The 72,089-nt window shown below is 44.7% G+C and overlaps 1 protein-coding gene across 1 annotated transcript; it reads right to left on the bottom strand.

The window, feature by feature from the left end:
- Nucleotides 1-54,313: 54,313 nt before the first annotated feature.
- Nucleotides 54,314-54,898, bottom strand: LOC124013872 (early nodulin-75-like). Its single transcript, XM_046328425.1, has one exon. The coding sequence runs from the start codon at nucleotides 54,896-54,898 to the stop codon at nucleotides 54,314-54,316; it is 585 nt and encodes a 194-aa protein (XP_046184381.1).
- Between the last annotated feature and the right edge of the window lie 17,191 nt (nucleotides 54,899-72,089).

Genomic DNA, 72,089 nt, shown 5'->3' with positions numbered 1-72,089 from the left:
CTTGCCCTGTAACACATGAAAGAGTCTTGGGCCAGCTCCTTGCCCCGTAACACCTGAAGCTAGCTAGCTACATAGCCGTCTTTGTATCAAAGATAATTGTGTAGTCTAGAGCGATTTTCTAGGTTCGCTAGCCATCTATTGTCGTTCTTTTAACGCAACGTAACGTAAACAACACTGCTAGCTAGCCTGCTAGCCCCCGAATAGCAACACTGCAGAAACTATTACACTCAACGGAACGACTTGATTAGTGTAGTGTCAACAACGCACCCACTGCCAGCTGGCCTACTTCAGCAGTACTGTATCATTTTAATCATTTTAGTCAATAAGATTCTTGCTACGTAGCTTAACTTTCTGAACATTCGAGACGTGTAGTCCACTTGTCATTCAATCTCCTTTGCATTAGCGTAGCCTCTTCTGTAGCCTGTCAACTATGTGTCGGTTTATCCCTGTTCTCTCCTCTCTGCACAGACCATACAAACGCTCCTCACCGCGTGGCCGCGGCCACCCTACTCTGGTGGTCCCAGCGCGCACGACCCACGTGGAGTTCCAGGTCTCCGGTAGCCTCTGGAACTGCCAATCTGCGGTCAACAAGGCAGAGTTCATCTCAGCCCATGCCTCCCTCCAGTCCCTCGACTTCTTGGCCCTGACGGAAACATGGATCACCACAGACAACACTGCTACTCCTACTGCTCTCTCTTCGTCCGCCCACGTGTTCTCGCACACCCCGAGAGCGTCTGGTCAGCGGGGTGGTGGCACCGGGATCCTCATCTCTCCCAAGTGGTCATTCTCTCTTTCTCCCCTTACCCATCTGTCTATCGCCTCCTTTGAATTCCATGCTGTCACAGTCACTAGCCCTTTCAAGCTTAACATCCTTATCATTTATCGCCCTCCAGGTTCCCTCGGAGAGTTCATCAATGAGCTTGATGCCTTGATAAGCTCCTTTCCTGAGGACGGCTCACCTCTCACAGTTCTGGGCGACTTTAACCTCCCCACGTCTACCTTTGACTCTTTCCTCTCTGCCTCCTTCTTTCCACTCCTCTCCTCTTTTGACCTCACCCTCTCACCTTCCCCCCTACTCACAAGGCAGGCAATACGCTCGACCTCATCTTTACTAGATGCTGTTCTTCCACTAACCTCATTGCAACTCCCCTCCAAGTCTCCGACCACTGCCTTGTATCCTTTTCCCTCTCGCTCTCATCCAACACCTCCCACACTGCCCCTACTCGGATGGTATCGCGCCGTCCCAACCTTCGCTCTCTCTCCCCCGCTACTCTCTCCTCTTCCATCCTATCATCTCTTCCCTCCGCTCAAACCTTCTCCCACCTATCTCCTGATTCTGCCTCCTCAACCCTCCTCTCCTCCCTCTCTGCATCCCTTGACTCTCTATGTCCCCTATCCTCCAGGCCGGCTCGGTCCTCCCCTCCCGCTCCGTGGCTCGATGACTCATTGCGAGCTCACAGAACAGGGCTCCGGGCAGCCGAGCGGAAATGGAGGAAAACTCGCCTCCCTGCGGACCTGGCATCCTTTCACTCCCTCCTCTCTACATTTTCCTCCTCTGTCTCTGCTGCTAAAGCCACTTTCTACCACGCTAAATTCCAAGCTTCTGCCTCTAACCCTAGGAAGCTCTTTGCCACCTTCTCCTCCCTCCTGAATCCTCCGCCCCCTCCCCCCCCTCCTCCCTCTCTGCAGATGACTTCGTCAACCATTTTGAAAAGAAGGTCGACGACATCCGATCCTCGTTTGCTAAGTCAAACGACACCGCTGGTTCTGCTCACACTGCCCTACCCTATGCTCTGACCTCTTTCTCCCCTCTCTCTCCAGATGAAATCTCGCGTCTTGTGACGGCCGGCCGCCCAACAACCTGCCCGCTTGACCCTATCCCCTCCTCTCTTCTCCAGACCATTTCCGGAGACCTTCTCCCTTACCTCACCTCGCTCATCAACTCATCCCTGACCGTTGGCTACGTCCCTTCCGTCTTCAAGAGAGCGAGAGTTGCACCCCTTCTGAAAAAACCTACACTCGATCCCTCCGATGTCAACAATTACAGACCAGTATCCCTTCTTTCTTTTCTCTCCAAAACTCTTGAACGTGCCGTCCTTGGCCAGCTCTCCCGCTATCTCTCTCTGAATGACCTTCTTGATCCAAATCAGTCAGGTTTCAAGACTAGTCATTCAACTGAGACTGCTCTCCTCTGTATCACGGAGGCGCTCCGCACTGCTAAAGCTAACTCTCTCTCCTCTGCTCTCATCCTTCTAGATCTATCGGCTGCCTTCGATACTGTGAACCATCAGATCCTCCTCTCCACCCTCTCCGAGTTGGGCATCTCCGGCGCGGCCCACGCTTGGATTGCGTCCTACCTGACAGGTCGCTCCTACCAGGTGGCGTGGCGAGAATCTGTCTCCTCACCACGCGCTCTCACCACTGGTGTCCCCCAGGGCTCTGTTCTTGGCCCTCTCCTATTCTCGCTATACACCAAGTCACTTGGCTCTGTCATAACCTCACATGGTCTCTCTTATCATTGCTATGCAGACGACACACAATTAATCTTCTCCTTTCCCCCTTCTGATGACCAGGTGGCGAATCGCATCTCTGCATGTCTGGCAGACATATCAGTGTGGATGACGGATCACCACCTCAAGCTGAACCTCGGCAAGACGGAGCTGCTCTTCCTCCCGGGGAAGGACTGCCCGTTCCATGATCTCGCCATCACGGTTGACAACTCCACTGTGTCCTCCTCCCAGAGCGCCAAGAACCTTGGTGTGATCCTGGACAACACCCTGTCGTTCTCAACTAACATCAAGGCGGTGGCCCGTTCCTGTAGGTTCATGCTCTACAACATCCGCAGAGTACGACCCTGCCTCACACAGGAAGCGGCGCAGGTCCTAATCCAGGCACTTGTCATCTCCCGTCTGGATTACTGCAACTCGCTGTTGGCTGGGCTCCCTGCCTGTGCCATTAAACCCCTTCAACTCATCCAGAACGCCGCAGCCCGTCTGGTGTTCAACCTTCCCAAGTTCTCTCACGTCACCCCGCTCCTCCGTTCTCTCCACTGGCTTCCAGTTGAAGCTCGCATCCGCTACAAGACCATGGTGCTTGCCTACGGAGCTGTGAGGGGAACGGCACCTCAGTACCTCCAGGCTCTGATCAGGCCCTACACCCAAACAAGGGCACTGCGTTCATCCACCTCTGGCCTGCTCGCCTCCCTACCACTGAGGAAGTACAGCTCCCGCTCAGCCCAGTCAAAACTGTTCGCTGCCCTGGCCCCCAATGGTGGAACAAACTCCCTCACGACACCAGGACAGCGGAGTCAATCACCACCTTCCGGAGACACCTGAAACCCCACCTCTTTAAGGAATACCTAGGATAGGTTAAGTAATCCCTCTCACCCCACCCCCTAAGTTTTAGATGCACTATTGTTAAGTGACTGTCCCACTGGATGTCATAAGGTGAATGCACCAATTTGTAAGTCGCTCTGGATAAGAGCGTCTGCTAAATGACTTAAATGTAATGTAAATGTAAATAGTCTTGGGCCAGCTCCTTGCCCTGTAACACCTGAAAGAGTCTTGGGCCAGCTCCTTGCCCTGTAACACCTGAAAGAGTCTTGGGCCAGCTCCTTGCCCTGTAACACCTGAAATGGTCTTGGGCCAGCTCCTTGCCCTGTAACACCTGAAATGGTCTTGGGCCAGCTCTTTTTGGATGTCATCGCATCGTCGATTACGATCACTCATATTTGAGGATTGAAAGAAGCCACTATTTGAACAAAATGTGCAAGTTATTCAAATCACCACTTGAAGTAAAATTTGCCATTCAGCACAGATGTTGTCTCTGCTCATTAAATGAAGAAAGAGACAGGGAAGAACAAAATGTTTTGATATTCAAGGACATTGACTCAGCACCTTGCAAAACCATATTTCTAAAGTGGGATATTTCCTCATTCTCTCTCTTGATAGCTTCATTTCATAGTGAAAGCTATTTATTGGCTGGCATAATTTCTTTCTACATTCATGTCATCACCCACTCAAATACAAAGCTGCTCACAAAATAACACATTATAATCGCTGTCACAAAACAACTATTATCTCAGACTGCGATCTTTAGGTTTATCTTTCAATATGTTGAATAACGCCTGGCTTTCCACGTGGTACGTGTGGGTTTGTGTTTATGAATGTGTTCGCACGTTTTCTTCTGAATGTGCATTCACGAGTTTAGTCTCGGAAACTCGGAAATAAAATCTTGCTTAATTGGATCAGATTAAGTTGTGGGGGGAGAAAAATCCTAGAACGAGGAACAGAAGCATCGAGGTAGCTCCATCCCTCTCACTTTGAAATTTACGGGAAAGTCTATGGGCCAAATGTGCCTCCCCCTTTACGAAATTAGAAAGATGCGAACACCTGAGAAATCATGATTGGTCAAAATGATCAGTTACAAAAAAATCTCCATATCGGAAACAAAGTTCCTCATTAGTCTTCAAATACCGCAGTCGATTGACAGTCGATTAACATTCCAGTTATGTTACGTACGTTTGTCCACAATAGATTTTAAGCAGAGAACATTTTATTATGGATATGACTTGTAGAATTACCGTTTGGGCTCCCATTTGTATCCATAAAGACATTTTAACTATATTTTCCGATTGCTAAAGACCTTATTTATGCCTTGAGACAACTCTCATCATATCCCTTCTCTGCAGTTTTTCTGTTCAAAGCAAATGTGAAATTGGAATTACAATTTCATACGTGAACAAGCAAAACAAAGAGTAGCCTCAACCTCCCATGACATTATCTTGTGAAAACAAGGCCTGGACAGATTTAAGATTCACTGGGGCTGCAATCTGCATGCTAAGGCCCATCAATTTTTCATGGCTCTCACACTATGAGCACTCACAGCCAGAAGGGGGTAATGCAAAATTGATTTGTGTATTAAAACTGCTTAGCCAAGCAGGCGTCACTGGGAAATGTAATGATTACCCCCTTGGGATAGGAGGGCCTTGTGTGGCCAAAGCGATGCTGGAGAAAAGGTGGATTTTTCCTTTCTGCAAATAAACCAAGATTTAGCCAGTCGTCAGACACCCCAGCCTGGTCTCATAGACTAAAGGTAACATAGTAAATGTAAATATGATTCCATTCAAATTAGTATGATATGTTACATTTGGTATGGTTACATGAGACGGAAGGTTACTCAATAAGGCAAAAACTAAAGGACGGTGGTTGGTCAGGGAGGATGGGTGGCCACATAATAGAAACATCTAACAACCCAAAGGTTGCGTGTTTGAATGTCATTACGGAAAACTTTAGCATTTTTGATAATTAGCAACTTTGCAACTACTTACTCCTTTTTTAGCTAACCCTTCCCCTAACCCTAACCTCAAATCTTTAACCTAACTTCTAACCCTGACAACTTTCTGGTAGAGAATGCAGTGATGACATCACAGAGGGCCAAACAACTTTCTGGTCGAGAATGCAGTGATGACATCACAGAGGGCCAACCAACTTTCTAGTAAAGAATACGGTGATGACATCACAGAGGGCCAACCAACTTTCTGGTAGAGAATGCAGTGATGACATCACAGAGGTCCAACCAACTTTCTAGTAAAGAATGCAGTGATGACATCACAGAGGGCCAACCAACTTTCTGGTAGAGAATGCAGTGATGACATCACAGAGGGCCAACCAACTTTCTGGTAGAGAATGCAGTGATGACATCACAGAGGGCCAACCAACTTTCTGGTAGAGAATGCAGTGATGACATCACAGAGGGCCAACCAACTTTCTGGTAGAGAATGCAGTGATGACATCACAGAGGGCCAACCAACTTTCTGGTAGAGAATGCAGTGATGACATCACAGAGGGCCAACCAACTTTCTGGTAGAGAATGCAGTGATGACATCACAGAGGGCCAACCAACTTTCTGGTAGAGAATGCAGTGATGACATCACAGAGGGCCAACCAACTTTCTGGTAGAGAATGCAGTGATGACATCACAGAGGGCCAACCAACTTTCTGGTAGAGAATGCAGTGATGACATCACAGAGGGCCAACCAACTTTCTGGTAGAGAATGCAGTGATGACATCACAGAGGGCCAACCAACTTTCTGGTAGAGAATGCAGTGATGACATCACAGAGGGCCAACCAACTTTCTGGTAGAGAATGCAGTGATGACATCACAGAGGGCCAACAGACTTTCTGGTAGAGAATGCAGTGATGAGCACTAAAACTGCCACCTGTAATTAAGCACAATGATAAACTATAGTAAATCTAACGGCTTTAATGAAGTGGCAGCTGATTGCATATAGATGATGTCGCCATAGTCTAGGACCAATAGGGACGTCGACTGAATAATCTGCTTTCACTCTTCAACGAGGGGCGGGACCTATTTCTATAGAGGAAGCCCATGTTTATTCTCAGCTTCTTAGCTAACTCATCAATATGCTTTTTAAAAGGCAGATTTTCATCTATCCAAGATGCCCAGATATTTGTAAGCAGGGACTCGGTCAATATGGACACCATCCAAAGTACATGCTTAAAATGCTTAAATCATCAGTTATTGTTATGTGCTCTAGAAAACAGGATACTTAGTTTCACCTGCATTCAATACTCATTTCAGATCAACAAAGTTTTTCTGTAATACAATGAAGGCAGACTGTTCAGATAGAGCCTGGTCAACCGTGTGGACAATAGCATACACAACAGTGTCATCGGTATACAAGTGCAGGTAAAGCAGCTTTTTCTTAGCTGAGAATGAATCAAGGATTCAAATATTTTACTTTAGAAATAGGGCTATAATTATTTATATCACAATGGTCCCCACCTTGGTGACGGGGGAGTACATGAGCCACCTTCCAAACCTTGGGGATAGTAGCAGATATAGTCAGGTTACAGTCAGATATAGTCAGGTTAAAAACATGTGTTAATGATTCAACAATCAATAATGATATAATGATTCATAAATAGTCATGGTTACTTACAAGAGCCTATATGAATGCTTATTATGCATTTATAAGGCAGGCGACTCATACGAATTGTTACACCACTAAATTTAACCAGGGTTTGGAACCGGTTCAGAGAACAGAACTGAAAACGGGAGAATAATAAACATTTTCAAGGAACAGAAAAGGAACCGGGAACAAAAGTGATCCATGCTGTTCCGGAACAGAACTGTTATTTTAAAAGCATGGGAACCGGTTAATAAAAATGTTTTACATTCCAGGCATTTTTTTCTAACAAAACACCTATGCCTTCACTATATCACTACGTATTCCAGTGTCTGTCTGCCAGCTGAAAATCTTTACCGGTGTGTTTTTAGGCAACTTGCCCCTCCCCCCTCTGATGCATAGGCTACTGTACTGACGTTACCATAGGTTACTGTAGTGATGTCACCATAGGCTACTGTACTGACGATACCATAGGCTACTGTACTGACGATACCATAGGCTACTGTACTGACGTTACCATAGGTTACTGTACTGACGTTACCATAGGATACATAGGCACTGTAGGCTACTGTACTGACGTTACCATAGGCTACTGTACTGATACCATGAGGCTACGTAGATGACGATACCATAGGCTACTGTACTGACGTTACCATAGGCGACTGTACTGACGATACCATAGGCGACTGTAGTGACGTTACCATAGGCTACTGTACTGACGTTACCATAGGCTACTGTAGTGACGATACCATAGGCTACTGTAGTGACGATACCATAGGCTACTGTACTGACGTTACCATAGGCTACTGTACTGACGTTACCATAGGCTACTGTAGTGACGATACCATAGGCTACTATAGTGATGTTACCACAGGCTACTGTACTGACATTACATTTGTGATTCAGAGAGATTGATCAACTTTTTCATTGCCAGTTAAGGATACTATAGGCCTAGTTATCATATTTCATGTTGGATTTATTAACTACAAAAAGATGAGAATGTTTTTACTCTCGTCGCTCTGCACACAAAAGCTTGTTAGCTCAAAGGACATTCAAAGTTCCTCCATAGAATACACTCTTCCAAGGTCTAAATCTGTGGCCTAATTTTAAAAAACAATTTAGCAGACACTCTTATCTAAAGCAATTAGTGTCAAGTGTCTTTCTCACAGGTACATCAACAGTTTTTGCACCTATTTGGCTCAGGGATTTGAACCAGCAACCTTTCGGTTAGTGGCCCAACACTCTTAACCACAAGGCTAATTCACAATGCATGTTAGAAATAATATGTCCAGAACTACTTCCTCCTCCTCAACCCTCTCTCGCTCTCTCCTCACCTGGAAAAAATGTCAGTCTCGTCTTGCGCCATAGGCTACACTTGTATGTCCATCACGCATGTAAACAACTAACTTGCCTGCTCGGTCCTCACTGATTGGTGAAGTAGTTTAATGAGCCAAATGTTTAAAAAAAAACGGTTGATATTACAGGTTAAAAAAGAAACTGAAAGGAACAATATAAAGTGGTAATGTTTTGGGTGGTGTCACGTTCTGACCATAGTTCTGTTATTTTATTCTTTGTTTTAGTATGGTCATGGCGTGAGTTGGGGTGGGCAGTCTGTGTTTGTTTTTCTATGTTGGTTTTTGTGTTCGGCCTGGTATGGTTCTCAATCAGAGGCAGGTGTCGTTGTCTCTGATTGAGAATCATACTTAGGTAGCCCGGGTTTCACTTTTCGTTTGTGGGTGTTTGTTTCCGTGTGAGTGTTTGTTGCCACACGGGACTGTTTTGGTTTGTGGGTGTTTGTTTCCGTGTGGGTGTTTGTTTCCGTGTGGGTGTTTGTTTCCGTGTGAGTGTTTGTTTCCGTGTGAGTGTTTGTTTCCGTGTGAGTGTTTGGTGCCACACGGTACTGTTTCGGTTTTGTAAATTCACGTTGTTATTTTGTGTTTAGTGTTCTGAGTTTGAATTTAAAATCATCATGAACACTTACCACACTGTGCTTTGGTCCTCACCTTCTTCCACCGACGACAACCTTTACAGGTTGTTCCAACTGGTTCAGAACTTTATTTTGCTTGGTTAGAACAGTGAAACAGAAATGTAAAAAAAATAACTGTAGTTCTGTTCAGAACTAAATATTGGAAAATTATTTTTCTTCCAACCCCTGCTCATAACACCGGCACCGTTGCGTTCAAAGATTATGAGTATAAAAATTGTATTTTTTTTTGTTAAATCATGAAATGATGATAATAATATGAGTCAATACTACCTCACACGTGATTTGTCAAGAACAACCAATGCAGCTGCCGTATCATGAATATGCATAGTTAGTGTATGATTTATGAAGCTAAATGTACCACACGTCCCAATACCCAAACTCCCTTGTTGTGGCCCCCGGAGTGACACAAATGAATTCAAGCTGCCAGGGGTCACATTTCCGGAACATAAAAATTTGTCTTATCACCACATGCAACAACACGACCAGTGTTACTCCTGGGGGTTACTAACACTCGTCCTTGTACAGCAACCTTGCGAGGTTGCACACCACACGCACCACCCCACTCCACAACACCGACACATGCCTATTTGTTCAGTTCGGGCACGTTGGTGGCGTCTGCCAAATGAGTTGCGTGGACACTGACGCCGCCTGCCATCTCCATCGAGGGTGTCCTTGAGCGGTGCATTAGAGAGGACAGTGATTACCTGCGCTGCTTAAATGACCTCCCATTGGGCTGACATTTCCAGACTATAACATAGGAATTGGTTTTATGTTGGCATAAAGGTGTGAATAGAATCTGAAGGTACAGGGTTGGCAGGGAAACCGGGCCCCATTGTTGGTGACTGAGTAGTTACACCCCTCAACTAAATCTTGTGAAGGGTGGATCTAGGTAAATGTAACTGCCATTTGGTTTTTCTAGTATATTCTGGTAACTGTCCCCAAAACCAAAGAAGAAAGAATGATTATTCAAATAACTGGGAGTTACATGAGCCAAGACACACTGCTTAGTTCACAGACACAAACCTAATTTGCTCACTGTGCTTGATGAGAGAGATTGAGGAGTGTGGCTTTAAAATATGTACTCAAGAAACATTCAAGTAGAAAGATCCTGGCAGAAATTGAGGCACAGATGTCTACTGTCAGAAAAAAACCCAGAAGACATTGCAAGTAGGAAACCCAGCACTCATACATGTTGAGACTCAATGTCATTTGTTCGCTAGCTTTCTATGCCACACCCAATCTACACCGTGTATTATTGAGCAATCACAATTAGCCATAGCACACCGAAAGCTCCACTTAATACCTCAACGACCAATCACAATTAGCCATAGCACACCGAAAGCTCCACTTAATACCTCAACGACCAATCACAATTAGCCATAGCACACCGAAAGCTCCACTTAATACCCCAACGAGCAATCACAATTAGCCATAGCACACCGAAAGCTCCACTTAATACCTCAACGACCAATCACAATTAATAGCACACGAAAGCTCCCAACAACGAGCAATCACAATTAGCCATAGCACACCGAAAGCTCCACTTAATACCCCAAAAGCCCCACTTAATACCTCCACAGCCCCACTTAATAACTCCACAGCCCCACTTAATACCGCAAAAGCCCCACTTAATACCCTAACAGCCCCCCCTAACAGCCCCACTTAATACCCAACAGCCCCACTTAATACCTCAACAGCCCCACTTAATACCTCAACAGCCCCACTTAATACCTCAACAGCCCGCAACAGCCCCACTTAATACCGCAACAGCCCCACACAGCCCCACTTAATACCCCAACAGCCCCACTTAATACCTCAACAGCCTCACTTAATACCTCAAAACAGCCCCACTTAATACCCCAACCCCACTTAATACCCCAACAGCCCCACTTAATACCCCAACCCCTTAAACCTCAACAGCCCCACTTAATACCCCAACAGCCCCACTTAATACCCCAAAGCCCCACTTAGCCCCACTTAATACCCCAACAGCCCCACTTAATACCCTCAACAGCCCCACTTAATACCTCAACAGCCCCACTTAATACCCCAAAAGTCCCACTTAATACCCCAACAGCCCCACTTAATACCACAACAGCCCCACTTAATACCGCAACAGCCCCACACAGCCCCACTTAATACCCCAACAGCCCCACTTAATACCTCAACAGCCTCACTTAATACCCCAACAGCCTCACTTAATACCTCAACAGCCCCACTTAATACCCCAACAGCCCCACTTAATACCCCAACAGCCCCACTTAATACCCCAACAGCCTCACTTAATACCTCAACAGCCCCACTTAATACCTCAACAGCCCCACTTAATACCCCAACAGCCCCACTTAATACCCCAACAGCCCCACTTAATACCCAACAGCCCCACTTAATACCCCCAGCCTTAATACAACCCCACTTAATACCCCAACAGCCCCACTTAATACCCCAACAGCCCCACTTAATACCTCAACAGCCCCACTTAAGTACCCCAACAGCCCCACTTAATACCTCAACAGCCCTACACAGCCCCACTTAATACCGCAACAGCCCACTTAATACCGCAACAGCCCCACTTAATACCCAACAGCCCCACTTAATACCGCAACAGCCTCACACAGCCCCACTTAATACCCCAACAGCCTCACTTTCCAATAAAACCATGTTAATGAGTAATCACCAGAGACAAGACCCTTGAACAGGAAAAGGAGCTCAAAATCCGAGTTGGGTGGGCAGCATACTGCCCAAATGGTGACTCATCATTCGGGTCAGCTTGACGAGGAGCGCTAAAAACAAATGGAATGTCGTATTCGTTATTAGCTTGATTTACACAGCCTAATTGGTCACTGACTCGTTGACCCGCTGTCGACAGAAGTTCCCATTGAAGAGGCTTCTGTTGTGATTTGGGTGGTGGTGTTAGGATTGAACTGATTTTGCATAACAGGGATGACAAGTCCGATTAACTGAGTGGGAAAGAGAACGATGGATCATGATGATATATTTGACTCTTAAACAGATATGTTTAGACCAGAGTGGGAGTAAGACTACATAAACAACTCTTCCGCTTGTATAATAACCTATACCACTAAACTACATGGCCATGTAAGACCTATACCACTAAACTACATGGCCATGTAAGACCTATACCACTAAACTACATGGCCATGTAAGACCTATACCACTAAACTATATGGCCATGTAAGACCTATGCCACTAAACTATATGGCCATGCAATTGATTACAAAGCCGTCAGTTATCAGGTAACGGCACGATAATACAATGCTACTACAGCTATTAAGTGTAGTTACATAGGTATAAGGGCTTGCAATCTGGGAGCTGGAATTGCATAGGACCCATAGCTTTCCATTGTAAGAACATGGGATTTCACAAAAAAAGAGAGAAGAAATTCTGGTTGGTTTTTCTTTGGATTTTCTCCTACCATATCAATTGTGTTATCGTCTCCTACATTATTTTAACATTTCCACAAACTTCAGAGTGTTTTCTATCCAATGGTACGAACTATATGCATATCCTGGCTTCTGGGCCTGAGTAACAGGCAGTTTACTTTGGGCATGTCAGTCAAGCGGAAATTCTGAAAAAAAAGAGCCCTAACAAGTTAAAATGTTACAAATGATACAGAGCATTTAGAAAGTATTGACACCCCTTGACTTATTCCACATTTGGTTCAAAACGGATTAAATAGACACACAATACTTTATAGAGACAAATGGAAAACATGTTTTTGAGAAGTTTTTGCAATTTTATTGAAAATGAAATACATAAAAATCTAATTTACATAAGTATTCACACCCCTGAGTCAATACATGATAGAATCAGTTTTGGCAGCAATTATAGCTGTGAATCTTTATGGGTAAGTCTAAGAGCTTTGCACACCTGGATAGTAAAATATTTGCGCATTATTATTTAAGAAATTCTTCAAGCTCTGTCAAGTTGTTTTTTTTCAAGACGATTTAAGTCAACAGTATTTAGGCCAGGAACATTCAATGTTGTCTTGGTAAGCAAGTCCAGTACATATTTGGTCTTGTGTTTTACATTATTGTCCTACTGAAAGGTGCCTGTTGGAAAGCAGGTTTCCTTTAGGATTTTTCCTGTGACTAACTCTATTCCGTTTATTTTTATTTAAAACTCCTTTATTTAAAACTCCCTAGTCCATGCCGATGACAAGCATACCCATAACATGACGCAGCTACAAACATGCCCCAAACATAACGCTTTGTATTCAGGACATAAAGTTAATTTGTTTGTCACATTTTTTGCAGTTTTGCTTTAGTGCCTAATTACAAACGGGAAGTATGTTTTGGAATATTTGTATTCTGTACAGGCTTCCTTCTTTTCACTCTGTCAATTAGGTTAGTATTGTAGACTAACTACAATGTTGTTGATCCTTCCTCAGTCTTCTCCTATCACAGCCATTAAACTGGTTTAAAGTCACCACCATTGGCCTCATGGTGAAATCCCTGAGCAGTTTCCTTCCTCTCCGGCAACTGAGTTAAGAAGGGTGCCTGTATATTTGTATTGATACACCATCCACAGTGTAATTAATAACTTCACCATAATCAAAGGGATATTCAATGTCTGCTTGTGAGGCACTGGAAAACCTTATTGGTCTTTGTGGTTGAATCTGTGTTTGAAATTCACTGGTGAACTGAGGGACCTTACAGATAATTGTATGTGTGGGGTACTGAGATGAGGTAGTCATTCAAAAATCATGTTGAACACTATTATTGCACACAGAGTCCATGCAATTTATTATGTGACTTGTTAAGCAAATGCTTAATCTTTAATTTATTTAGGCTTTCCATAACAAAAGGAGTTTAACACTTTTTGACTCAAGTTTAATTTAATTAATTTGTAAGAATTTCTAAAAACCTAATTCAACTTTGACATGATAGATTATTGTGTTTAGGCCAGTGACACAAAATCTCAATTAAATCCATTTTAAATTCAGGCTGTAACATAAAAACATGTGGAAAAAGTCAAGAGGGGTGTCTACTTTCTGAAAGCACTGTATACATCCAGTTGAACTCAAACATGTTTGACTGAGGAAAGGTTGATATTCCACTGAAAAGAAGGACAACTAAACACTCATATCACAAAAAGTTCACTCACTCCCTCTCAGTGGGTCTACTCAGTTGCTCTCCTTCTGTGCTATTTCTGTCAAAACACTGCAGCCTCCGGTTGTGAAACCCGAGTGAAAATGGCAAAATGGCAGTAGCAGCACATTTTATCACCGGGGATTTGAGGAGAGAACTCAGCGCCTGACCTTTACTGCTAAGAACTCAAACATGTTAGCCATAATGTCTGGGCTTGGCAGTTGCCGCTCTGTCGTGATTATGTTAATTTTTGTGGATTGTTCAGACTGGAGAAAGCCCTAGGGAGCATTTACAAGCGTACCATCGGGTTCCTCTATATCGGAATCCTTCACCTGTCCTTTGTGTTTCCCAATAAGCAGGCCTTGAATGTAATTTACCAGCATACCATCAGGTTACCCCACCAGTCCTTTGTGTTGCCCAATAAGCAGGCGTGTCATTTCCTCCCACACTGAATAATCCTGAGTAATAGGGTTAGGTTTCACTGGATATACAACCTGGAAAATACTATTACATTTACATTTACATTTACATTTAAGTCATTTAGCAGACCAGCTTTTTCCTGATTTGGTGCAGGTTTTCCTAAAATGTATTTTTTTAATGATGTGATGATTATTCCTGTGACCTGTGATCTGTAGCGTAATGAGAGCAGCTATGTAATAGACAGACAGGAACATCTAATTGGTGTTGAAGGTTTAATGCAGCTATTTGTTTTTTATCTTAATATCAAATATTCTGGGTAACAATTAAGAACCTTACTGTGATTGTTTTCAATTAAAATGGTAAAAAATAAACAAAAATGACTTCTAAGTAAAGAGCAATTCCCACCAATTTTGATCTTGTTTCATCGCTGCAACTACACCCAATGGCCTCTGTAGGCAAAGGTCGAGTCATGCGTCCTCCGAAACATGACTCGTCAAATCACGCTTCTTAACACCTGCCCGCTTAACCCGGGAGCCAGCCGCACAAATGTGTCTAAGGAAACACAGTTCAACTGACAAATGAGATCAGCCTGCAGGCGCCTGGCCCGCCACAAGGAGTCACTAGAGCGCGATGAGCCATGTAAAGGCCCCCCGGCCAAACCCTCCCCTAACTTGGACGGCGCTGGGCCAATTGTGCGCCACCCTATGGGACTCCCGATCACAGCCGGTTGTGATACAGCTCTGGTCTGTAGTGACGCTGCTAGCGCTGCGATGCAGTGTCTTAGGCCGCTGTGCCACTCGGAAGGCCCATCTTCTTATTGGGATATTAACTAATTTGCCGCCTGGTCACTCCATCCCATGAAAACAGCCTGACATTTCTGACAATCTTTTCTAACAGCTCTTACACTGAAAGGGCATTATCATAATTTTCAACAATTTCACAGTATTATTCCAACTTCATGGTGTGGAAATAAACAGTATATAAAACACAGGAAAATCACATATTTGACCGGGAAATGATGACACCGCCTTGATATGGCGACACACCAGTCATCTCTTTTTGGAGTTGTGATTGAAATTATGCCATTTCATGCAGACCTGGGTTTAAATAGTATTTGTTTTTTATGAAACACCTAAGCTGTGCATGGTGCAATGGAAGCAATGGCGTACAAACCTTGTCCACCAGGCAACCCAGGGCAGGTCTAATCAAACGCTCAAAGTGCTAGGAAGAAAATGATGAAAACAACTTGTCAAGATTCACTCATAACAAGTATGCAAAAAAAATAAACATTCGTTTAAACTATTTGACATAAGATTTGATTGTACATAATGTTGATTTATTATGAATCTATGGATAAACACATCTACATAAAGAATGGCATGGGTAGGATCAAACTGGATCAAACAGTACATTACCATAAGACCTTGCAAACATGGTATTTCTGGTGTGCAGGGAACATATTCAAAACAACCATTGTGATTTATTTACTACAATTCCACATAGCTCTGGCCATAGAAAGATGATTTAGGAGAACGCTGATCTGATCTAACCTTTCCTGCCTCATGAAATATGCAACATCCTGGCCACCAATCCCCTCTGCAGTCTCAGGATGTCTGTCTTACACCCAGGCGGCATGCAAGAGGAAATTGCTTTGGACTCCTCCACTGTATCGTCGGAATCATCGTCATGACAAAAAAACACAACGACCGCAATCTCATTGTGACTGTACTAAGCAACGCTCAAACCGTCCCTTAACACCAAGCGCATTCAAACCGGCTACATTTCCCTCCCACTTAGCTTTTTAAAATGTATTTTACATTTTTTAGGGGTGGATCAGGTTTAATATTGCAGATAGATTTTTGCTTCCATAAATATAATTGTCTGCATCATTTCCAATCCCCCATATTTTGGGGGGGTAAATAAACACTACCAATCAAAAGTCTGGGGTCACTTAGAAATGTTCTGGTTTTTGAAAAAAAAAAAAAACATCAAATTGAACAGAAATACAGTGTAGACATTGTTAATGTTGTAAATGACTATTGTAGCTGGAAATGTGGATTTTTTTTTACAATTATGTTAGCACAGCTTAAAACTGTTGTCCTAATTTAAAGAAGCAATAAAACAGGCCTTCTTTAGACTAGTTGAGTATCTGGAGAATCAGCATTTGTGGGTTTGATTACAGGCTCAAAAGGGCCAGAAACAAATAACTTTCTTCTGAAACTCATCAGTCTATTCTTGTTCTGAGAAATGAAGGCTATTCCATGTGAGAAATTGCCAGCAAACTGAAGATCTTGTACAACACTGTGTACTACTCCCTTCACAGAACTGTGCAAACTGGCTCTAACCAGAATAGAAAGAGGAGGGGGAGGCCCCAGTGCACAACTGAGCAAGAGGATAAGTATATTAGAGAATCTAGTTTGAGAAACAGATGCCTCAGAAGTCCTCAACTGGCAGCTTCATTAAATAGTACCTGCAAAACACCAGTCTCAAAGTGTAATGATCTTCGTCTTCATCGGATGAGGAGTAGGAGTAGGAAGGATCGGACCCAAACGTAGCGTGGTAAGTGTCCATGATTATTTATTATCACAGAACACAAAAATACAAAATAACAAAGTGAATGTACGAAATGAAAATCGAAAACCGTCCTGAAAGGTGAAAACACAAAACAGGAAACAACCACCCACAACTAACAGTGGGAAAACAGGCTACCTAAGTATTGTTCTCAATCAGAGACAACGATAGACAGCTGCCTCTGATTAAGAACCACACCCGGCCAAACAACACAGAAATCCAAAACATAGAAAATGAACATAGAATGCCCACCCTAGTCACACCCTGGCCAAAATAGAGAATAAAATACCAAAATAGAGAATAAAAGCCTCTCTATGGCCAGGGCGTGACACAAAGTCTACAGTGAAGAAGTGACTCTGGCAGTGAAGAAGCGATGTTGGCCTTCTAGGTCAAGTTCCTCTGTCCAGTGCCTGTGTTCTTTTGCCAATCTTAATCTTTTATTTTTATTGGTGTCACGCCTTGGTCTTAGTATTTTGTGTTTTCTTTAATTATATGTTCAGGCCAGGGTGTGACATGGGGTTATTGTATTGTCGTATTGGGGTTTTTGTAGGCATTGGGATTGTGGTTGATTAGGGGTGTGTCTAGTATAGGCTTGGCTGCCTGAGGCGTTTCTCAATCAGATTCAGGTGATTCTTGTTGTCTCTGATGGGGAACCGTATTTAGGTAGCCTGGGTTTCGCTTTGTATTTCGTGGGCGATTGTTCCTGTCTCTGTGTAGTGTTCACCAGATAGGCTGTAATAGGTTTCACGTTCCGTTTGTTGTTGTTGTATTTATTAGTTATTATTTCATGTATCGTTCCGTTTTTCTTCATTAAAGACACGAGTAACAACCACGCTGCATTTCAGTCCGAATCTCTTTCTACAGACGAAGAACGCCGTTACAGAATCACCCACCACACACGGACCGAGCAGCGTGGTAACAGGCAGCAGCGAAGGGAGGACGTGATGGACAGCAGAAGCTTGGAGTTTACGACGTGGGAAGAAATAGACAGGTGGGCGGCCGACCCAGAGAGAGTGCCGGAGCCCACCTGGGATTCGCTGGAGCAGTGCGAAGAGCGCTATAGGAGAATGGAGTCGAAGAGAAAGACACGGTGGCGCAGAAAGAAACCCAAAAGTCACCCCCAAAAATGTATTGGGGGGAGGGCTCAGGGAGAGAGTGGCAGAGTCAGGAGTCAGACCTGAGCCAACTCAGGAGCAGCTGCAGTGGGAGAGGCTGCGCCACTTGGAGAATTGGACATGGGAGGAAGAACTGGACGGAAAAGGACCCTGGGCTCAGCCTGGTGAATATCGCCATCCCAAGGAGGAACTAGAGGCGGTAAAAGTGGGGAGGCGCTGGTATGAGGAGGCAGCACGGCGACGCGGATGGAAGCCCGAAAAGCAGCCCCAAAAAATTATTGGGAGGGGGGCTTACAGGGAGTATGGCTACGCCAGATAGGAGACCTGCGCAAACTCCCTGTGCTTACCGGAGGGCTAGAGAGACCGGGCAGGCACCGTGTTATGTTATGGAGCGCACAGTGGGCTAGAGTGGGCATCGAGCCAGGTAAGGTTGGGCAGGCTCGGTGCTCAAGAGCTCCAGTGCGCCTGCATGGTCTGGTCTATCCAGAGCCACCTCCACACACCAGTCCTCCGGTAGCAGCTCCCCGCACCAGGCTTCCTGTGCATGTCCTCGCTCCAGTATCACCAGTGCCAGCACCACGCATCAGGCCTACAGTGCGCCTCGCCTCTCCTGTGCTGTCGGAGTCTCCTGCCTGTTCAGCGCTATCAGAGCCTTCCTCCTCTACAGCGCTGCTGGAGTCTCCCGCCTGTTCAGCGCTATCAGAGCCTTCCTCCTCTACAGCGCTGCCAGAGTCTCCTGAGTGTTCGAAGCAGCCAGAGCTGTCAGTCTGCATGAAGCAGCCAGAAATGTCAGTCTGCATAAAGCAGCCAGAGATGTCAGCCTGCATGGAGCAGTCAGAGCTGTTAGTCTGTATGAAGCAGCCAGAGCTGTCAGTCTGCAAGAAGCAGCCAGAGCTGTCAGTCTGCAAAGAGCTGCCAGTCTGCAAGGAGCTGTCAGTCTGCAAGGAGCTGTCAGCCTGCATGGAGCAGCCAGAGCTGTCAGTCTGCAAGGAGCTGTCAGTCTGCATGGAGCAGCCAGAGCTGTCAGTCTGCATAGAGCAGCTAGATCCGCCAGTCAGCCATGATCTTCTAGATCTGCCAGTCAACCAGAATCTTCCAGATCCGCCAGCCAGCCAGGATCTACCGGAGCCGGCTACCTACCTGAGCTTCATCTCAGTACTGGGCTTCAGTTCTGTAGTGTAGTAATACAGTATTCAGGTTGCTCTGTAGTGTTATAATACAGTATTCAGGTTGCTCTGTAGTGTTATAATACAGTATTCAGGTTGTTATGTAGTGTTATAATACAGTATTCAGGTTGTTATGTAGTGTTATAATACAGTATTCAGGTTGTTATGTAGTGTTATAATACAGTATTCAGGTTGTTATGTAGAGTTATAATACAGTATTCAGGTTGTTATGTAGTGTTATAATACAGTATTCAGGTTGTTATGTAGTGTTATAATACAGTATTCAGGTTGTTATGTAGTGTTATAATACAGTATTCAGGTTGTTATGTAGTGTTATAATACAGTATTCAGGTTGTTATGTAGTGTTATAATACAGTATTCAGGTTGTTATGTAGTGTTATAATACAGTATTCAGGTTGTTATGTAGTGTTGTAATACAGTATTCAGGTTGCTCTGTAGTGTTGTAATACCGTCTCAATCTGGTACTGCGCATGTTCCATTGTCTCTGTGTAAAGGATACTGTACATTCTATTATATTGAATAGCTTTGTTTACGTTTACAATGATGTAAAAATACGCCCTCTCGCATAATTTCTATTATTTCAATCTCAAGCCTTTCCCGATTAGAAGCCCCTCTGTTTTCCCCCCTCCACTTCTACTGGATAAAGAGAGGGACAACCTGATTTTCCCTCCACTTCTACTGGATAAAGAGAGGGACAACCTGATTTCCCCACTCCACCTCCGCTGGGTAGTGAGAGGGACGACCCCTTCCAGGCAAATGGCAAAAGCAGGCCACCCGCCAGGCAAAATTACAGGTAGCAGGCGCTTGCTGGTTTCCCTGGCCAGAGGCTTGTCAGCAGGGGCATGGGGCCACTGCAGCCCCCTCTCTGGACGTCTAGGAGATAAACGCTACAGACTCCACTCACCCCTGAGGGCTCACAGCGGGCGGCGGATAGGGAGACCAGCCTCTGCTCTGCATGGGAGAGCTGAGAACTACAACTCCCAGCACTGCAGAGGAAAAACTACAACTTCCTATGGCGTGAACTGAAAATGAACTAACTGTCCTTACACCACTCCAGGAAAACACATGATAACACAGTGATATTTTTCACAAATATATAAATGTTCTTATTAACTAATTGGTCTATGGACAATGGGATGCATGGTTACGGACATTATGATGCACTGACAGACAATGATTATGACTACGAATATGAAAGTGTAGCTTATTGCCTTTTGCAAGAGTTTCTTTAGAGAAATATCAGACTAGTTGTGGAATCCACTTAAAGGGGCAATCTGAGATTCAAACAACAACTATTTTTTTTTCTTTTCGTAAACGGCTGAGGGATTGCGGCTGGAGAAATGTAATTAATGGACGGAGCCAGTGATGCAGGGACTGATTATTCAATCATATCAAAAGGATAATTTCACATTTGTACAAGCCTATATTTTGTGGTGTCATAGAACAAACTATACTCACGAGGCATTTATACTGTAAGATTTATTATTTAAGAATCAATGGCTCTATATGACTCATAAAAAAGAAAGAAAATATGTTTCAATCCCAGATATCCCGTTCAACTGTCTGGACATCCATTTGCATTCCTCTCCATCATATTTCTGTCACGACTTCCGCCGGAGTCGGTCCCTCTCCTTGTTCGAGCGGCGTTCGGCGGTCGACGTCACTGGCCTTCTAGCCATCGCCGATCCACTTTTCGTTTTCCATTTGTTTTGTCTTTGTTTTCTATACACACCTGCTTTTCAATTCCCCCATTACATGTTAATTATTTAACCCTTTGGTTCCCCCCATTGTAACGGTTGTTCCTCTGACCAGGAGGAGTAGTAGGAAGGATCGGAGGACCAATGCGCAGCTTGGTAAGTGTTCATGATATTTATTATAACTCAGAACACTAAAGAACAAAAACAATAAAGTGACAACGAACGAAACGAAACAGAAAATAATCACCCACAACTCAAGGGTGAAAACAGGCTGCCTAAGTATGGTTCTCAATCAGGGACAACGATTGACAGCTGCCTCTGATTGAGAACCATACCAGGCCAAACACATAGAAATACAAACATAGAACAAAACATAGAATACCCAACCACATCACACCCTGACCAAACTAAAACAAAAACATAACAAAAGAACTAAGGTCAGAACGTGACACCCGTGTTTGTTTTCTTGTTCACGCTGTTACTGACGGCTGGTATTTTGTTGCCAGGTTTTGTTATTACGTTTGTTTCGTGGTACCGGTATTTGTCCCGCACCATAGTATTGTGTTTATACTGGTGTTAACTTGTATTAAATACTTTGTCCATGCATCTCAGCTCTCCTGCGCCTGACTCCTTTCACCAGTTACCCACAAGCTTGACAATTTCAGGTTAATACTCTCCATCTTTTATCTACATTCTGCCACACACTGTGCTCCTTGTCAAACACTATCACATTTATGATGCCAAATTATCTGCTATAATAAGCAATGATCTGAAACTGGTAAGATTTTTTGGGGAGACCATTTTCATTCCAATTATTTCAGATCTTTGATGTTTTCTTTGATGAATAGATATATTCATTAAATACCCACAGGTGGTCATCATCTACCGTTGAAGTCGTAAGTTTACATACACCTTAGACAAATACATTTAAACTCAGTTTTTCACAATTCCTGACATTTAATCCTAGTAAGAATTCCCTGTCTTAGGTCAGTTAGGATCACCACTTTATTTTAAGAATGTGAAATGTCAGAATAATAGTAGAGAGAATGATTTATTTCAGCTTTTATTTCTTTCATCACATTCCCAGCGGGTCAGAAGGTTACATACACTCAATTAGTATTTGGTAGCATTGCCTTTAAATCGTTTAACCTGGGTCAAACGTTTTGGGTAGCCTTCCACAAACTTCCCACAATAAGTTGGATGAATTTTAGCCCATTCCTCCTGACAGAGCTGCTGTTACTGAATCAGGTTTGTAGGCCTCCTCGCTCGCACACGTTTTTTCAGTTCTGCACATAGGATTTGAGGTCAGGGCTTTGTGATGACCAATCCAATACCTTGACTTTGTTGTCCTTAAGCCATTTTGCCACAACTTTGGAAGTATGCTTGGGGTCATTGTCCATTTGGAGGACCAATTTGCGACCAAGCTTTAACTACCTAAATGATGTCTTGAGATGTTGCTTCAATATATCCACATAATTTTCCTGCCTCATGATGCCATGTCTTTTGTGAAGTGCACCAGTCCCTCTTGCAGCAAAGCACCCCCATAACATGATGCTTCCACCCCCATGCTTCACGGTTGGGATGGTGTTCTTCTTCGGTTTCCCTCCAAACATAACGATGGTCATTATGGCCAAACAGTTCAATTTTTGTTTCATCAGACCAGAGGATATTTCTCCAAAAAGTACAATCTTTGTCCTCGTGTGCAGTTGCAACCCGTAGTCTGGCTTTATTATGGCTGTTTTGGAGCAGTGGCTTCTTCCTTGCTGAGTGGTCTTTCAGGTTATGTCGATATAGGACTCGTTTTACAGTGGATATAAATACTTTTGTATCTGTTTCCTTCAGCATCTTCACAAGGTCCTTTGCTGTTGTTCTGGGATTGATTTGCACTTTTCACATGAAAGTACGTTCATCTCTTGGAGACAGAACGCATTTTCTTCCTGAGCGGTATGATGGCTGCATGGTCCCATGCACCGTCACGGACCAGGATGTCTTGCTCCCAGGCAGACTATACAGTGCCACTGACACTGCCCGCAACTAAAACATGCGGACTCTCCTTCACTGCAGCCGACGTGAGGAAAACATTTAAACGTGTCAACCCTCGCAAGGCTGCAGGCCCAGACGGCATCCCCAGCCGCGCCCTCAGAGCATGCGCAGACCAGCTGGCTGGTGTGTTTACGGACATATTCAATCAATCCCTATCCCAGTCTGTTGTTCCCACATGCTTCAAGAGGGCCACCATTGTTCCTGTTCCCAAGAAAGCTAAGGTAACTGAGCTAAACGACTACCGCCCCGCAGCACTCACTTCCGTCATCATGAAGTGCTTTGAGAGACTAGTCAAGGACCATATCACCTCCACCCTACCTGACTCCCTAGACCCACTCCAATTTGCTTACCGCCCAAATAGGTCCACAGACGATGCAATCTCAACCACACTGCACACTGCCCTAACCCATCTGGACAAGAGGAATACCTATGTGAGAATGCTGTTCATCGACTACAGCTCGGCATTTAACACCATAGTGCCCTCCAAGCTCGTCATCAAGCTTGAGACCCTGGGTCTCGACCCCGCCCTGTGCAACTGGGTACTGGACTTCCTGACGGGCCGCCCCCAGGTGGTGAGGGTAGGCAACAACATCTCCACCCCGCTGATCCTCAACACTGGGGCCCCACAAGGGTGCGTTCTGAGCCCTCTCCTGTACTCCCTGTTCACCCACGACTGCGTGGCCACGCACGCCTCCAACTCAATCATCAAGTTTGCGGACGACACAACAGTGGTAGGCTTGATTACCAACAACAACGAGACGGCCTACAGGGAGGAGGTGAGGGCCCTCGGAGTGTGGTGTCAGGAAAATAACCTCACACTCAACGTCAACAAAACTAAGGAGATGATTGTGGACTTCAGGAAACAGCAGAGGGAACACCCCCCTATCCACATCGATGGAACAGTAGTGGAGAGGGTAGTAAGTTTTAAGTTCCTCTGCGTACACATCACGGACAAACTGAATTTGTCCACCCACACAGGCAGCATCGTGAAGAAGGTGCAGCAGCGCCTCTTCAACCTCAGGAGGCTGAAGAAATTCGGCTTATCACCAAAAGCACTCACAAACTTCTACAGATGCACAATCGAGAGCATCCTGTCAGACTGCATCACCGCCTGGTACGGCAACTGCTCCGCCCACAACCGTAAGGCTCTCCAGAGGGTAGTGAGGTCTGCACAACGCATCACCGGGGGCAGACTACCTGCCCTCCAGGACACCTACACCACCTGATGTCACAGGAAGGACATTTTATTTTTATTTTGTATTTCACCTTTATTTAACCAGTTAGGCTAGTTGAGAACAAGTTCTCATTTGCAACTGCGACCTGGCCAAGATAAAGCATAGCAGTGTGAACAGACAACACAGAGTTACACATGGAGTAAACAATTAACAAGTCAATAACACAGTAGAAAAAAAGGGGGAGTCTATATACAATGTGTGCAAAAGGCATGAGGTAGGCGAATAATTACAATTTTGCAGATTAACACTGGAGTGATAAATGATCAGATGGTCATGTACAGGTAGAGATATTGGTGTGCAAAAGAGCAGAAAAGTAAATAAATAAAACAGTATGGGGATGAGGTAGGTGAAAATGGGTGGGCTATTTACCAATAGACTATGTACAGCTGCAGCGATCGGTTAGCTGCTCAGATAGCTGATGTTTGAAGTTGGTGAGGGAGATAAAAGTCTCCAACTTCAGCGATTTTTGCAATTCGTTCCAGTCACAGGCAGCAGAGTACTGGAACGAAAGGTGGCCAAATGAGGTGTTGGCTTTAGGGATGATCAATGAGATACACCTGCTGGAGCGCGTGCTACGGATGGGTGTTGCCATCGTGACCAGTGAACTGAGATAAGGCGGAGCTTTACCTAGCATGGACTTGTAGATGACCTGGAGCCAGTGGGTCTGGCGACGAATATGTAGCGAGGGCCAGCCGACTAGAGCATACAAGTCGCAGTGGTGGGTGGTATAAGGTGCTTTAGTGACAAAACGGATGTCACTGTGATAGACTGCATCCAATTTGCTGAGTAGAGTGTTGGAAGCCATTTTGTAGATGACATCGCCGAAGTCGAGGATCGGTAGGATAGTCAGTTTTACTAGGGTCAGCTTGGCGGCGTGAGTGAAGGAGGCTTTGTTGCGGGCAGCGATCGGTTGAAAAGCATGCATTTGGTTTTACTAGCGTTTAAGAGCAGTTGGAGGCCACGGAAGGAGTGTTGTATGGCATTGAAGCTCGTTTGCAGGTTAGATAGCACAGTGTCCAATGACGGGCCGAAAGTATATAGAATGGTGTCATTGATATATACAGAGAAAAGAGTCGGCCCGAGAATTGAACCCTGTGGCACCCCCATAGAGACTGCCAGAGGACCGGACAGCATGCCCTCCGATTTGACACACTGAACTCTGTCTGCACAGTAATTGGTGAACCAGGCAAGGCAGTCATCCGAAAAACCGAGGCTACTGAGTCTGCCGATAAGAATATGGTGATTGACAGAGTCGAAGGCATTGGCAAGGTCGATGAAGACGGCTGCACAGTACTGTCTTTTATCAATGGCGGTTATGATATCGTTTAGTGCCTTGAGTGTGGCTGAGGTGCACCCGTGACCGGCTCGGAAACCAGATTGCACAGCAGAGAAGGTACGGTGGGATTCGAGATGGTCAGTGACCTGTTTGTTGACTTGGCTTTCGAAGACCTTAGACAGGCAGGGCAGGATGGATATAGGTCTGTAACAGTTTGGGTCCAGGGTGTCTCCCCCTTTGAAGAGGGGGATGACTGCGGCAGCTTTCCAATCCTTGGGGATCTCGGACGATATGAAAGAGAGGTTGAACAGGCTGGTAATAGGGGTTGCGACAATGGCGGCGGATAGTTTCAGAAATAGAGGGTCCAGATTGTCACCCCGCTCCTCCGTTCTCTCCACTGGCTTCCAGTTGAAGCTCGCATCCGCTACAAGACCATGGTGCTTGCCTACGGAGCTGTGAGGGGAACGGCACCTCAGTACCTCCAGGCTCTGATCAGGCCCTACACCCAAACAAGGGCACTGCGTTCATCCACCTCTGGCCTGCTCGCCTCCCTACCACTGAGGAAGTACAGCTCCCGCTCAGCCCAGTCAAAACTGTTCGCTGCTCTGGCCCCCCAATGGTGGAACAAACTCCCTCACGACGCCAGGACAGCGGAGTCAATCACCACCTTCCGGAGACACCTGAAACCCCACCTCTTTAAGGAATACCTAGGATAGGATAAGTATTCCCTCTCCCCCCCCCCCCCCCTTTAAGATTTAGATGCACTATTGTAAAGTGACTGTTCCACTGGATGTCATAAGGTGAATGCACCAATTTGTAAGTCGCTCTGGATAAGAGCGTCTGCTAAATGACTTAAATGTAAATGTAAATGTAATTGTCAAGCCCAGCTGATTTGTACGGGTCCAGGTTTTGGAGCTCTTTCAGAACATCTGCTATCTGGATTTGGGTAAAGGAGAACCTGCAGAGGCTTGGGCGATGAGCTGTGGGGGGGGGGGGGCTGTTGGCCGAGGTTGGAGTAGCCAGGCGGAAGGCATGGCCAGCCGTTGAGAAATGCTTATTGAAGTTTTCGATAATCATGGATTTATCGGTGGTGACCGTGTTACCTAGCCTCAGTGCAGTGGGCAGCTGGGAGGAGGTGCTATTGTTCTCCATGGACTTCACAGTGTCCCAGAACTTTTTGGAGTTGGAGTTACAGGATGCAAACTTCTGCCTGAAGAAGCTGGCCTTAGCTTTCCTGACTGACTGCGTGTATTGGTTCCTGACTTCCCTGAACAGTTGCATATCACGGGGACTATTCGATGCTACTGCAGTCCGCCACAGGATGTTTTTGTGCTGGTCGAGGGCAGTCAGGTCTGGAGTGAACCAAGGGCTGTATCTGTTCTTAGTTCTGCATTTTTTGAACGGAGCATGCTTATCTAAAATGGAGAGGAAGTTACTTTTAAAGAATGACCAGGCATCCTCAACTGACAGGATGAGGTCAATGTCCTTCCAGGATACCCGGGCCAGGTCGATTAGGAAGGCCTGCCCACAGAAGTGTTTTAGGGAGCGTTTGACAGTGATGAGGGGTGGTCGTTTGACTGCGGCTCCGTAGCGGATACAGGCAATGAGGCAGTGATCGCTGAGATCCTGGTTGAAGACAGAGGAGGTGTATTTGGAGGGCCAGTTGGTCAGGATGACGTCTATGAGGGTGCCCTTGTTTACAGAGTTAGGGTTGTACCTGGTGGGTTCCTTGATGATTTGTGTGAGATTGAGGGCATCTAGCTTAGATTGTAGGACTGCCGTGGTGTTAAGCATATCCCAGTTTAGGTCACCTAACAGAACAAACTCTGAAGCTAGATGGGGGGCGATCAATTCACAAATGGTGTCCAGGGCACAGCTGGGAGCTGAGGGGGGTCGGTAGCAGGCGGCAACAGTGAGAGACTTATTTCTGGAGAGAGTAATTTTCAAAATTAGTAGTTCGAACTGTTTGGGTATGGACCTGGAAAGTATGACATTACTTTGCAGGCTATCTCTGCAGTAGACTGCAACTCCTCCCCCTTTGGCAGTTCTATCTTGACGGAAGATGTTATAGTTGGGTATGGAAATCTCTGAATCTTTGGTGGCCTTCCTGAGCCAGGATTCAGACACAGCAAGGACATCAGGGTTAGCAGATGGCGCTAAAGCAGTGAGTAAAACAAACTTAGGGAGGAGGCTTCTGATATTGACATGCATGAAACCAAGGCTTTTTCGATCACAGAAGTCAACAAATGAGGGTGCATGGGGACATGCAGGGCCTGGGTTTACCTCCACATCACCCGCGGAACAGAGAAGGAGTAGTATGAGGGTGCGGCTAAAGGCTATCAAAACTGGTCGCCTAGAGCGTTGGGGACAGAGAATAAGAGGAGCGGGTTTCTGGGCATGGTAGAATATATTCAGGGCATAATGCGTAGACAGGGGTATGGTGGGGTGCGGGTACAGCGGAGGTAAGCCCAGGCCCCGGGTGATGATGAGAGAGGTTGTATCTCTGGACATGCTGGTTGTAATGGGTGAGATCACCGCATGTGTGGGAGGTGGGACAAAGGAGTTATCAGGGGTATGAAGAGTGGAACTAGGGGATCCATTGTGAACTAAAACAATGATAACTAACCTGAACAACAGTATACAAGGCATAATGACATTTGAGAGAGACATACAGTGAGGCATACAGTAATCACAGGTGTTGAATTGGGAAAGCTAGCTAAAACAGTAGGTTAGACAGCAACAGCTAATCAGCTAGCACGACAACAGCAGGTAAAATGGCGTTGACTAGGCAACGGGGCCAACAGATAAAACAAACAAGCAGAATGGAGTACCGTGATTAATGGACAGTCCAGCGTGCATCAGCTATGTGGCCAAGAGATCAGTGTCCAGGGGGCAGCGGTGGATGGGGCAGAGAAGCTGGACTGGCGAGTGTTATCCAGGTTAAAAACTAACAATGACTAAATAGCTTGTAGCTAGTTAGCTGGTTAGCTTCTGGAGGTTCTTGAGTGTGTTCTAATTTTTTTTTAAATAATAGCGATTCCGTATCACATTGGGTGAGGCAGGCTTCCGGAAGGTATAAACAAATTAAAAATCAAAAAGAGATAGAAAGTAAATATGGGTGTTTGGGACGCGGCGATGCAGACGGTTAGCAGGCCTGTGCTAGCAAGCTAACAGTTCGTAGATAGCTAGACAGCTAGTTATGAAGATCCAGCTGAAAAATGTTCCGTTTGCGGTGGGAATCCGGGGAAGAATCAGGGGATGAAAAATAAATAGGTCCGTTATGCTCTGGTTAGAGTCGCGTTGTTTGAACTGGCGAGAGCTTTCCGGGCTGAAGGTTAGCTGATGACCGGTTAGCTGAAGACCGCTAGCATGGCTGGTGGTTAGCTGGCTAGCTTCAGTTGAGCTTCAGTTGAGGGGTTCCGGTTCCGAAGTAAATATAAATACTTTAGGAAAAACAGCTACATTGGGCGAGGCGGGTTGCAGGAGAGTATTTGGAAGCTTAGGTTTAGCAAAAAGTTTTTAAAGAGATATGCGAAAAAACGAAAAAGAGACGATATATACAGGGGATTGTTATGCAGGTGAATGAGGACCCAAAAGCGACTTGGCGAAAACAGAGTTTTTAATCCAGTAAAGTCACTTTACAAACAAAAGGCATAATACTACTCGTAATGACGAGAACAGACTGGAGACTTGATCAAGAACTGCAGGTTGCCTCGGGAAGGCACTTGAACGTAGCAGACTCAGACACCTGCTCACCACGCAGCATCTGAGGGAAACACGACACGACAGGGCAATACATAGACACAGCACGGTGAATAATAGACAAGGATCCGACAGGGCAGGAACGGAAAACAAGGAGAGAAATAGGGACTCTAATCAGGGAAAAGGATCGGGAACAGGTGTGGGAAGACTAAATGATTGATTAGGGGAATAGGAACAGCTGGGAGCAGGAACGGAACGATAGAGAGAAGAGAGAGCGAGAGAGTGAGAGAGGGAGGGGGAGAGAGAGGGATAGAAAGAGGGAAAGAACCTAATAAGACCAGCAGAGGGAAACGAATAGAGGGAAAAAGCCAAAATGACAAGACAATCTAAGACAAAACATGACAGTACGCCCCCACTCACCGAGCGCCTCCTGGCGCACTCGAGGAGGAATCCTGGCGGCAACGGAGGAAATCATCAATGAGTGAACGGTCCAGCACGTCCCGAGACGGAACCCAACTCCTCTCCTCAGGACCGTAACCCTCCCAATCCACTAAGTATTGATGACCCCGTCCCGAGAACGCATGTCCATGATCTTACGTACCTTGTAAATAGGTGCGCTCTCGACAAGGACGGGAGGGGGGAGGGAAGACGAACGGGGGTGCGAAGAAAGGGCTTGACACAGGAGACATGGAAGACAGGATGGACGCGACAAAGATGTCGCGGAAGAAGCAGTCGCACAGCGACAGGATTGACGACCTGGGAGACACGGAACGGACCAATGAACCGCGGAGTCAACTTACGAGAAGCTGTCGTAAGAGGAAGGTTGCGAGTGGAAAGCCACACTCTCTGGCCGCAACAATACCTTGGACTCTTAATCCTGCGTTTATTGGCGGCTCTCACAGTCTGTGCCCTGTAACGGCAAAGTGCAGACCTCACCCTCCTCCAGGTGCGCTCACAACGTTGGACAAACGCTTGAGCGGAGGGAACGCTGGACTCGGCAAGCTGGGATGAGAACAGAGGAGGCTGGTAACCCAGACTACTCTGAAACGGAGATAACCCGGTAGCAGACGAAGGAAGCGAGTTGTGAGCGTATTCTGCCCAGGGGAGCTGTTCTGCCCAAGACGCAGGGTTTGTGCGTGAGTGCTTGCTTAACCTGTCTTTCAATTCCCCAGACTGTCAACCCGACAACACGCCCATAAGGAAGAATCCCCTCGGGATCAGTAGAAGCCACAGAAGAACTAAACAGACGGGATAAGGCATCAGGCTTGGTGTTTTTGCTACCCGGACGGTAAGAAATCACAAACTCGAAACGAGCGAAAAACAACGCCCAACGAGCTTGACGGGCATTAAGTCGTTTGGCAGAACGGATGTACTCAAGGTTCTTATGGTCTGTCCAAACGACAAAAGGAACGGTCGCCCCCTCCAACCACTGTCGCCATTCGCCTAGGGCTAAGCGGATGGCGAGCAGTTCACGGTTACCCACATCATAGTTGCGCTCAGATGGCGACAGGCGATGAGAAAAATAAGCGCAAGGATGAACCTTATCGTCAGACTGGAAGCGCTGGGATAGAATGGCTCCCACGCCTACCTCTGAAGCGTCAACCTCGACAATGAATTGTCTAGTGACGTCAGGAGTAACGAGGATAGGAGCGGACGTAAAACGTTCTTTTAGAAGATCAAAAGCTCCCTGGGCGGAACCGGACCACTTAAAACACGTCTTGACAGAAGTAAGAGCTGTGAGAGGGGCAGCAACTTGACCGAAATTACGAATGAAACGCCGATAGAAATTAGCGAAACCTAAAAAGCGCTGCAACTCGACACGTGACCTTGGAACGGGCCAATCACTGACAGCTTGGACCTTAGCGGAATCCATCTGAATGCCTTCAGCGGAAATAACGGAACCGAGAAAAGTAACGGAGGAGACATGAAAAGAGCACTTCTCAGACTTTACGTAGAGACAATTCTCTAAAAGGCGCTGTAGAACACGTCGAACGTGCTGAACATGAATCTCGAGTGACGGTGAAAAAATCAGGATATCGTCAAGATAGACAAAAACAAAGATGTTCAGCATGTCTCTCAGAACATCATTAACTAATGCCTGAAAAACAGCTGGCGCATTGGCGAGACCAAACGGCAGAACCCGGTACTCAAAATGCCCTAACGGAGTGTTAAACGCCGTTTTCCACTCGTCCCCCTCTCTGATGCGCACGAGATGGTAAGCGTTACGAAGGTCCAACTTAGTAAAGCACCTGGCTCCCTGCAGAATCTCGAAGGCTGATGACATAAGGGGAAGCGGATAACGATTCTTAACCGTTATGTCATTCAGCCCTCGATAATCCACGCAGGGGCGCAGAGTACCGTCCTTCTTCTTAACAAAAAAGAACCCCGCCCCGGCCGGAGAGGAAGAAGGCACTATGGTACCGGCGTCAAGAGACACAGATAAATAATCCTCGAGAGCCTTACGTTCGGGAGCCGACAGAGAGTATAGTCTACCCCGAGGAGGAGTGGTCCCCGGAAGGAGATCAATACTACAATCATACGACCGGTGAGGAGGAAGGGAGTTGGCTCGGGACCGACTGAAGACCGTGCGCAGATCATGATATTCCTCCGGCACTCCTGTCAAATCGCCAGGTTCCTCCTGAGAAGTGGGGACAGAAGAAATGGGAGGGATGGCAGACATTAAACACTTCACATGACAAGAAACGTTCCAGGATAGGATAGAATTACTAGACCAATTAATAGAAGGATTATGACATACTAGCCAGGGATGACCCAAAACAACAGGTGTAAAAGGTGAACGAAAAATCAAAAAAGAAATAGTCTCACTGTGGTTACCAGATACTGTGAGAGTTAAAGGTAGTGTCTCAAATCTGATACTGGGAAGATGACTACCATCTAAGGCAAACATGGGCGTAGGCTTGTCTAACTGTCTGAAAGGAATGTCATGTTTCCGAGCCCATGCTTCGTCCATGAAACAACCCTCAGCCCCAGAGTCAATCAAGGCACTGCATGTAGCACCCGAACCGGTCCAGCGTAGATGGACCGACATAGTAGTACAGGATCTAGATGAAGAGACCTGAGTAGTAGCGCTCACCAGTAGCCCTCCGCTTACTGATGAGCTCTGGCCTTTACTGGACATGAATTGACAAAATGTCCATCAAATCCGCAATAGAGGCACAGGCGGTTGGTGATCCTCCGTTCCCTCTCCTTGGTCGAGATGCGAATACCTCCCAGCTGCATGGGCTCAGTCTCTGAGCCAGAGGAGGGAGATGGTTGCGATGCGGAGCAGGGAAACACCGTTGACGCGAGCTCTCTTCCACGAGCTTGGTGACGAAGATCTACCCGTCGTTCTATGCGGATGGCGAGAGCAATCAAAGAGTCCACACTGGAAGGAACCTCCCGAGAGAGAATCTCATCTTTGACCACTGCGTGGAGTCCCTCCAGAAAACGAGCGAGCAGCGCCGGCTCGTTCCAGTCACTAGAGGCAGCAAGAGTGCGAAACTCTATAGAGTAATCCGTTATGGATCGATCACCTTGGCATAGGGAAGCCAGGGCCCTAGAAGCCTCCCTACCAAAAACTGAACGGTCAAAAACCCGAATCATCTCCTCTTTAAAGTTCTGGTAATTGTTAGAACAATCAGCCCTTGCCTCCCAGATAGCTGTGCCCCACTCTCGAGCCCGGCCAGTAAGGAGTGAAATGACGTAAGCAACCTGAGCTCTCTCGCTAGAGTATGTGTTGGGTTGGAGAGAGAACACAATATCACACTGGGTGAGAAAGGAGCGGCACTCCGTGGGCTGCCCGGAGTAGCAAGGTGGGTTATTAACCCTAGGTTCCGGAGGCTCGGCAGGCCAGGAAGTAACAGGTGGCACGAGACGAAGACTCTGGAACTGTCCAGAGAGGTCGGAAACCTGAGCGGCCAGGTTCTCCACGGCATGGCGAGCAGCAGACAATTCCTGCTCGTGTCTGCCGAGCATGGCTCCTTGGATCTCGACGGCAGTGTTACGAGCCTCTGTAGTCGCTGGGTCCATTCCTTGGTCGGATCCTTCTGTTATGCAGGTGAATGAGGACCCAAAAGCGACTTGGCGAAAACAGAGTTTTTAATCCAGTAAAGTCACTTTACAAACAAAAGGCATAATACTACTCGTAATGACGAGAACAGACTGGAGACTTGATCAAGAACTGCAGGTTGCCTCGGGAAGGCACTTGAACGTAGCAGACTCAGACACCTGCTCACCACGCAGCATCTGAGGGAAACACGACACGACAGGGCAATACATAGACACAGCACGGTGAATAATAGACAAGGATCCGACAGGGCAGGAACGGAAAACAAGGAAAGAAATAGGGACTCTAATCAGGGAAAAGGATCGGGAACAGGTGTGGGAAGACTAAATGATTGATTAGGGGAATAGGAACAGCTGGGAGCAGGAACGGAACGATAGAGAGAAGAGAGAGCGAGAGAGTGAGAGAGGGAGGGGGAGAGAGAGGGATAGAAAGAGGGAAAGAACCTAATAAGACCAGCAGAGGGAAACGAATAGAGGGAAAAAGCCAAAATGACAAGACAATCTAAGACAAAACATGACAGGGATACGACACGACAGGACGTCTTACTGCTACGCCATCTTGGAAAAAATAAAGAATCAAAGATCATCAAGGACAGCAACCACCCGAGCCACTGCCTGTTCACCCCGCTATCATCCAGAAGGCGAGGTCAGTACAGGTGCATCAAAGCTGGGACCGAGAGCCTGAAAAACAGCTTCTATCTCAAGGCCATCAGACTGTTAAACAGCCACCACTAACATTGAGTGGCTGCTGCCAACACACTGACTCAACTCCAGCCACTTTAATAATGGGAATTGATGGGAAATGATGTAAAATATATCACTAGCCACTTTAAACAATGCTACCTAATATAATGTTTACATACCCTACATTATTAATCTCATATGTATACGTATATACTGTACTCTATATCATCTACTGCATCCTTATGTAATACATGTATCACTAGCCACTTTAACTATGCCACTTTGTTTACATACTCATCTCATATGTATATACTGCACTCAATACCATCTACTGTATCTTGCCTATGCCGCTCTGTACCATCACTCATTCATATATCTTTATGTACATATTCTTTATCCCCTTACACTTGTGTCTATAAGGTAGTAGTTTAGGAATTGTTAGCTAGATTACTTGTTGGTTATTACTGCAATGGGGCGGCAGGGTAGCCTAGTGGTTAGAGCGTTGGACTAGTAACCGAAAGGTTGCAAGTTCAAATCCCTGAGTTGTCGTTCTGCCCCTGAACAGGCAATTAACCCACTGTTCCTAGGCCGTCATTGAAAATAAGAATTTGTTCTTAACTGACTTGCCTAGTAAAATAACGGTAAAATAAAAGAAATTGTCAGAACTAGAAGCACAAGCATTTCGCTACACTCGCATTAACATCTGCTAACCATGTGTATGTGACAATTAACATTTGATTTGGTGTTTATACTTGTATACTATTGTTTGTACAGATGAACGTGGTACCTTCAAGCGTTAGATCTACAATTTATTTTTTGAGGTCTTCACTGATTTATTTTGATTTTCCCATGATGTCAAGCAAGGAGGCACCGAGTTTGAAGGTAGGCCTTGAAATACATCCACAGGTACACCTCCAATTGACTCAAATGATGTCAATTAGCCTAGCAGAAGATTCTAAAGCCATGAAATCATTTTCTGGGATGTTCCAAGCTGTTTAAAGGCACAATCAACTTAGTGTATGTAAACTTCTGACCCACTGGAATTGTGATACAGTGATTTATAAGTAAAATATTCGGTTTGTATAACAATTGTTGGAAAAATGATGTCCTAACCGACTTGCCAAAACTAGCGTTTTTTAACAAAAATTTTGTGGAGTGGTTGAAAAACTAGTTTTAATGACTCCAACCTAAGTGTATGTAAACTTCCTACTTCAACTGTATATGATGCAATCGATTTTCAGTATTGCTACGGTTTTTTAAGAGCTGTATTTTGATTTTGTTGCACACGCGAGAGTAAGATTTGGTTTTGCAATACTAAGAAATTCTCAGATAAATAATATATAAGCTGTCCTAGTAAGTAATAGCAACAGAATAAACGATTAACTGCGTTTTGCAGAATCACCATTACTTTCCAGCTTTTTTAGACAATCTGAATTTCTCATGCATTTCAACATTCAATAAAGTAAGTGTGGAACATCATGGATATAATCAAGCACAAAAATGAGAGAGTTTTGAAACATATTGAAACTCCAATCAATCAGTATCTATGAGAGAGTTTTGAAACATTTTAAAACTCCAATCAATCAATATCTATGAGAGAGTTTTGAAACATTTAAAAAAACTCCAATCAATCAGTATCGATCAATATCTGTTGACCATAGAACGCTTTTCATTCTCCATGTTGGTTAGGTCGGGGTGTGACTAGGGTGGGACATCTAGGTAATTATATTTCTATGTTGGCCTGGTATGGTTCCCAATCAGGGGCAGCTGTTTATCGTTGTCTCTGATTGGGGATCATATTTAGGCAGCCATTTCCCCTTTGTGCTTAGTGGGATTTTGTCTATGTATAGTTGCCTGTGAGCACTACTTTGAGCTTTATGTTTCATTTTTCGCTTTATTGTTTTTTCTTTGAGTTTCTTTTCCTAATAAAGAGGATGGAGACATACCATGCTGCATGATGGTCCTCTCCTTATAACGATCGTGACAATATCCATGAGAGAGGGATCTGTGAGAGAATTTTGAAACATATTGAAACTCCAATCGATCAATATCTATTTGAAAGTTTTGAAACATTAAAACTCCAATCCATCAATATCTGCAGATGTAAAGTAGCCCTCACCGTAAAATATTGTTTGCAATGAGACATACGAGAGATATATTACCTTTAAGAAATCAAGATAATGATTTTTCACTTACACAATAATCAAATATGAATTATCTTGCAGACAGATTAGAGGCTGGTCTTCTTGGGACCATCAGATGACATTCTGATCAAGACGTAATGAATGATGACGTTCAGCCTCCGATGAAGAACTTACAGAACGACATATTCAAGTTTTGTCCGCGAATATTAAAGATTTCATTCAAACTTTATATTTTGTTTTCTTCAGAACAACTGATGATTTCACAAAGTGGTGTCTACACTCCTGGTGGATAAAGCATCGACATGATGAATTTGTAAACCAAGCTCAGACTATGATGCATGTTGTGTTATTAATGGCCCTGTCAACAAGAACATCTCTCTAAAGACAAAACACAAATAGCTTAAAGCAATCATGGAATTTGCCGTTTAGTGCACAAAACAGTAGAGCTGCTACCCAGATTCCTTGCAGCATTTTGTCCTATAAAAAAGGTTAATCCAACATTAATATCTGTACACATCATTTTATTAATTTAAATGTAGCTCTGTCACCCAAACGGCTCCTTTAAAAAAAAGGCATTTGTCAGAAGAGCCTAATGATGGGTGGGTGGGCCTAGAGACTATGATGCATGTGACTACAGTCCAAATGTTTAACCTCTATTATAAGGTAACGCGAGTTTAGAAGCTCATGAGAGCTGGTCTAACCATGCAGATTTACTGGGTGGTTGCAAGGAGCAATCTGCCCATGGTGACACAAAGGGAACAAATCCCAACATCCCAACATGTTTCAGACAGACCAGTATTGTCCCTGTTCTTAAGAACTCAAAGGTAACCTGCCTAAATGACTATTGTCCCATAGCACTTGTAACAGCATTCTTTGTTTGTGGAAAGAGAGTCGGACCGAAATGCAGCGTAGTGGTTACTCATGACTTTAATAGAAAAAAGTGACACATGAAATGACGATACAAAATACAAAACAACAAACGGAACGTGAAACCTAATTACAGCCTATCTGGTGAAACTACACAGAGACAGGAACAATCACCCACGAAATACAAAGCAAAACCAGGCTACCTAAATACGGTTCCCAATCAGAGACAACGAGAATCACCTGACTCTGATTGAGAACCGCCTCAGGCAGCCAAGCCTAATACAACACCCCTACTCAGCCGCAATCCCAATAATACAAAAACCCCAATACGAAATACAACAACATAAACCCATGTCACACCCTGGCCTGACCAAATAATTAAAGAAAACACAAAATACTAAGACCAAGGCGTGACAGCACTCATATCTGTAACCATGAAATGGTTTGAAAGGTTGGTTATGGCACACATCAACACCATCATCCCAGACACCCTGGACGCACTCCAATTCGCATAGCGCCACAACAGATCCTCAGATGATGCAATCTACATTGCAATCCACACTGCTCTCTCTTTCACCTGGACAAGAGTAGTACCCTATGTGAGAATGCCGTTTATTGACTACAGTGCAGCGTTCAACACCATAGTCCCCTCCAAGTTCAGCTTGGGACCCTGGGACAGAAACCCTCCCTCTGCAACTGGATCCTGGACTTCAGACAGGCTGTCCCCAGGTGGTGAGGGTAGGTAACAACACATCTGCCACGCTGACCCTCAACACAGGGGCCCCTCAGAGGTGTGTGCTTTGTCCCCTCCTGGACTCTCTTTTCACCCATGACCGCGTGACCACACACAACTCCAAGAACATCATCAGGTTTACTGACGATACAATGGTGGTAGGCCTGATCACAGACGATTATGAGACAACCTACAGGGAGGAAGTCAGAGACTTGGCAGTGTGATGCCAGGACAACAACCTCTCCCTCAACATTGGCAAGGCAAAATAACCTGATCGTGGACTTACAGGAAATATTGACAGGCTATAGTGGAGCGGGTCAAGAGTTCCAAGTTCCTCGGTGTCCACATCACCAAGGACTTAACATGGTCCTCTCACACCAACACAGTTGTGAAGAAGGCGCAACAGTGCCTTTTCCCCTCAGGACTTTGAAAAAATTTGGAATGGCTCCTCAACTCTACAGCTGCACCATTGAGAGCATTTTGACTGGCAACTGCACCACCCTCGATTGCAAAGCGCTACAAATGGTGGTGCAGATGGCCCCAGTACGTCACTGGGGCTGAGCTCCCTGCCATCCAGCACCTCTATGCCAGGCTGTGTCAGTGGAAGGCCCTAAGAATTGTCAAAGACTCCAGCCACCCAAGCCATAGACTGTTCACTCTGCTGCCTCACTGCAAGCGGTATTGGAAAGCCAAGTCTGGGACCAAAAGGCACCTGGACAGCTTCTACACCCGAGCCATAAGACTGTTGAACAATTGATCATATAGCTACCCGGATTATTGCATTGACACTTTTTCAATCAATCAATCAGATTTATTTATAAAACCCTTTTTTTATATCAGCAGATGTCACAAAGTGCTTATACAGAAACCCAGACTAAAACCCCAAACAGCAAGCAATGCAGATGTAGAAGCACAGAGGCTAGGAAAAACTCCCTAGAAAGGCAGGAACCTTGGAAGAAACCTCGAAAGGAACCAGGCTCTGATTGGTGGTCAGTAATCTTCTGGCTGTGCCGGTGGAGATTATAAGAGTACGTAGCCATTCAGGCTAGATCGTTCTTCAAGATGTTTAAACATTCATAGGTGACCCGCAGGGTCAAATAATAATCACAGTGGCTATAGAGGGTGCCACAGGTCAGCACCTCAAGACTAAACGGCAGTTAGCTTTTCATAGCTGAGAATTAAGAGGCCAAGAAAGAAGGAGAGTGAGAGAGAGAGAGAGAGAGAGAGAGAGAGAGAGAGAGAGAGAGAGAGAGAGAGAGAGAGAGAGAGAGAGAGAGAGAGAGAGAGAGAGAGAGAGAAAGAGAAAGAGAAAGAGAAAGAGAAAGTGTGTGTTTCAAGACAGCAGGTCCGGGATAAAGTAGCAGGTCTGGTTGAACCAGTCAGGAATCCATAGCCGCATGGCAGGACAGCAGAAACTGGATCAGCAAGGTGACCAGGTGGACTGGGGACTGGGACAGCCAGGAGACGCCAGGCCAGGTAGTCCTGAAGCGAAGTCTCAGGTCCTCTGGGAGGGGAGAGAGAGAGATGGGAGAATTAGAGGGAGCATACTTAAGATCACACAGGACACCAGATAAGAGAGGATAATTACACCAGATAAGACAGGAGAATTACATCAAATAAGACAGGAGAATTACACCAGATAAGACAGGAGAATTACACCAGATAAGACAGGAGAATTACACCAGATAAGACAGGAAAATTACACCAGATAAGACAGGAGAAGTACACCAGATAAGACAGGAGAATTACATCAAATAAGACAGGAGAATTACACCAGATAAGACAGGAGAATTACACCAGATAAGACAGGAGAATTACACCAGATAAGACAGGGGAATTACACCAGATAAGACAGGAGAATTACACCAGATAAGACAGGAGAATTACACCAGATAAGACAGGAGAATTACACCAGATAAGACAAGAGAATTACACCAGATAAGACAGGAGAATTACACCAGATAAGACAGGAGAATTACACCAGATAAGACAGGAGAATTACACCAGATAAGACAGGAGAATTACACCAGATAAGACAGGAGAATTACACCAGATAAGACAGGAGAATTACACCAGATAAGACAGGAGAATTACACCAGATAAGACAAGAGAATTACACCAGATAAGACAAGAGAAATACACCAGATAAGACAAGAGAATTACACCAGATAAGACAAGAGAATTACATCAAATAAGACAGGAGAATTACACCGGTCACGGCCGGTTAAGACAGAGCCTGGGCGCAAACTCAGAGTCTCTGGTGGCACAGCTGGCGCTGCAGTACAGCACCCTTAACCACAGGAGGCCTATAAGTAAGCGTTTCACAGTAAAGTCTACACCTGTTCTATTCCGAGCACTTGACAAATACAATTTGATTAGATTTGAAATGGGCGTTATCCAGGCTATCTGTTATCCAGGCTATCTATTAAGGTCATGCTGATCACAGAGTGCCACAGATGAAGTGGAAGTGTGCCTGGCAGTTAACCCAGTGATTTATGGATGGAAACCATCCACTGCTATCCATGTTGCTTTCAGCAATGAAGTGCAAACAGAAATATAAAAAGCATCATTTCATGGGCATGTCTCAGTGCCTTCCGTGATTCTTTGTTCGTCTGCTTCTGTTAGTGTGTATTGATTACAGATAAGTTGGCCTCCTAATCCATGTATTGTGAGGTCAAGTCTTTTTTTTCATGTGACAAATACAATTTGATTAGATTTGAAATGGGCGTTATCCAGGCTATCTGTTATCCAGGCTATCTATTATCCAGGCTATCTTTTATCCAGGCTATATATTATCCAGGCTATCTGTTATCCAGGCGATCTATTATCCAGGCTATCTGTTATCCAGGCTATCTGTTATCCAGGCTATCTATTATCCAGGCTATCTGTTATCCAGGCTATATATTATCCAGGCTATCTGTTATCCAGGCTATCTGTTATCCAGGCTATATATTATAAAGGCTATCTATTATCCAGGCTATCTGTTATCCAGGGTATCTGTTATCCAGGCTATCTGTTATCCAAGCTATCTGTTATCCAGGCTATCTGTTATCCAGGCTATATATTATCCAGGCTATCTGTTATCCAGGCTATCTATTATCCAGGTTATCTGTTATCCAGGCTATCTATTATCCAGGCTATCTGTTATCCAGGCTATCTATTATCCAGGCTATCTGTTACCCAGGATATCTGTTATCCAGGCTATCTATTATCCAGGCTATCTGTTATCCAGGCTATCTATTATCCAGGCTATATGTTACCCAGGATATCTGTTATCCAGGATATCTGTTATCCAGGCTATCTATTATCCAGGCTATCTGTTATCCAGGCTATCTATTATCCAGGCTATATGTTACCCAGGATATCTGTTATCCAGGATATCTGTTATCCAGGCTATCTATTATCCAGGCTATCTATTATCCAGGATATCTGTTATCCAGGCTATCTGTTATCCAGTCTATCTGTTATCCAGGCTATCTGTTATCCAGGCTATCTATTATCCAGGCTATCTATTGCCCAGGCTATCTATTAAGCGCCATGATGTTTCTCAAAGTGGCAAACTCTTGGCGGCTGTTCATTTGCAATCAACAAACCCCCTGGCTATTAGAGGATGCACGCTGGGTGGATTCATGAACGCTACAAATCGGCTCAATTGAACACTGGTCGCTGACACGATTAGGGAAATCAAGGCTTAGGTCAACGTTTGGGGCGTGTAAACACTTCCTGTGTGGGCATTAAGACCTTCAGGTTGCCAACAGTTTGAAGCGTATTGTTGCTCTTCCTGTAATAAACAGGTTGTGAAAATGAAAACAACCCTTTCACCACATACTGGTCAATGTTTTTGGAGGCTGGAACTTTTGAAGTTGGCCATACATGTACATTGACAAATTAAGGGTACTTATTTGTACGGCAAAAGGAGAGTGACTTCCCACTGGGCACAACACGTCATTTCAGTGTCCAAATGTGGGTCCATTTTGTGGTTTCACCTTTTATTATTCACCCAGTCAAAAAGCCAGAAGTGTGCTGAATTCCCAAAGTGTTTATGTCATTATGCTTTCAACCATCTAAAAGCAAAACCGAATGGAAAAACAATGTCTGACGTTTGGTTTAGTTGTCATCTAATTGTGTTATCACTGCACATTTAACCATTCAAAGAGCACAGCAAAGTTCAAACAGGAATATTACATGTCAGATATTTTGTTTTTATACGGCAACTTAGTCATTCTTCCACTGCAAATCTACCATTCCAGTGTTTTACTTGCTATATTGTATTTACTTTGCCACCATGGCATTTTTTTGCCTTTACATCCCTTATCTCACCTCATTTGCTCACATCGTATATAGACTTATTTTTCTACTGTATTATTGACTGTATGTTTTGTTTATTCCATGTGTAACTCTGTGTCGTTGTATGTGTCGAACTGCTTTGCTTTATCTTGGCCAGGTCACAATTGTAAATGAGAACTTGTTCTCAACTGGCCTACCTGGTTAAATAAAGGTGTTCTCAACTAGCCTACCTGGTTAAATAAAGGTGTTCTCAACTAGCCTACCTTGATAAATAAAGGTGTTCTCAACTAGCCTACCTGGATAAATAAAGGTGTTCTCAACTAGCGTACCTGGTTAAATAAAGGTGTTCTCAACTAGCCTACCTGGATAAATAAAGGTGTTCTCAACTAGCCTACCTGGTTAAATAAAGGTGTTCTCAACTAGCCTACCTGGTTAAATAAAGGTGTTTCTCAACTAGCCTACCTGGTGTTCTCAAAGCCTAAAGGTGTTCTCAACTAGCCTACCTGGTTAAATAAAGGTGTTCTCAACTAGCCTACCTGGATAAATAAAGGTGTTCTCAACTAGCCTACCTGGATAAATAAAGGTGTTCTCAACTAGCCTACCTGGATAACTAAAGGTGTTCTCAACTAGCCTACCTGGTTAAATAAAGGTGTTCTCAACTAGCCTACCTGGATAAATAAAGGTGTTCTCAACTAGCCTACCTGGATAAATAAAGGTGTTCTCAACTAGCCTACCTGGATAACTAAAGGTGTTCTCAACTAGCCTACCTGGATAAATAAAGGTGAAATAAATCAAATAAATGATGTGGTATTACTGTGCTTCATCTAATAGCACAACCAAATGATCTGGATGAACACTGGTCGAACTAGAAGCACAAGGATTTCGCTACACTCGCATTAACATCTGCTAACCATGTGGATGTGACCATTAACATCTGCTAACCATGTGTATGTGACCATTAACATCTGCTAACCATGTGTATGTGACCATTAACATCTGCTAACCATGTGTATGTGACCATTAACATCTGCTAACCATGTGTATGTGACCATTAACATCTGCTAACCATGTGTATGTGACAAACACATTTGATTTGATTTGATTTGGATTGTAGTTGAGATTACATTACAAATATGTGCATTGCCCCACGGACTTACAACAGAGCCTGGGCGTGAACCCAGGGACTCTGATGGCACAGCTGGAGCTGCAGTACAGCACCCTTAACCACTGCGCCAACCATGGAGAGACCCCTAAAAAAGATTATTTTACATCATTCATTTTATTTGGGCGACTGCAAAAACAGCAGAGATGGGTAACAACTGCTGGTAACAACTCTCGTGGGGAAAACTATGTGTCGTGCCTTAAGAGCCTGGACTTGTTCCACATTTTGTTGTGTTACAGCCTGAATGAATTTAAAATGGTTTAAATTGATATATTTGGTCACTGGCCTAAACACAATACCCCATAATGTCCAATTTTAATTAAACATTAAAAGCTGAAATGTCTTGAGTCAGTAAGTATTCAAGCCCTTTGTTATGGCAAGCCTTAATATGTCCTGGAGTAAACATGTGCTTAGCAAGTCACAAGTCACAAGTCACATTATACATTGCATAGTGTTCAACATGATTTTTTTAATGACTACCTCATCTCTGTACCCCCACACATACAATGATCTGTCCCTCAGTCGAGCAGTGAATTACAAACACAGATTCAACCACAAGGACCAGGAAGGTTTTTCAATGCCTCGCAAAGAAGGGCACCTAATGGTAGATGGGTACTTTTTTTTTCAAGCAGACATTGAATATCCGTTTGAGCCTGGTAAAGTTATTAATTACACTTTGCATGGTGTATAGAAACACCCAGTCACTACAAAGATACAGGTGTCCATACTAAAGGAAACTGCTCAGGGATTTCCCCGTGAGGCCAATGGTGACTTTCAATGGGTGTGATAGGGGACAACTGAGGATGGATCAAAAACATTGTAGTTACACTACAATACTAACCTAAATGACAGAGTGAAAAGAAGGAAGCCTGTACAAAATGTAAAAAATATTCCAAAACATACATTAATAAGGCACAAAGGAAATATTGCAAAATACAGTAGCAAAGAAATGAACTTCATGTCCTGAATACAAAGTGTTATGTTTGGGGCAAATTTCAAGCATAGTGGTGACTTCATCATGTTATGGGTATGTTTGTAATTATTAAGTACTAGGGAGTTTTTCAGGATAAAATAGAAACTGAAAAGTTGAAAGAATTATCACAGGTAGCCTAAAGTTAGTTCTGAAAAGAGGAAATCCGAAGAGATGGCAGCAAGAGAAAGCTTGTGTTTGGTCCCTGGCGCAAGAAATCTAGAGAAGAAGGCACAAAATATCACTGTTTTCCATTGAAAGATATGAACAAACACAGAAGATGGCTAGTAGCCATTAAACAGTAAATAGTATGTAAACACTCCTACAGCCAAATCCACACGTGCATTGTAGCCTAAGCACTTAATCGACGATGACTACAAAATATATATATATATATACAATCAGAAAATGATGGGGGAAAGAAAACACTAAATTAAAGTCAAACACACAGCTGTTCTTCAGTGTTCCCAAGGACTGGATCTGGTGCCGTGCCAAAATAAATGCAGAGGCTTCTGTTAGTGTGTATTGATTACAGATAAGTTGGCCTCCTAATCCATGTATTGTGAGGTCAAGTCTTTTTTTTCATGTGACAAATACAATTTGATTAGATTTGAAATGGGCGTTATCCAGGCTATCTGTTATCCAGGCTATCTATTATCCAGGCTATCTTTTATCCAGGCTATATATTATCCAGGCTATCTGTTATCCAGGCGATCTATTATCCAGGCTATCTGTTATCCAGGCTATCTGTACAGAGGTACGCAGTCTAATGAGAAGTTGGAGTGGATCTGATTCTGTTGTATCGTGTAAACATAGCCTAGAAGCTCTACCGGGTTAGCACATGTGCCCTGTCCTTATGACAAAGGGGATGAGGGGATAGGCAATAATTGTGTCATCGTACATTGCAATAGACAGTAATTGTGTCATCGTACATTGCAAAAGACAATAATTGTGTCATCTTACATTGAAATAGACAGTAATTGTGTCATCTTACATTGCAGTAGACAGCAACTGTGTTATTTTACATTGCAGAAGACACAGAATAAAAATGAAAAGTGTTGTTGCATTTGAATTACTTAGTATTTTGTCTACTTGCTTTTTTTCATTATCATAATCTACTATTTCTGATGTGTTGACTAGCCATGGTTTATTTGCATGACAAGATTTCATGCTTTTAACAACTTTATAGCCTTGTGTGAAATGCATGGCCCCAGGAACCCTCTGGAGCCATCTTATTAGCATGAAACACATGGCCCCAGAAACCCCTGGGGTACGGTGCCTTGCAAAGGTATTCATCCCCCTTGCCGTTGTTCCTATTTTTTTGCGTCACAACCTGTAATTTAAATGGATTTTTGTATTTGGACTTTATGTAACGGACTTACACAAAATTGTCCAAATTGATAAAGTTAAAAAAATTACTTGTTTAAAAAAATTCAACAAAAATGTAAACGGAAAGGTGGTGTGTGCATATATATTCACCCTATTTGCTATGAAGCCCCTAAATAAGATCTGGTGCAACCAAGTCACATAATTAGTTAAATAAAGTCCAAGCAAGGAAGCAAGGGGCACCACCAAGCAAGCGGCACCATGAAGAGCAAGGAGTTCTCCAAACAGGTCAGGGACAAAGTTGTGGAGAAGTACAGATCAGGGTTGGGTTATAAAAAAATATCAGAAACTTTGAACATCCCACAGAGCACCATTAAATCTATTATTAAAAAACTGAAAGAATATGGCACCACAACAAACCTGCCAAGAGAGGGCCGCCCACCAAAACTCTCAGACCAAGCAAGGAGGGCATTAATCAGAGAGGCAACAAAGAGACCAAAGATAACCCTGAAGGAGCTGCAAAGCTCCACAGTGGGGGATTAGAGTATCTGTGCATAGGACCACTTTCAGCTGTACACTCCACAGAGTTTGCTTTACAGAAGAATGGCCAGAAAAAGCCATTGCTTAAAGAAAATAATAAGCAAACACGTTTAGTGTTCACCAAAAGGCATTTGATGTTCGCCAAAATGTTGGAAACTCCCCAAACAGATGGAAGAAGGTACTCTGGTCAGATGAGACTAAAATGTTGCTTTTTGGCCATCAAGGAAAATGCTATGTCTGGTGCAAACCCAACACCTCTCATCACCCCGAGAAAAACATCCCCACGGTGAAGCATGGTGGTGGCAGCATCGTGCTATGGGGATGTTTTTCATCGACAGGGACTGGGAAACTGGTCAGAATTGAAGGAATGATGGATGGCGCTAAACACAGGGAAATTCTTGAGGGAAACCTGTTTCAGTCTTCCAGAGATTTGAGACCGGTACAGAGGTTCACCTTCCAGCAGGACAATACTGCTAAAGCAGCACTCAAGTGGTTTAAGAGGAAACATTTAAACGTCTTGGAATGGCCTATTCAAAGCCCATACCTCAATCTGTGGTATGACTTAAAGATTGCTGCACACCAGCGGAACCCATCCAACTTGAAGGACCTGGAGCAATTTTGCCTTGAAGAATGGGCAAAAATCCCAGTGGCTAGATGTGCCAAGCTTATAGAGACATACCCCAAGAGACGTGCAGCTGTAATTGCTGCTAAAGGTGGCTCTACAAAGTAATGACTTTGGGAGAGGGGGATAGTTATTCACACTCAAGTTTTCTGTTTTTTATTATTATTTCTTGTTTGTTTCACAAGAAAAAAATATGTTGCATCTTTGAAGTGGTATGCACAACCTGCCATTAAAAAAAATCTATTTTAATTGCAGGTTGTAAGGAAACAAAATAGGAAAAATGCCAAGGGGGGTGAACACTTTCGCAAGCCACTGTAGGCCTATTAGCATCAAATACATGGTTCCAGGAACCCTCTGGGGTAGACCTATTAAAATTAAATACACGGTCCCAGGAACCCCCTGGGATAGGACTTTTCTCATGGTCTGGTCTGTTGTGTATTCATAACCCCCACCTCACCAGTCAGGATTGGCTTTGAGTATCCTAACAATAGATTTACTGTTAGCCCCATGGACATAAATGACATCAGCAGATTCAATGTATTGTCCACATAGATTCCACATCATAATGTGTTGACAAATTATGTTGAAACAGTAGCGTGTTATCATGGATGCTAAGGGAAGCCAGGCTTCCCCAATAAATGGACCATTTTTTAAAAGTGTAATTCTCAAGAATCTCTATGTAACTCACAGGAGAAAGCATCCGAGCGAGCGAAACAGCACCCCTCTATCTCTCTACATCTATCTGATGTTGTCTGGTCCAAACGAGTATGACATTTTTGCCACAAGTAGCATTGAAGGCAAGGGAATCCAGCGAGCATCTAGCCTCCCTTGACAAAAAAAAGTATTAGAAAATGTGCCAATCAGCATTGAGCTAAAGTGTCACGACTTCCACCGAAGTCGAGTCCTCTCCTCGTTTGACGGCGCTCGGCGCTCGACGTCTAGCCATCGTCGATCCACTTTTCATTTTCCATTTGTTTTGTCTTGTTTTCCCACACACACCTGGTTTCAATTCCCTCATATACTTGTTGTGTATTTAACCCTCTGTTCCCCCCCATGTCTTTGTGTGGGATTGTTTATTGTAGTGCTTGCTCCCGTTCCCCGTGAGCGCACAACGGGTTATTTGTGTGCCCATTTATCTTGTTGTTCTGGATGCCGTTGGTTTTGCTAATTAAATCTCCGGTTATCACCCAGTTCTGCTCTCCTGCGCCTGACTTCTCTGCCGTCAATTTAAATTAAAATAAATAAATAAATAAATTTTAAAAAAATGCCATTTAGCAGACACTTTTATCCAAAGCGACTTACAGTCATGTGTGCATACATTCTACGTATGGGTGGTCCCGGTGATCAAACCCACTACCCTGGCGTTACAAGCGCCATGCTCTACAGGTATTGATCTCCTTCCGGGGACCACTCCTCCTCGAGGTAGACTATACTGTCGGCTCCCGAACGTAAGGCTCTCGAGGATTATTTGTCTGTGTCTCTTGACGCCGGTACCATAGTGCCTTCTTCTTCTCCCGGCCGGGGCGGGGTTCTTTTGTTAAGAAGAAGGACGGTACTCTGCGCGCCCCTGCGTGGATATCGAGGGCTGAATGACATAACGGTTAAGAATCGTTATCCGCTTCCCCTTATGTCATCAGCCTTCGAGATTCTGCAGGACTCCCGTTTCGCCCGGTCACTCCGTTAGGGCATTTTAGTACCGGGATTGTAGTCAGGCAACTTCATCTTTGTTTTGTCTATCTTGGCTTGATATCCTGAGCTACAGAAGGACCATTACGCACCCCGCTACATAAAGTGAGTGAGCTCAACTGTGAATGGTCCTGGCGTACCAACAAAAAAAAGTGTCAAGAGAAGGCAGCTTGGATTTGGCTTCATTCCTATTAAATCCCATTGAGCATACGTCATTGACAGAAACACGTGAATTGTTTTATCTCATTGTGTTGTTGTCCTCCAGTGGCTGGCTAGCTAGCTTGCTAAAATTGTCCCTTTCTTAATTAGCCATGGATGGAGATTGGGATTTGGACTTGTGGTTTTACTTAATTCTCTGTACTGGCCAATAATTATAATGTTGATTCTGATCCAACCATTAATTCATACATTGTTGTGCCACTGGCCTAAGAGGATGGCAGTTTCAATATGTAGCTAGATATAGAAGGCTAATGCTAACTATCTAACGTTAACTGTTAACTAGCTAATGTTGCCCATGAATGGAAGCTAGGCAAGCAAACATTTTAGCCAGGTTGCCCATTGTGTTTCGCCCTGTCCTGTCGTGTTTTTGCCTTCATCAGATGCTGCGTGTGAGCAGGTGTCTCTGTCAACTACGGCCTGCGCCTACCCGAAAGCGACCTGCAGTCTGTGGCCGCTTCTCTTGTTATTCCCCTCTACAGACTAGAGGATTTCTGTTATTCCCTGTTTGGACTTGAATAACACATGAATGGAAGCTAGGCAAGCAAACATTTTAGCCAGGTTGCCCAAGAATAACACAAAATACAAGCGTGTAGTGTAAGACAGAGTGACAGACCGTTTCGTCAACATGAAAGAGAGGAGGATGGCATTGGCGTTTCTTTACAAGCAGGGTGAGTCAACATGTTTTTCTACTTGCACGAACACACACACACACACACACACACACACACACACACACACACACACACACACACACACACACACACACACACACACACACACACACACACACACACACACACACACACACACACACACACACACACACACACACACACACACACACACACACACACAAAAAAAACAGAACCATGAACAGTAACATCTATTTAGCTTACGTTGATTGAACAAAAATGTTTTGTTGGGTATCTTATAGTTGTCACTGTATTAGACTAAGCAGAGGTGATTTGATGATGTTGAAATGGTGCTGTAATAATGGAAGCAGAGTCTGTTTTCTTTGTGACTTGTGCTAACTCTCCGTGGTTCTAAATCAATAGTTGTTTAGTGGGGTGAAAACGTCGGAAACATTAACTTGCTTGACCACGTTGTAGGTCATGTAACTGTCTGTTACTGTACACGGAATATGCTTTGTGGACTGACCCAGGACAAGAGGTTGCTATGCGGTTTTGTGATAAAAACAAAAGGTGTGGTTGAATTAGAGCAAATAATGCAATTATCACAACACATAGGTTTGTAATATGGTTGTAATTCCCGGTGATTTTAACCACGCATCGCTACTGCGCTGAAACCACGTTGATTCAACCAGTTTGTGCTCTTGTCCTCCATTTTGATTTAGCAGTAGAATGTATCCTAGCAGTACATGTGTCCTAGAGCTTATTACACATATTATTGAGAGTTTGGTGTTTGTAGGACAGCATTTATATGTATGTTGTATCCATATGTAACGGGTGTGAAACGGCTAGCTTAGTTAGCGGTGGTGCGCGCTAAATAGCGTTTCAATCGGTGACGTCACTTGCTCTGAGGCCTTGAAGTAGTGGTTCCCCTTGCTCTGCAAGGGCCGCGGCTTTTGTGGAGCGATGGGTAACGATGCTTCGAGGGTGACTGTTGTTGATGTGTGCAGAGGGTCCCTGGTTTGCGCCTGGGTATGGGTGAGGGGACGGTCTAAGGTTATACTGTTACACATAAGCAGCATTCCCTCATCTTCTCTCCACAATTCAGCTGGTAACCTTGGAGCAGCTGTCATCCAGAAGTGGCTGAAATTGAAACAGAGGGTCCTAATTAAGTCCTAACCATCGCCCTCATCAGCTCAAATATGCATAGAGGACCCTGGGAGAGAAAAAAAAACAGCACTTTTTTTGTGTGTGTGGGGGGGAAACACAAAATAATGACTGCGGATGTTTTTCAGAGCTAATTAATTTGACATTGGTACAACAGCGTCAACACTGGCTGGAGTGTGTGTGTGTGTGTGTGTGTGTGTGTGTGTGTGTGTGTGTGTGTGTGTGTGTGTGTGTGTGTGTGTGTGTGTGTGTGTGTGTGTGTGTGTGTGTGTGTGTGTGTGTGTGTGTGTGTGTGTGTGTGTGTGTGTGTGTGTGTGTGTGTGTGTGTGTGTGAGGGCATGTGTGAGGGATTTATGGTAATTTGTCTGTATAAAAAAGACTGGGCAATATTTATATGACCCCTTTACAAACAGGCCCCTTTTTACAACATTCTTGCCTGCTAAAAGCCTTTTAATACCTCCCGTGCGCATGTCGGCATGCCGGTGACAAGTGGTAGTAGTGGTGTGCAGATGTAGGTGGCAGTCTATTTTAATAAATCCCTTGAATATACACCATCAAAAATAAAAAAAATATTATTCATTAGTTTAGGCAGGTCCTAAGAAACATTTATGGGTGGTTCGAGGCCTGAATGCTGATTGGCTGAAAGCCATGGTATATCAGATCGTATACCACGGGTATGACAAAATATTTATTTTTACTGCTCTAATTAGGTTGGTAACCAGTTTATAATAGCAATAAGGCACCTCTGGGGGTTTGTGGTATATGGCCAATATACCATGGCTAAGGGCTGTGTCCAGGCACTCTGCGTTGTGTCGTGCATCAGAACAGCCCTTAGCCATGGTATATTGGCTATGTACCACACCCCCTCGGGCTGTGTTGCTTAATTATAATAACAATAAAATGTATTTTCAAAACAATATAAATACATATTTTGAGTTTAATTGAGTCCAAATGAGTTAAATTAACAGTTCGCTATTTTGTTCATTAAACAGACAAGACACTCCTACTCAGATCAAAGTCACCACGTATATATTATAGTAAAAATATACAGAATCAAATATAAATAGTAATTTTCACGGGAACATGTGACAGCTGAAACAGGAAGCCCAATGGTTTTGTGGTCCGTCTCCTTCCCACCCATTACTCCACTTTGTGAGCGGACGTAGGTTCTTCAATTGAGAGTATTTTCATTTACGATGCTGATAGAAAATAATAGATATGCAATTTTCAAATGCTTGCAAATCTCATTCATATTTCACAACCCCGGCGGGCTTTTGGAGTTGTCTATATGTGCTGGAGATAAATAATAAGCCTACTCTTGATTTAGGCTACATTATAGCATGCTAAATGTTTCTGATCGGGGATCGATGAGAAAACGAATAGATGAGCCATACCAACCTCCACTTATTTGCCGAGCCAGAAACCATTTCACCAAATCGCCTATACAGACGGCACAGGAGGTTGTTGGCACCTTGATTAGGGAGGACGGCCTTGTAGTAATGGCTGGAGCGGGAATCAGTGGAATGCTATCAAATTCATCAAACACCTGGTTTCCATGGTTTCTATGTGTTTGATGCCATTCCATTTACTCCTTTCCAGACATTATTATGAGCCGTCCTCCCACTCAGCAGCCTCCACTGTCAGACAGAGAGTCAGTGAAGCAAAATCACATCGATTGATTATCAGACAAGTCAGCGAATTCACAGGCTTTTGGTAGGGAGTAGGCCTGGGTTACTAAGCGACTGCGAGTGAAGAGCAACATAATCCACTTGGTAAACTACATAACATGGCAAAATGTTCAATTTAAGGAGTCAACTAGACAAGATGATCATGAGCAGCACTCACCTCAACTTAGCACTCACCTCAGCGCTCACCTCAGCGCTCACCTCAACTTAGCACTCACCTCAGCACTCACCTCAGCGCTCACCTCAACTTAGCACTCACCTCCGACACCTCAGCACTCACCTCAATTTAGCAATCACCTCCCTCAACTCAGCACTCACCTCAACTTAGCACTCCCCTCCTTCACCACAACACTCACCTCACCTCAGCACTCACCTTCGACACTTCAGCACTCACCTCAATTTAGCACTCACTTCCCTCACCTCGGCACTCACCTCAATTTAGCACTCACCTCCCACACCACAGCACTCACCTCACCTCAGCACTCACCTTCGACACTTTAGCACTCACCTCAACCTAGCACTCACTTCCCTCACCTCAGCACTTACCTCAACTTAGCACTCACCTCTCTCACCTCAGCACTTACCTCAGCTTAACACTCACCTCCCTCACCTCAGCACTCACCTTAGCACTTACCTTAGCACTCACCTCAGCACTCACCTGAGCACTCACTTCCAATACCTCAGCACTCACCTTAACTTAGCACTCACCTCTCTCACCTCAGCACTCACCTCAGCTTAACACTCACCTCCCTCACCACAGCACTCACCTCAGCACTCACCTAAGCACTCACCTCCGACCCCTTCAACTTAGCACTCCCCTCAGCTTAACACTCACCTCCCTCACCTCATCACTCACCTCAGCACTCACCTTAGCACTCACCTCAGCACTCACCTTAACACTCACCTCCGACACCTCAGCACTCACCTCCCTCACCTCAGCTCTTACCTCAGCACTCACCTTAGCACTCACCTCAGCACTCACCTTAACACTCACCTCCCTCACCTCAGCTCTTACCTCCCTCACCTCAGCTCTTACCTCAGCACTCACCTTAGCACTCACCTCAGCACTCACCTTAACACTCACCTCCCTCACCTCAGCTCTTACCTCCCTCACCTCAGCTCTTACCTCAGCACTCACCTTAACACTCACCTCCCTCACCTCAGCTCTTACCTCAGCACTCACCTTAACACTCACCTCCCTCACCTCAGCTCTTACCTCCCCAGCCTGATTGTAGCCTAACCAATATCCAAACAGAGATTCAGTGAAAACAAAAATCGGACATTGATTGATTTATCAAGACGGGTACCCAAGCTTGTCTCAAAGCAGGACGATGGTACTGTCCTCATCCAAACCGTGCTGAAATTATAATCTAGTTAACCACATGTGGCTAGGCTATTGCTTCAAATGTATTAGGACGATTGGATGACTTTGGGAGATTCAGTAGGAAACCATTTGATACATGCCTTCAATGGCATTAGCCTACTTTATTCCATTATATGTGCCATCCAGTGATATTTATTCCCACAGTTATTCTTTATGGATCCATCCAGTAGTGGTTAACACAACGTGGTTAACTTGCATTACCTAGCAACCACTAAGAGTTTATGAGAGTACTTCGTGCCATTGCCGACTGTTTCATAGGCCAACTGAACCGTAAGGCGGAACTTTGATTACTAGGTTGTTAGGCGGGAAATAAACGTTTACGTTTTGATAACGGCAATACCTTTTCAGGTAGGAAGAAAAACAGGGCCGAAAAATATTGCCGGTTTTGGTAAAATTGGCAAAAGAACGTCTTACTATGAAAAGAATATCAGTGTGGAGGAGTGGAGGAGGGGGGGCATTGAGGTGGGGGGCATTGAGGTTGGGGGCATTGAGGTGGGGGGACATTGAGGTGGGGGGTATTGAGGTGGGGGGCATTGAGGTAGGGGCATTGAGGTGGGAGGGCATTGAGGTGGGGGGCATTGAGTTGGGGGGCATTGAAGTGGGGGGCATTGAGGTGGGAGGGCATTGAGGTGGGGGGCATTGAGGTGGGAGGGCATTGAGGTGGGGGGCATTGAGGTGGGGGGCATTGAGGTGGGGGGTATTGAGGTGGGCGGCATTGAGGTGGGGGGCATTGAGGTGGGCGGCATTGAGGTGGGGGACATTGAGGTGGGGGGCATTGAGGTGGGCGGCATTGAGGTGGGGGCATTGAGGTGAGGGGGCATTGAGGTGGGGGGCATTGTGGTGGGGGGCATTGAGGTAGGGGGGCATTTAGGTGGGGGGCATTGAGGTGGGGGCATTGAGGTGGGTGGCATTGAGGTGGAGGGGGGCATTGAGGTGGGGGGGCATTGAGGTGGGGGCATTGAGGTTGGGGGGCATTGAGGTGAGGGGGCATTGAGGTGAGGGGCATTGTGGTGGGGGGCATTGAAGTGAGGGGCATTGTGATGGGGGGCATAGAGGTGGCGGGCATTGAGGTGGGGGTGGGGCATTGAGGTGGGGGGCATTGAGGTGGGGGCATTGAGGTGGGGGGGAGGTAGGGGGGGGAGGGCATTGAGGTGGGGGGGGCATTGAGGTGGGGGGGGGCATTGAGGTGGGGGGGGCATTGAGGTGGGGGGTATTGAGGTGGGGGGGCATTGAGGTGGGCGGCATTGAGGTGGGGGCATTGAGGTGGGCGGGTATTGAGGTGGGGGCATTGAGGTGGGCGGCATTGAGGTGGGGGGCATTGAGGTGGGGGGCATTGAGGTGGGCGGCATTGAGGTGGGGGGCATTGAGGTGGGCGGCATTGAGGTGGGGGGCATTGAGGTGGGGGCATTGAGGTGGGCGGCATTGAGGTGGGGGCATTGAGTTTGGGGGCATTGAGGTGGGAGGGCAATGAGGTGGGGGGCATTGAGATGAGGGGCATTGAGGTTGGGGGCATTGAGGTGAGGGGCATTGAGATGGGGCGGCATTGAGGTGGGGGGTATTGAGGTGGGGGCATTGAGGTGGGAGGGAATTGAGGTGGGGGGCATTGTCTGCCCAGTTGCCATGTGCAGCTGCTACCTCGTCAGGAAGACTGTCGACCACATCCCAATCAGTTGCCTAGGTAATGCGTGTAATTGATCAGAGCCACATTAATATTAGGATTAGAGCGTGTAAATTGTCCTTGCAGGGTCATAACGAGCCCTTAATGACACAATCAGAAGTCTTACTGGTAATTTATTTGACTGGAATCTGGAGGCCTAGATTAATTAAGAGGTTGGAATCTTAATTCAAAATGATGGAAAGAAGCTTTTGTTGTCTCAAGGTGGCATGCAGTGTAGATGTGAGTGTTTATCATCACAATATTTAATGTTTACAAACTCACACGTGAATATGCAGAATCTACATTTCACTTGGTTGGTGCTGTGATTAGTAATGGAGCATTGATTGGTCGGTTCTCTGGCTGGCTACTGTAGAGATTGTTCACTATATTGATGGCCTCTATCTGCTGAGCAAAGACCATCGTCAACATGTTCACCACGTCAATATTATTCCTTGTTGCTATAGCAATGTCTGTGAAGGTGTTAGCAATGGAAAACACTGGCGAAGAAAGAACAGATGATTCTCTGTGATATTTACAATAACGCGTGAGTTTCCTCTGTGATATTTACAATAACGTGTGAGTTTCCTCTGTGATATTTACAATAACGTGTGAGTTTCCTCTGTGATATTTACAATAACGCGTGAGTTTCCTCTGTGATATTTACAATAACGCGTGAGTTTCCTCTGTGATATTTACAATAACGTGTGAGTTTCCTCTGTGATATTTACAATAACGTGTGAGTTTCCTCTGTGATATTTACAATAACGTGTGAGTTTCCTCTGTGATATTTACAATAACGCGTGAGTTTCCTCTGTGATATTTACAATAACGCGTGAGTTTCCTCTGTGATATTTACAATAACGTGTGAGTTTCCTCTGTGATATTTACAACAACGCGTGAGTTTCCTCTGTGATATTTACAATAATGTGTGAGTTTCCTCTGTGATATTTACAATAACGTGTGAGTTTCCTCTGTGATATTTACAATAACGTGTGAGTTTCCTCTGTGATATTTACAATAATGTCTGAGTTTCCTCTGTGATATTTACAAGAACAGGTGACTTTCCTCTGTGATATTTACAATAACATGTGAGTTTCCTCTGTGATATTTACAATAACAGGTGACTTTCCTCTGTGATATTTACAATAACAGGTGACTTTCCTCTGTGATATTTACAAGAACAGGTGACTTTCCTCTGTGATATTTACAAGAACAGGTGACTTTCCTCTGTGATATTTACAAGAACAGGTGACTTTCCTCTGTGATATTTACAATAACAGGTGACTTTCCTCTGTGATATTTACAAGAACAGGTGACTTTCCTCTGTGATATTTAAAAGCGGTTTTAAATGAATGTAAATGAATGATATAGACCAGGGGAGCTCAAACGGTTTTAAATGAATGTAAATGAATGATATAGACCATGGGAGCTCAAACCTTTGGGCGGTGGGCTGCGGCCCAAACCTTTGGGCGGTGGGCTGCGGCCCAAACCTTTGGGCGGTGGGCTGCGGCCCAAACCTTTGGGCGGTGGGCTGCGGCTCAAACCTTTGGGCATGGTGGGCTGCGGCCCAAACCTTTGGGCGGTGGGCTGCGGCTCAAACCTTTGGGCGGTGGGCTGCGGCCCAAACCTTTGGGCGGTGGGCTGCGGCCCAAACCTTTGGGCGGTGGGCTGCGGCCCAAACCTTTGGGCGGTGGGCTGCGGCCCAAACCTTTGGGCGGTGGGCTGCGGCCCAAACCTTTGGGCGGTGGGCTGCGGCTCAAACCTTTGGGCATGGTGGGCTGGCCCAAACCTTTGGGCTGCGGCCCAAACCTTTGGGCGGTGGGCTGCGGCCCAAACCTTTGGGCGGTGGGCTGCGGCCCAAACCTTTGGGCGGTGGGCTGCGGCCCAAACCTTTGGGCGGTGGGCTGCGGCCCAAACCTTTGGGCATGGTGGGCTGCGGCTCAAACCTTTGGGCATGGTGGGCTGCGGCCCAAACCTTTGGGCATGGTGGGCTGCGGCCCAAACCTTTGGGCATGGTGGGCTGCGGCTCAAACCTTTGGGCATGGTGGGCTGCGGCCCAAACCTTTGGGCGGTGGGCTGCGGCCCAAACCTTTGGGCGGTGGGCTGCGGCCCAAACCTTTGGGCGGTGGGCTGCGGCCCAAACAAATAGACATTACACACTGGGCACAGACATCAGTTCAACGTCTAGTTTTGATATACATTTGGTTGAGTTGTCAACTAACATGAATTCAACGTGAAATCAACAAAAAATATCACCATGTCATTGGATTTAGGTTAAAATTTGGGTGAAAAAAGACTTCTATTTTTGCCCTCCTTACATTAATTACTTTTTGCAAATCCATTAAGTTTTCTATGTTGATTCAATGTCATAACATTTACTTCTGAGGTTGAAATGATGTGGAAACGTTTTTACCCAGTGGGTATGTATTTAGAAATATAAAAGGTTAACAATATATGTTTAGTGTCTTTAAAAAAATGGCTTTTTTTTACTAAGCAATCATGAAAAAACACTTCAAACATTAATCAAATTGTAACTATATTAATTGACAATTTGATCACATACACGAACACGAACCATTAACACACACACACACACACACACACACACACACACACACACACACACACACACACACACACACACACACACACACACACACACACACACACACACACACACACACACACACACACACACACACACACACACACACACACACACACACACACACACCTATGTTATAGATCTAATTATTCTCGAAGAATATCACTTGTAAACACCTCATGGGCTTCAAGTTCAACTGTCATGTCCCATCATAAGCCAATAATATAAGGTTGAGGAGGAGGGCACTTTTAAGCGTACCTTTAATTTGCTTTGTAATATGGAAAGTGAGTCTTATGAAGTGAACATCAATCCCACCTTTGCAGTATTGTTAGTAGTCCTGTCAAACCTCCTATGATAATGAATGTATTAACAAATGAAAGAGGATTTGGTTGTCTCGGGCCCTCTTTAAGAGAAAAGGTTAATTTTCATTCAATATGCTAAACTGCTTAGAGCCAAAGACCTTTACAAGCGCCAACAGAGTGGTTCACAGGGTGACCCTTTTGGCCTTCTAATCCGTCAGGATACTGAAGTCAATACTTTAAGATTGATTCACCTCTCCAGTCAAATCAACTATTAAATCCATTAGCAGGACGGGCTCAGGCCTACTTTTCAGCGAGATTCCAATCAGTTACTATTTGATCTGGGACGCACGCGTCCAAATGACCAGAGCAAAGGTTTTTCAGTGACCGAACGACAGAGCAGGGGGAAAAAGGGACATTTAAAAAAATCCTGAAAGTTTTGTCTTGTGGGTCCTTTGACTTCCTTGTAATATGTCGTTTCTTCATCGCCTCATACAAGCTCTGATCGTTATCAAAACGGGAACGCGGGAAGCTCTAAATGAAATCCGAGAGCTCTAATGACAAAGATTTACAGATGTTGCATATTTATCATGGATTATTTACAGGGAGATAATAATAATAATAATAATAATAATAATAATAATAATAATAATAATAATAATTATAATAATAATAATAATAACAATAATTATAATAATAATTATAATAATAATAATAATAATAATAATAATAATAATAATTATAATAATAATAATAATAATAATAATTATAATAATAATAATAATAACAATAATTATAATAATAATTATAATAATAATAATAATAATATATAATATATAATAATATATAATAATAATAATAATAATAATATATAATAATAATAATAATAATAATAATAATAGTAATAATAATAATAATATATAATAATAATAATAATAATAATAATAATAATAATAATAATAATATATGCCATTTAGCAGACGCTTTTATCCAAAGCGACTTACAGTCATGTGTGCATACATTCTACATATGGGTGGTCCCGGGGATCGAACCCACTACTCTGGCGTTACAAGCGCCATGCTCTACCAACTGAGCTACAGAAGGACCACAATGAGATGATGAGTGTTGATGACGTGTAGGGAGGAGAGAAGCAGGACATGAATCAGCTCAAGCAGCCAAACGGGGCCCTTCAAGGACAAAAATTAATATATGGCAAACCAGGCAAGGAAGGTTCCAGAAAGTCATCTCCATTCAACGGACAGGGGAAGGGAAGTGTGAGTCACTGCAGTGGATTCTGGGGATTCTGGGGATTCATTTACATGGATAAGTGTTGAGAAGTCATCCATCAAAAAACACTTAAATGTGTAGGTCGAATATTCAACATTAGTAACAGCATCCATATAAAAGAAATAGAACTATATGATTGTCTCTGGTGAATAAAAAAAAATGAAGATTACGGCGTGAAGGACTGGCATAGCCACGTTTCGGGACAGTTTTTATCTTTAAAATGTCTATGATTACCTTTTGGGGGGGGGGGGGGAATTAAGAGGTGCCGTATGCAACACTATAACACTATTTTACACCATGTGACTCAGACAGGATTCAAAGACACAAGGCTCTGTCAGGAAGTAATACCCTTATAAGTCCTCTCTGCTATCTGACATCGTTCAAGATTAGTCGCAGAGATTAATATTTGACATCGTCACATAATACCTCACAGCTGAATGATGTCACTGTAAAGAAATATGCCATTTAGCGGACGCTTTTATCCAAAGCAACTTACAGTCATGTGTGCATACATTCTACATATGGGTGGTCCCGGGAATCAAACCCACTACCCTGGCGTTACAAGCGCAATGCTCTACCAACTGAGCTACAGTAGTTTGGACAGAGGAAAAACACTGCAGTACACTCCACGTTGATGCAGTTAAACACAGAGAGTAGATTGATCTGTTCTAGCACTCACACTTAAACAAATAGAGTAGTGACCTGTCCTAGCACTCACAGTTACACACAGAGAGTAGATTGACCTGGTCTAGCACTCACAGTTACACACAGAGAGTAGATTGACCTGTTCTAGGACTCACAGTTACACACAGAGAGTAGATTGACCTGTTCTAGGACTCACAGTTAGACACAGAGAGTAGATTGACCTGTTCTAACACTCACAGTTACACACAGAGAGTAGATTGACCTGTTCTAGGACTCACAGTTACACACAGAGAGTAGATTGATCTGTTCTAGGACTCACAGTTACACACAGAGAGTAGATTGACCTGTTCTAACACTCACAGTTAAACACAGAGAGTAGATTGACCTGTCCTAACACTCACAGTTAAACACAGAGAGTAGATTGACCTGTTCTAGCACTCACAGTTAAACACAGAGAGTAGATTGACCTGTCCTAACACTCACAGTTAAACACAGAGTAGATTGACCTGTTCGAACACTCACAGTTACACACAGAGAGTAGATTGACCTGTTCTAGGACTCACAGTTAAACACAGAGAGTAGATTGACCTGTCCTAACACTCACAGTTAAACACAGAGAGTAGATTGACCTGTCCTAGCACTCACAGTTACACACAGAGAGTAGATTAACCTGTTCTAGCACTCACAGTTACACACAGAGAGTAGATTGACCTGTCCTAACACTCACAGTTAAACACAGCTAGTAGATTGACCTGTCCTAGCACTCACAGTTAAACACAGAGTAGATTGACCTGTTCTAGCACTCACAGTTAAACACAGCTAGTAGATTGACCTGTCCTAGCACTCACAGTTAAACACAGAGAGTAGATTGACCTGTCCTAACACTCACAGTTACACATATAGTAGATTGACCTCACTCACATGTTTTAAATACACTGTGGAAAGAGGAAGAACAGTTTGCGAAATCACCTTTTATTTTGTAGGATTTTATCTTAATTTTATTATAATAATTTTTTTAACAAAACAGGACAGAAACGAGGATAAAAGACAAACAGGACATTGAGAATCACAAAATGCCCACTAAACAAAATCTGATAAAAAGTGATGATACATAGAGAAATAGAGGGGTTGAGCTATCAGTACTAGCACTACAGAAGGAATAAGTTTACAGAGCCAATCAATCAATACAAAGCACTTAAAGGATCTTGTCTGGTCAGAGAAACACCAAAAGGACCCTAATGAATAACCGGTTAAATTATACAACCTGAAGCTATGTTGAATGCGAAAGATAAGTAGCTTAAATTGACTATGATGCTGATGCTGCTGCTGATGATGCTGATGGTGATGATGGTGATGATGGTTATGGTGATGTGATGGTGATGGTGATGATGGTGATGATGATGGTGATGATGATGTGATGGTGATGGTGATGATGATGATGATGATGGTGATGGTGATGGTGATGGTGATGATGATGTGATGGTGATGGTGTGATGGTGATGGTGATGGTGATGGTGATGATGGTGATGATGATGGTGATGATGATGTGATTGTGATGGTGATGGTGATGGTGATGGTGATGGTGATGGTGATGATGGTGATGATGATGGTGATGATGATGTGATGGTTATGGTGATGTGATGCTGCTGATGATGCTGATGGTGATGATGGTGATGATGATGGTGATGGTGATGGTGGTGATGGTGATGATGGTGATGATGATGATGATGATTATGATGCTGGTGGTGGTGATGGTGGTGATGATGGTGGTGATGATGATGGTGATGGTGATGGTGGTGATGGTGATGATGGTGATGATGATGATGATGATTATGATGCTGGTGGTGGTGATGGTGGTGATGATGGTTATGATGATGGTGATGATGATGATGGTGATGATGATGATGATGATGGTGATGTGATGATGGTGATGATGATGGTGATGATGATGATGGTGATGATGATGATGATGATGATGATGATGATGATTGAGAATGCACATCTTTAACGTTTATAGAGAAACTTAACCCTGACCCTAACATTAACCTTAGTTTGTTGCAGGGGTTCGAACAGGATCAGTGAACAGAACCGAAAACTGGAAAATAATGAAATTACTCGGGGAACAGAATCAGAACCGGAAATAAAAGTGATCTATACCATTTCAGAATAGAGCCGCTTTTATTAAAAGCATGGGAACTGGTTAATGATGTGGTTTTTCGTTCCGGGCATATATTTCCAGTCCCACAAAAATCACAACAAAGCGCCTATGCAAAGCCCTCACTCTGTCACTCAGAAACTTCTCTCAGCTTCTGGCTGCCAGCTGGAAATCTACCCCCACCCCCTCTGAAGTTTAGGTTACTGTAGCCCCTCCCCCTTTGAAGCGTAGGTTACTGTTGCCCCTCCCCCTCTGAAGCGTAGGTTACTGTAGCCCCTCCCCTCTGAAGCGTAGGTTACCTTAGCCCCTCCCCTCTGAAGCATATGTTACCTTAGCCCCTCCCCCTCTGAAGCAGATTACTGTAGTCTACTGACGACGTTACAAGAGAGAGATGTTTAATTAGAAAAGAACGAAAACACGTTTTCAATGGTAGTTTTAGGTGCTACACATCCCATCCCATTACCCCAACCCCAACCAGCCAACATGTCTCCACCCCCAAATGTCCCATTCCCCCAACCCTACCCAGCCAACATGTCTCCACCCCCAACCCCCCATTTCATTCCTCAAACCCCGCCCAGAAAGCATGTCTCTACCCCCAACATCCCATTCTCCCAACCCCACCCAGCCAACATGTCTCCACCCCCAAACATCCCATCCCATTTCCCAACCCCATCCAGCCAACACTTCTCCATCCAACCCACCCCTCCACAAACTCCCACGAACCAGGTTCTCACCCCTTTCCCACGTACCCCTAACAACTAGGGCTGTCAATCAACCCCCCCCCTTCCACTCCCCCACCCGGTAACTGGAGAAAAATAACCTTCCCATACCACCCCTTCCCCGTGGGCCTGAAAGCAAAGAGAGTAAAACAGATTAATTGATGTTTTTTCACTAATGAATCATATTTCAAATGCACTGTGCATTTGCAATATGTTTCAATGGGCATTTACCATCACGAATTTGACATGCACAAAACACTGTTTCTTGGCCATGTACTGTTATAATCTTAACCCGGCACAGCCGGGTTCCTCTCTAGGTTTCTTCCTAGGTTCCTGCCTTTCTAGGGAATTTTTCTACATCTGCATTGCTTGCTGTTTGGGGTTTTAGGCTGGGTTTCTGTATAGCACTTTGTGATGTAAAAAGAGCTTTATAAATATATTTGACTGATTGATTGATATTGTATAATTGTATGTGTTGGGCTTTATGGATTGGTTAATTGTATATGTGTCACGTTCTGACCAATGTTCTTTTGTGTTTTCTTTGTTTTAGTGTTGGTCAGGACGTGAGCTGAGTGGGTATTCTATGTTGTGTGTCTAGTTTTCTCGTTTCTATGTTTGGCCTGATATGGTTCTCAATCAGAGGCAGGTGTTAGTCATTGTCTCTGATTGGGAACCATATTTTGGTAGCCTTTTTTGTGTTGGGTTTTGTGGGTGGTTGTCTTCTGTCTTTGTGTCTATGTACCAGATGGGACTGTTTCGCTTTTTCACATTTGTTGTTTGTGGTATTTTGTAGTGTTCACGTTTATTGTCTTTATTAAACATGTTGAACTCTAACCACGCTGCGCTTTGGTCCGATCCTTCGTCCACAGAAGAAAGCCGTTATAATATGTTGGGCTTTATGGATTGTTTAATTGTAAATGTCGGGATTTAGCGGGGGTTATTCTTGACAGCCAAGTATATCTGTTTCTTGACGAGCAAATAAAGATGTTGGCTCTTAGATGGCAATCACCTCTCTCCCTCCCAAATCGCCAGTGGATACAGTTACTATGAAACATAACAATATAACAATTATCGACAGCGAGAATGAATGGTGCTCCTCCGGCTGCAAAATCTGAACCAATAGGGGAGGGTCTGGGTGGGCATCTGTCCACGGTGGCGGCTCTGGCGTAGAACGTGGACCACACTCCACCATAGTCTTTGTCCGCTTTAGTCTCCTCCTAGGAATGGCGACCCTCACCGCAGACCTAGGATTGGGAACCCTACTAAATGGCCCCACTGGGCTGAGGGGCAGCTCCTGACTGAGGGGCAGCTCGGGACTGAGGGGCATAATGTATTGGACTGAGGGGTAGCTCAGGACTGACTGACGGGTCCTGGCTGACTGATGGCTCTGGCGGGTCCTGGCTGACTGGCGGCTCTGGCGGCTCCTTGCAGACTGGCAGCTCAGGACAGGCGGGAGACCCTGGCGGCTCTGGACAGGCGGGAGACCCTGGCGGCTCTGGACAGGTGGGAGACCCTGGCGGCTCTGGACAGGCGGGAGACCCTGGCGGTTCAGGACAGGCGGGAGACCTTATTATATTATTATGTTTTATAGTAACTGTATCCACTGGCGATTTGGGAGGGAGGTGATTGCCATCTAAGAGCCAATATATTTTTTTGCAGCAGTGCTCACCTTCTCTGATTCATTGAGAGATTCAAGGACCTATCATCGTTAAGTAACATAATAGATGCAAAGCATTGGAAATTTAAATTCATGCACTTTTTTAGTAACTTTGCCCCAGAACCATCATATGGAGGCTACCTGATTTAGGGGACAGACAGGAGTTGGAAAAAATGTCATCGTGAAAGGTTTCCTTGGTGTTAAAGTCTGTGAACAAACTTTAAATGTATAAATTGATGGTTCGTATTACGGGATCCCAAGGTTATAATTTCCCCATATTCTTTTCCAGTTAAAGGGTTGTTCAGATTGAATTCAATTTGTAGACCATGCTTTTTAATGGCTAGCTAGTCAGTTGTTTATATATTATAGAGATGTGCTCTTTTGGGAGCACCAGATAATTTATTTATAAATCCAATCATTGGATGGATCAGTAGTTGGGTTTACCAAGGGACTCCAGAGGCCAGTATAGATGACTTTAGTTGTAAACATAGACAAAAGATATGTCCTGGTAACGTGTCTTTCAAATCTTGGAATGTTCTCCAACCGTTACTGTCCATGATAGTCGGCAAGAGGAGGGATTCCACATTTGGACCATTGTGTGTGGGGGGGGGGGGGATGTAAAATGCCGCCCTTCAGATCGCAAGTCATTATTATGAAATATTGGTGTATGGGCGTGCCATTTTGATTCCCAGTTACATTGTTTTTCAGTTCCAATCCCTGGTTTGTTGATAGTATGATCTAAAGACTATCCAAATGAAGTCGGATTCTAAATTCCTCCATTCAAATCGCACCATAGGCATTCCCAATGCAGCATTACAAATGTCTCTCTCTCTGGCATATTCTGTCGAGAATTCTAGGTAATCCCCCCTACATTCAAAAACCTGTACTTCCCATCACTTCAGGAGACGCCAGTGGCTTCACTTAGTAGGAACACATGTAAACCTGCATGCATCCTGCTGCATTGAGAGAGAGAGAGAGAGAGAGAGAGAGAGAGAGAGAGAGAGAGAGAGAGAGAGAGAGAGAGAGAGAGAGAGAGAGAGAGAGAGAGAGAGAGAGAGAGAGAGAGAGAGAGAGAGAGAGAGAGAGAGAGAGAGAGAGAGAGAGAGAGAGAGAGAGAGAGAGAGAGAGAGAGAGTGAGAGAGAGAGAGAGAGAGAGAGAGAGAGAGAGAGAGAGAGAGAGAGAGAGAGAGAGAGAGAGAGAGAGAGAGAGAGAGAGAGAGAGAGAGAGAGAAAGAGTGCGAGAGAGAGAGAGAGAGAGAGAGAGAGAGAGAGAGAGAGAGAGAGAGAGAGAGAGAGAGTGCGAGAGAGAGAGATAATTTAATGCTAATGTTCCTTTTAGACATGCTTCTAATTCTACTGCAGGAATATCAGCAATATTTAACTAGAAATGCCACAGAATGTCATGTTGGAAAATGCCACAGGGGAGGGACGGGGACTGGGAGGACGAGCCCAAACCTCCCCTTAAGATGAAATAAATCCTTTCAGGGTACGGGTCTTCTATTTTGCAGGTTTTTCGTTTTCATAGCAACAGAGGAAAATGCAGAAGACAGGCCAGGGAGAGATAAATGAAGTCATCAGTCGCAGAAAGGAGGGATGGTGGATGGGCCCGAAAGCTACCCAGCCCCCTACCCTGTCATATCCCCTACCATGTCATTCTACCCTGTCATCCTACCCTGTCTCCTACCCTGTCATATCCCCTACCATGTCATTCTACCCTATCATCCTACCCTGTCCCCTACCCTGTCATATCCCCTACCATGTCATTCTACCCTGTCATCCTACCCTGCCTCCTACCCCGTCTTCTCCCCTACCATGTCATTCTACCCTGTCATCCTACCCTGCCTCCTACCCTGTCATATCCCCTACCATGTCATTCTACCCTGTCATCCTACCCTGCCTCCTACCCTGTCATATCCCCTACCATGTCATTCTACCCTGTCATCCTACCCTGCCTCCTACCCTGTCATATCCCCTACCATGTCATTCTACCCTGTCATCCTACCCTGCCCTCTACCCTGTCATATCCCCTACCATGTCATTCTACCCTGTCATCCTACCCTGCCCTCTACCCTGTCATATCCCCTACCATGTCATTCTACCCTGTCATCCTACCCTGCCTCCTACCATGTCATATCCCCTACCATGTCATTCTACCCTGTCATCCTACCCTGCCTCCTACCCTGTTATGTCCTCTACCATGTCATTATACCCTGTCACTCTCCCGTGTCAATCTAGCCCTCTCATTCTACCCTGTCATCCTACCATGTCATTTTACCCTGTCAATTTACCCTGTCTTTCTACCCTGTCATTCTACCCTGTCAATTCACCCTGTCATGCTACCCTGTCATGCTACCCTGTCATTCTACCCTGTCAATCTACCCTGTCATTCTACCCTGTCGTTCTACCCTGTCAAACTACCCTGTCATTTTACCCTGTCAAACTACCCTGTCATTTTACCCTGTCAATCTACCCTGTCATTCTACCCTGTCATTTTACCCTGTCATGCTACCCTGTCATTCTACCCTGTCATTCTACCCTGTCAAACTACCCTGTCATTTTCAGCGCGCATTGAGTAATTGTTGACGTGAGACGCTGTGACTGGCTGCTTATGAATGCTAATTGACATGTTTACCATTGGCTTAAATGATCTATGTCCGTATAACAGTGTGAATTACCTGTAGTACGGTATGAGTCACTCACTCCCCCATATCATCACTGATGACAGTCTCTCTGCATTGTAGTTGAGAGAACAATATTTGAAGCTTGATCGTTACTCTCACATAAGGTTAAACTATTCCAGCAGCATTAAACTTAAACAAATTGTATTGCATGCTACAAAGTATTTTAATGCTTCAATGCACATGAGATAAATCACTTGTGTGAGTTGATCCCAATCCTAGGTGGTGAAGTACAGTATGCTAATACTCACATATGAAACCTCGTGACCTGATTGGAGAAACATTAGCCAATCTAATGGCTGTGGCTGCTTTGGCATCAATCTCAAAGCTTTTAAAGCTCCGCCCAGCAACAGGCCCTCCCGTCAACCATGACAATGCAATAATGTGATGGATGGTATACCCCCTCCCTCCCTCCCTCCCACAGCACACACGCACGCTCGTACACACGCACGCACACACGCACGCCACAACAATGACTAATCTTCCCATAGCACACTGTTAGAACATTCAGAAGTATTCCTGTTGGTATTTCAACAAACAAACAACAAAACAAAAGCCTTTGAGCTCAATGACCAAGTTGGCTGCAACGTTAAGCGGCCGAATGTTCCAGGGTGGAAAACATGAAAACGTTTTAATCCAAAATCAATAAGGCTGGAGACAGAGACAATATTATGGGGAGGAACAGAGAAGACCCGGTACAGCAGCAGTTCCTTTATTTCAGAACAATTTTTCAAAAGTGATCTGCTGACGTCCGAGACATTAGATATGCATTCTCCTTGGTGCAGTGCTTCAGAACATCTCTCTGTCTCTCTGTCTCTCTGTCTCTCTGTCTCTCTCTCTCTCTCTCTCTCTCTCTCTCTCTCTCTCTCTCTCTCTCTCTCTCTCTCTCTCTCTGTCTCTCTGTCTCTCTGTCTCTCTGTCTCTCTCTGTCTCTCTCTGTCTCTCTCTGTCTCTCTCTGTCTCTCTCTGTCTCTCTCTGTCTCTGTCTCTGTCTCTCTGTCTCTGTCTCTCTCTCTCTCTCTCTCTCTCTCTCTCTTCTCTCTCTCTTTCTCTCTCTCTTTCTCTTTCTCTCTCTCTCTCTCTTTCTCTCTTTCTCTCTCTCTTTCTCTCTCTCTTTCTCTCTTTCTCTCTCTCTTTCTCTCTCTCTCTCTCTCTCTCTCTCTCTGTCTCTCTCTCTCTCTGTCTCTCTCTCTCTCTGTCTCTCTCTCTCTCTCTCTCTCTCTCTCTCTCTCTCTCTCTCTCTCTCTCTCTCTCTCTGTCTCTCTCTCTCTCTCTCTCTCTCTGTCTCTCTCTCTCTCTCTCTCTCTCTCTCTCTCTCTCTCTCTGTCTCTCTGTCTCTCTGTCTCTCTGTCTCTCTGTCTCTCTGTCTCTCTGTCTCTCTCTCTCTCTCTCTCTCTCTCTCTCTCTCTCTCTCTCTCTCTCTCTCTCTCTCTCTCTGCCAGGCCAAGCAGAGAGGACATCAGGGCTATATATCCTTTAGATATCTTCCAGAGTGCTTTTAACATTAAGGAAATCGATATTAACAAGATTGAGTCCATTCACTGCTGAGCTTTATAGTTTCCAATAATGGACCTAATGCAGATCATTACCAAGGCAATCAAGTTATGCTTCTTCCTCGCCAAGGACTTGGCCCAGCAACACACCATTTGTACCAATTTATCAGACTGACCCGAACAAGAGAAAAAACCTAAAACAAAACTTGGCAATAGTTTTAGAGGACCTCATTAATGTATGAGATTTGCCTTGGTCAATAATGCATGTTGCTATATACCTGCAATTATTCCTCAAGACATGCGCCAAGGCCCCATGATGGAAAATACAGGAAAATAGGGCACTAAACATAATTATTTAAAAAATTATAAAAAAAAATATATGTGTTATTTTGACATACACTGGATAGGTGTGTTGTTTCACAGCGTCAGCAAGGCACGCCTGGAGCAAATTGCTCAAGGGCACATTGACAGATTTTTCACATTGTCAGATAAGGTATTCAAACCAGCAACCTTTTGGTTTACTAGTCCAACACTCTAACCGCTAGACTACCTGCCACCCCACAATTAGTATAATTATGATATGTTATAATATTATAATACATAATTAACCTGAGCCTTATTGTCATATCTCAGGTAGGCTACCGCACAGTAGTTTATCAAAACTGAATCATGGATTTCATAGACTATGCGAGCAAAATGTAAATAATTTGTCACACCCTGACCTTGGAGATCCTTTTTATGTCTCTATTTTGTTTTGGTCAGGGCGTGAGTTGGGGTGGTCAGGGCGTGAGTTGGGGTGGTCAGGGCGTGAGTTGGGGTGGTCAGGGCCTGAGTTGTTTTGGTCAGGGCGTGAGTTGGGGTGGTCAGGGCGTGAGTTGGGGTGGTCAGGGCCTGAGTTGTTTTGGTCAGGGCGTGAGTTGGGGTGGTCAGGGCGTGAGTTGTTTTGGTCAGGGCCTGAGTTGTTTTGGTCAGGGCGTGAGTTGGGGTGGTCAGGGCGTGAGTTGTTTTGGTCAGGGCCTGAGTTGTTTTGGTCAGGGCGTGAGTTGTTTTGGTCAGGGCGTGAGTTGGGGTGGTCAGGGCGTGAGTTGTTTTGGTCAGGGCGTGAGTTGGGGTGGGTATTCTATGTTCTCTATTTATATTTATATTATAGAAGATAATGCTGATGGGAGGCAGACCTACCTGACTGACCTCGAGCTAATCACATATTTCACGTCGAAGGAACGGAGCTCTTGTTCTTTGAAATCACTGTAGATTCTCAAAAGCTTGTCGACGAGTAGGTGGTCTCGTACTGTAATCAGAAAGAGTGTGGGATGCAACACCCATTGTGTAATTGGCAAAACAAAATATGTTATGCAAAGCCCTTCTGATAAAGTTACATGTTTTTGACATGAAGGCGTACAGTAGCTACGATAACTGGGAACATTGAGCTGAAACAGGGATGCATTTACCTTTACAGTGTTCTGTGAAGGTAATGGAATGGGGCTCACAGATACCACTGATTTACTTTAAACACACACACACACAGACACAGCATGTACTGTAGACAATAACACATACACACACCTTCACCCTACCTACTTGATATACACTACAATCCCATATGATCTTAAACTAGATTCCTTTGTAGCTAACAATTTAAAATAGTATCCATGACTACGATCGAGTGAATTACACCCAGGTTCAATTCCAGGCTGTATTACAGTGGTCTAAGGCACTGCCTCTCAATGCTAGAGGTGTCACTACAGACACCCAGGTTCAATTCCAGGCTGTATTACAGTGGTCTAAGGCACTGCCTCTCAATGCTAGAGGTGTCACTACAGACACCCAGGTTCAATTCCAGGCTGTATCACAGTGGTCTAAGGCACTGCCTCTCAATGCTAGAGGTGTCACTACAGACACCCAGGTTCAATTCCAGGCTGTATTACAGTGGTCTAAGGCACTGCCTCTCAATGCTAGAGGTGTCACTACAGACACCCAGGTTCAATTCCAGGCTGTATCACAGTGGTCTAAGGCACTGCCTCTCAATGCTAGAGGTGTCACTACAGACACCCAGGTTCAATTCCAGGCTGTATTACAGTGGTCTAAGGCACTGCCTCTCAATGCTAGAGGTGTCACTACAGACACCCAGGTTCAATTCCAGGCTGTATTACAGTGGTCTAAGGCACTGCCTCTCAATGCTAGAGGTGTCACTACAGACACCCAGGTTCAATTCCAGGCTGTATTACAGTGGTCTAAGGCACTGCCTCTCAATGCTAGAGGTGTCACTACAGACACCCAGGTTCAATTCCAGGCTGTATCACAGTGGTCTAAGGCACTGCCTCTCAATGCTAGAGGTGTCACTACAGACACCCAGGTTCAATTCCAGGCTGTATCACAGTGGTCTAAGGCACTGCCTCTCAATGCTAGAGGTGTCACTACAGACACCCAGGTTCAATTCCAGGCTGTATTACAGTGGTCTAAGGCACTGCCTCTCAATGCTAGAGGTGTCACTACAGACACCCAGGTTCAATTCCAGGCTGTATCACAGTGGTCTAAGGCACTGCCTCTCAATGCTAGAGGTGTCACTACAGACACCCAGGTTCAATTCCAGGCTGTATTACAGTGGTCTAAGGCACTGCCTCTCAATGCTAGAGGTGTCACTACAGACACCCAGGTTCAATTCCAGGCTGTATTACAGTGGTCTAAGGCACTGCCTCTCAATGCTAGAGGTGTCACTACAGACACCCAGGTTCAATTCCAGGCTGTATTACAGTGGTCTAAGGCACTGCCTCTCAATGCTAGAGGTGTCACTACAGACACCCAGGTTCAATTCCAGGCTGTATTACAGTGGTCTAAGGCACTGCCTCTCAATGCTAGAGGTGTCACTACAGACACCCAGGTTCAATTCCAGGCTGTATTACAGTGGTCTAAGGCACTGCCTCTCAATGCTAGAGGTGTCACTACAGACACCCAGGTTCAATTCCAGGCTGTATTACAGTGGTCTAAGGCACTGCCTCTCAATGCTAGAGGTGTCACTACAGACACCCAGGTTCAATTCCAGGCTGTATTACAGTGGTCTAAGGCACTGCCTCTCAATGCTAGAGGTGTCACTACAGACACCCAGGTTCAATTCCAGGCTGTATTACAGTGGTCTAAGGCACTGCCTCTCAATGCTAGAGGTGTCACTACAGACACCCAGGTTCAATTCCAGGCTGTATTACAGTGGTCTAAGGCACTGCCTCTCAATGCTAGAGGTGTCACTACAGACACCCAGGTTCAATTCCAGGCTGTATTACAGTGGTCTAAGGCACTGCCTCTCAATGCTAGAGGTGTCACTACAGACACCCAGGTTCAATTCCAGGCTGTATTACAGTGGTCTAAGGCACTGCCTCTCAATGCTAGAGGTGTCACTACAGACACCCAGGTTCAATTCCAGGCTGTATTACAGTGGTCTAAGGCACTGCCTCTC

Source organism: Oncorhynchus gorbuscha, linkage group LG25 (assembly GCF_021184085.1).
Source record: "Oncorhynchus gorbuscha isolate QuinsamMale2020 ecotype Even-year linkage group LG25, OgorEven_v1.0, whole genome shotgun sequence".
Taxonomy (NCBI): Eukaryota; Metazoa; Chordata; class Actinopteri; order Salmoniformes; family Salmonidae; genus Oncorhynchus; species Oncorhynchus gorbuscha.
The sequence above is the reverse complement of the archived record's forward strand: the minus strand, read 5'-3'. Positions and strand labels throughout refer to the sequence as shown.

Bases quoted from the DNA above. Each gene is read 5' to 3' on its own strand.
- LOC124013872 (XM_046328425.1), bottom strand. From the start codon at position 54,898: ATGCCCCCAAACTCAATGCCCCCACCTCAATGCCGCCCACCTCAATGC.